This window comes from Coffea eugenioides, chromosome 5 (genome assembly GCF_003713205.1).
Source record: "Coffea eugenioides isolate CCC68of chromosome 5, Ceug_1.0, whole genome shotgun sequence".
NCBI classification, from domain to species: domain Eukaryota; kingdom Viridiplantae; phylum Streptophyta; class Magnoliopsida; order Gentianales; family Rubiaceae; genus Coffea; species Coffea eugenioides.
This window is the reverse complement of record NC_040039.1, coordinates 24068017-24140105: the sequence shown is the minus strand read 5'-3', so window position 1 is coordinate 24140105 and position 72089 is coordinate 24068017. Positions and strand designations below refer to the sequence as shown.

At 37.5% G+C, this 72089-nt stretch overlaps 1 protein-coding gene across 1 annotated transcript; it reads left to right on the top strand.

Moving 5' to 3' along the window:
• The first annotated feature begins 37005 nt into the window (after positions 1-37005).
• Positions 37006-48505, top strand: LOC113770291 (nuclear pore complex protein NUP133). Its single transcript, XM_027314710.1, has 9 exons — positions 37006-37260; positions 38400-38527; positions 38610-40460; positions 43012-43733; positions 44782-44934; positions 45269-45602; positions 46570-46637; positions 47672-48182; positions 48298-48505. Exons 1-9 carry the CDS (start codon positions 37064-37066, stop codon positions 48345-48347), a joined length of 4014 nt encoding a protein of 1337 aa, XP_027170511.1. The 5' UTR covers positions 37006-37063; the 3' UTR covers positions 48348-48505.
• Positions 48506-72089: the final 23584 nt, after the last annotated feature.

Sequence of the window (72089 nt, the reverse complement as noted above, 5' to 3'; positions counted from 1 at the left end):
CACTTGGTGGAGGCCAAGGGGAGGCTGACGGCCCAAAAGGAGAAAAAACAGGGAGGGGGCTTCGGATGAAGGGGGGCAGAAAAAACGGAAGAAAATAATGGAGGGAGAGCAAAAGAAAAAACAGAGGAGATTACGGCAAAACAACAAGAACAGAGAAAGGCAAAAAAGGGGGGGGGACGGACCAAAAAAGGGGAAGACGAAGGAATAGAGGGAAAAAACAGAGGGGAGGTTGGCAAAGGCCGCTGGCCAAATGAAAACAGGGGAAGGTTTCGGCGGGGCTAAGGGCTGAAGAAAAAAAAGGGAAAAAACAGAGAGGAGGTTTCATCTGGATTGAAAGAGAAACAGAGCAAGGGGCTTCGGTTGGGCTTATGACTAAAAAGCAGAAATCAGAGGGGAAAGGAGGGAGGCGGCTGGAGTTTTAAGGAAAGTCTGATAGAGGAGAGAGGACGGTTGAGAGAAAGAAACGGGAAAAGAGCTGGTGGTGGGGCTACGGAAGGGGAAAGAAACAGGGCAAAAACAGAGGGAGCTAGAGAAGAGTGAGGAAAATCTGGAAAATTGGAAAGAAGTATCGGAGGGGCCTTGCTACACGAAGAAGCTGCTGGAGTCGCCGCTGCCAGGAAAGCGCCACCACCTCACCGCCAATCCATTGTTACCGCCTGCGAACCTCACCAAGAGAGCACCGAAAATGGAGCAAAAGAAAGCAGCAAAGGAAAACTAATGCTACCGCTACTTCACTGGACTCCGCCACTACCACCAGAATCCGCCGTCACTGCCGTTTGAGCCAGAGCACTGTAAGTTAACCTTTTCCCCTTCTTTGAATTTCAGTTCATCCCCAAGCTTTGAGCATGTCTACCGTGGCTGTGTTCTTGCAATTGTCTCACTGATTGTTCAAGATTTTTAGCATACGTTTTATGTATTGATTGGATTGTAATTTCTTCTTGTTCTGATAATTTTGGGGCCAATCGAGACTTCATTTGAGTAGAGAATTGCTGAAGTTTCTCATGCTTATTTGTTGTTTGCTAAAATGCCTAAACCAAAGTCTTGAACCAAAGTGAAGAGATTTTCTGCGTTTTTATGTATACATACGGAGAAGATAGCCAGCGAGTTCGCTGGTGAAGAACCGAGGGCCAAGAGAGTGTTTGACAGAGATTTCTGGTTTAATTTTTGTTTCATTTTCCCTTTGGTTTTTGATTTTCTGTTTTACTTATGGATTTTGTTGCGAAAGGAGATGAAATTCTGGTGAAATTCGTTGAAGAAGAAAGATTCAGAGAACCATTTGTTTGTACAAATCTGGAAATTTGCCAATTGACCCCTACCCTTTGGTGAAATCACATTAAAGCTTGTGTAGCTTCCAGATTTCATTCAATTAAGTCATGATTTGAAACATAAATTGACCACCCCTGGACTTTACTTTTCTTTAATTTCGACCCCAAAACCTTCATGATCCCTCCAATTAGGTCCTTATTTTCTTCATGATTGAACCTCCCAAGTCTCCTTATTTTGATATGACCCGAAAAATTGGAAAAGTGAGCTTGTTTCTCCCTTTTAGATTTTAATCATCTTTTAATATGCATGAGTAGTCTTTTAACTAGATTAATTCTGGGATTTAATGCATAATCAAAGCTTAAGTGATTTTTAGTTGGTTTGTTGTGAGTCATAACATTTGTTTTGGGTTTGTAAAAATGAAGTTCAATTCATTTTTGTTTGGGTTTGTGATTTGGGTTTAGGAGGTTAAAGCCCACTCTTTTGATTGTGGTTTTTTATGGATAAATAGAAGCCAGCCCACATGTAACCTCTGGGCTTTGTAGCAGACTGAAAGTTTTGGCCCAAACAAATAAATTAATGGCCCAATGGCCTGTTTTAAGCAATCTGATAACTGGATTTGCAAACCAGTCCCTGGATTTCTTTTTAACTATACTGTGGCCCTAGACATTTTCAATTTCATTCAATTGGGTCCTTACTTTAATTGCAAATAGGTCCCTGAACTTTATTTTTCTTTAATTTTGACCTCAAAATTTTGACAATCTTTACAATCAGGTCCTCTCTTCTCTTGACTTCTTAAATGTGGGTTGTTTGACATGATTTAATTGATTCAAATTCATGCTTATTTTTTTATCCTTCGTGATTATTTGTCAAATAAATTGGTACCTTGACCTTTTTATTGTTTTGAAGCTAATATCTCATTTACTCGATTTCCATTTCAAGGGAGGTACACTCTATCCCTCATTTGCACTTCATTTGACCCTACGTGCTCCTACGTGTTATGTGAATATGCATGTCTATTTCGCTTTCCTTGCCTTTCCTTAATTCCTTGCACTTATTTCATTTACTTTTGCTTTTTATTTAAGTTATTCATTATGGGGTATGTGTACACCTCTTGGCTTGTAATAGATAGGGCTTGGCGAGCAATTTCATTTAAGTCTCATTATGGGGTATGTGTACACCTCTTGGCTTGTAATAGATAGGGCTTGGAGGAGCATTCGATGAAGACCTATCGAAGACGTGTGCCTAGCTAGCAAATGTAATAGTTAGGGCTTTAATTGCCTTATGTGTCTTGCCTGCTTAGTTGTTACATGTTAATTTGCTTTGTTAGGGCCTTGCATCTAGTCAAGCATGCTAAATGTTATGTGCTACGTGTTTACGAGTGTTTGGCATGTCTACTCGCTTTCCATAACCATGAATGAATGTGATGGATGAATGTACGTTTCCGCTAGTCCAACGCTAGTCGGAATTCATAGAAAGGGCTAGTCCAACGCTAGACCCAATAGGATTTTCCCTTTGTTTTTCATTAATGCATTATTTGCCTGTTCACTACATATCATGCATTTTTCCTTAGTTTTATCATTTGGCATGCTCCTCGATTCCCCTTTCCTCTCACTTTAGGTCTTGCATCTCATGCTAGTTAGGATACATTTGCCTGAAGAGTCCCCTTAAATATGGGATATAGACGAGTGTGGCTTTTTCTAAGCCTTAGCACGCTTGTATTCCCTCTATAAAAGGGCAAATTGAGTCACGATTTAGGTCTCCCCGTACCCAATATGCATGAATTCCCTAGGCTCATGCATTTTTAAATCCACTCTACCATTTTCTACCCTCATCACACTTTCATTTTTTCCTCCCATTTTGCACACGTGCACCTTTATGTTTCTTCACTTGCACACGAACACTTTTATCATCACTTGCACACATGCACTTCATATTATCATTTCACATACCGTACCTTGCCCACTCACGTGCACATTTTCATTTACATATTTATTGTTTTTTATTACTTTTTTCAAACTCATGTCCTCACATTGCATACATGCACTCCATTCATTTGCATCCCACTCGCATTATTCGTGACTTCTTCAAAAGATCGTTATTGGGCTTCACAATTAATGTGATTGGCACCCCTCAACCTTTGAAGAAAAATTTCCCCCAATATCCCTAGGTCTAGGGTTTGCATTCATGTAGTGCATCCAAATGTAATAAATTCTTTGGTTAAAACAAGAAAATCTTTGATTAAATCATGCAACTAGCCTTGACTAGGTCGAAGGGGTGCCTTGGATTTTATCCTTGCCTTCCCCTTTGTCAAATGTGACTCCCGAACCTTTTTCTTTGGTTTACGTGGACTAGGAGTCGTTTAAAAGGGGTTTCTTACTACTTTTTCCTATTTTTCTTTAAAATTCATTTTTAGGTGACTTGGTACACCTTAACTCATTACCAAGTGGCGACTCCGATTTTTATTTCAAAAAACCCTTTTTAAACTATAATTTTGGGTCAAATCGTCGCATTCTCAAAACCCCATTGAGGCCCACTTTTCTTTTAAATCAAAATTCATTTTCCAACCACAAATTGAATCAAAAAATACATTTTTTCAAACCATTTATTTATTTATCAAAAAATGGGGCGCGACAGTTGGCGACTCCACTGGGGACGTTTGAGAGTCCGAGCAAATTTGATTTAATCAACCTTTTTCTTCTTTTAATTTTCTTATATATTACATTTGGATGCTTAGGGTTGCATTTTTCCTTTTGTTAGGATTTTTGCATTTTGCGCGTATCAAACTACTCCATCGCTCACGAATGTATGATTGATTAATTGGATGAATGTTTGTTTATCTCGCGCTTGCATTGCATTTGGGTGGGGGACATTACCCTAGAGCCTCGCGTTGGTTCTTGATCCCTCCCCTCCAAACGAGCACTAGCATACGTGCATTCGCTTTATTATTTATCCCTCTTTTATTTTTCTTTTAGTGGCTTGTCACGCCACTCCACCCTACTAGGATTAGGTGACCCATTTGGACATGTGATCATGACACGATGTGTGTGTAGCATGATTCGATGGGTCACTCAATCTTCCGCTTTAAGCTATGGGTTGATAACTTTTAGCTTTTAGTCGAAGGTTGAGGATTTTGATAGATTCACTCAAACACGTAGCCGCGACACGATGTGTGCGTAGCGGTGTTTGGGGAATCGCTCGAGCCACCGACAAAGAACCTTGGGATTGATGACCCTTGGTTTCTAAGTCTGAAGGCTCGGGGACCTGAGTTTATTGAGTCTAGATGCATTAGCGAACCCCAGCCTCATGCATCCATATTAGAATTGCCTAGGGTAGAGTCGACCTTACCCTATTAGGGACACCATTCACGAGGGGAGGGATCCCACCCCCTTTCCTTGTATATCTTTGTTGCTCTTATCTAAATTGTCCAACGTGTTATGTGATTATGTGTTGAACTAACTTTCCTTGTCTCTTGTCTTTTGCATTCACAAACGTTTGGAAATAAGAGGTCTGGCACGATCCTCTTTTAGGACCTACCCTTATAGATAGGTTATTGCACGTTTAGAAATTTCGGTATATTTCATTCATAAATTAATAATGCCATGTCATTTTAGGCTTACCCTGGCAGATAAAGGGTTCCTTAGGCCACGTTTCATTTCGAATTGCATTTTCCCTGCTTTGATAAAAATGGCATCATGCATAACCCTAGAAAGAGAATGCCATTTAGGGGATCCCGTGTTAGGAATAAACCACCTTGTGTCTCGGATACTTAATCCAAAGAGACTTGCACGTTTACATTTTGTACCATCCAAAGGGGTAGTGCACAAGGTAAGGTAGGATCCGATCGTCTTCATAAGAGTGATCTTTGGAATATGAGCATCTAATAATCACTTTTTGGCCATTTTATCAAAAATTGGTAAAAATCCCTTGCGTAAAGGACATTAATTTGAAGAAATTTACAAATGATTCCTCCTATTGAGACGATAAATAAATTGAGGCCAAAATTTGATTTTTAGAAGGTCATAGACTAATTCACCTCAATAATTTTGAAATAACCAATGGCCGGACAATTCAACCAATCCATTTTGCCAATTCATTCAATAAATCGTCAATTCATTTGACCAATTTACCCTTTTTAGGGTCATTCCGCCGATTTTTGAATAAATCACTAATTCAATTTCATTCATTTGGCCAATTTACCCATTTTTAGGGCAACCGAGACGATTTTGAATAAATCAAGTTTCGTTCAATCTATTTGATCAATTTACCCTTTTTAGGGTGATCGGATTAATTTTGGATAAAATTAAATTCCACTCAATTCATTTGACTAGTTTCCCTTTTTTAGGGTAATCTGGTCGATTTTAAATAAATGGCCAATTTCATTCAACCCGTTTGACCAATCAGGGTTTCAGTGTCAAATTTCAAATTGAGAAACCTAGTCGATTTTGAGAAAACCATTCATTGCATCCAGACATTTGATCAGTTGGGGTTTTGACCTGTGCTTCACTGAAAAAATTTGGTCAATGAATTCCAATCTCTTCGATAGGAAGTTCGTCAAGGTCAAACCTGTGCGTTTTTGCAAGTGATCAATCCCTTCGGACGAGGTCCTCATTTTGACAAACGTCTCTTCTCATTCCAATGGGCCAAATTTTTCAAATTATTTTTCACTCCATAAGCTGATTGGATCCATCAGGTATTGTATAGTGCCTACCCTAGAGGATTGCATTTTCATGATAGGCCTACCCTTGGCATAAAAAGGGTTCCCCCATAGGACATGCATACCGATTTTATAATCTTGCTTGCTAATTCAGGGTATTTTTCTTTTGTTTTCCCCCTTCCCTGCATTCATAAAAACACTTCAATAAAAGGGAAAATATTTTTCTATATCTGATGACACTTCTGATCTAATAAGGTGTCAAAATTGCAAGTATTGTGTGATTCTTGGGCAGATCCTACAATGAAAACATAAATGATCTATCTGGAAGCTCTACGCTAAAGCATCTGAGAGATTTTTGTAATTATTTCCAAAGGAAAATTTTGTATATTTAGTTAATACATTTTGTTCCAAAAGAAAAGGAGACAAAAAGTGTATATGTGGAGCTCTTTACAAGTTTCTCTCTTCTCATTTGTATCGTAATTGAACAGGAATTTTTGTTGCAAACTTTCTCAGCAATAAATTTTTTGGACAATTATTGTTTTGTGTATATTCATGTACATTTCATTCTTTATTGAGCTCATTAAGAGATTTCATGGTGAATTTTAAGAAATAAGCTCAAATTGAGATTTTTCAACCTTTGGCCTGAAAACTCACAAATGTATACACTAGATTGGTGATCCGAGCTACACAATAAGAGTGCTCAAAAATTGAAAGAGGTCATTCAGAAGGCCCATGAGATACCTTTTCTCCTTCACTTAACCCCAAAATAAAATCAGTCACATTGATCGATAAATTGCAAGTTGGGGCAACTTTTGCTTGAAAATGTCCGCTGTGTCTAATCCGATTCAATCACATCTAAGTGAAAGCAAAAATGTGCGTTATCCTTGTTTGTTTTGAAAATTTGGAATGATATTTCAAGCATTCGTTTCTCTACCTATACAGATTTTATTATTTGCTCTCCCATTTGAGCCTTTGGAAGGATAATTTCGTTTCAAATAAAGGCCTTAATGATCTCTACCCTACATTGGAAAGCTTTCAAAAGGGAATGGGTTCTCAATGAGCATTGCATTACTTTGATTGTCATGAAGCGTAAGAATGATACTTTGGCCATCATTTCTATAACCTAAACACTGATCATCCCTTGCATCCTCATTTGAGCTAAAAATTGATGGTTCTTTTCGAGTGCACATATGATCGCACCCCACATTGGGGAAGGAGATTGAGGAATTTTGAAAAAGGGAAAAGAAAAGGGGAAAAGCAAAAAAAATGCTAGAATAAAAAAGGGAAAAAGCAAAAATGCTAGAATAAGGAGGGAACTGCAAATTGGGGAAATTTGATTTCACTTGGGTTCCAACTTTGAAAAAAGGAAAAAAGAAGAGTTTTGTCCGCGTGGATCGCCTATGTTTCACAAGCATGGATGAACAAGGGTCTTCCTCAAGCAGTTAATTCAGATACATGCAAAAATTTCGCATTAACGAAAGTTTCCTTTCAGAGTTATTGTAAGGAACGGAATACAAGTCAGGCCATCTTCTTTTCCAATCAAACGTTCTATCCCTAGTTATCCTTTTTGAGCCTTCAGAATAAAATATTTCGTTTGGCAACCCCTGAGAATCGCAAACCCCACACTGGGGCAAGTTTGAGTTGAAAAAGGAAAAGTTTCAAGAAGTGGAAAAAGTGAAAGGCCACAAAATCAAAAGCAAAAGAAGAAAAGAGAACCTCAGTTCAAAAATAAACTGGGGCAAATTTTGCGAAAGTTCAAAAGAGTGGCAGAAAGTCGAAAAGTCAAAAAAAGAAAGAAAATGAAAGTGAAAAAGCCCCAATTAAGCATAAACTGGGGCAAATTCTGATTTAACCCTAAAATAGGGTTGGCACAACAATGCGATCTCAGATTCTTCAAACCACTTTTGAAATCCGTTTTCAAGCCTTAACTTTTCTAAGCACCCCACCTGACCCCATTACAAAGCCGAAAGTCCTGACTTCTGTTCTTTGCACTGGCCTTGTCAAGGAAATCTCTGATGTCGAAAATTTTAGCTGTATTTCTGAATTGCTGAATTGATTAGGTGTGAGGTTGACACTGCTCTACATGTGAAACCCCGCGTGGGTATTTTTGGAAAAGGGGGAAAAGAAAAGAGAAACGAGCGAAATGAATGCAAAAGAAAGATGCAAAAAGATTTGATGCTGTTGGGTGATGATAAAAAGTCAAACAAAGTCCAAGAATTTGGAGTCCAGATGAGGGCAATGTTGAAAAATGCGATCTTCGGTGCAATGTCCTTTGAAAATTATTTCTTTAGCTATCGTTTTCAAGCCAAATTACAAGCTAATAAAGTCCATCGTTGACTTATTCCTTCATGACAATCCAAAGTGAGGATTATGCTCATAAAAATCCATCGATCACTCATGATCATAAGGGTATAACCAGATTTCACATGTTTAGCTATCATTTCTACCCAAAATTTTGCAAGCCCATGAAGCTTATACGTTGACTAAGTTTTCTTAAGAAATAAGGGTGACAAACTCTTTGCTTTCATTAAGATGTGACATTGAATGGATTACATACAATTGGGGCACAAAAAAAATGATGCAGATTCTGACCTCCCATTTCCTTAGCCATTTCAAAAATAAAATCACTTGATTGGTCCTGAAAAACGAGCCAACAAGGAATGGTGACCCATTACCCAAAGCATTGATGCAAAAGTGGGGAAGAAATCTTTGTAATTTGGCATTATTTTGCGAAATTCATCATGAAATTTTCTGTATGAGTTAAGCAAGACGTTCAATTTTCTTCACATTATACAGAAAACACAGTTTCTTACTTTGTTCAAATAAATGGAGAGGCATCCAAACCAATTGCTTGCAATCAAATGGGCCAATACTGGGGCAAAATTTTTATTTGAAAGATTTCACAAAATAAGCCCACACTGGGGCAAGTTTTTTATAGTCCATTTGAGGATTTCATCAAAGAGTCAAGCAAGACTTTCAAATCAATCACGCTGCCTTTTTCTTGAAAATTTGAGTGCATGTAAGCCCCATGTGCAGGTATTCACAGTTGAAGTCGACGAAAAGCATCTGGCGATGTGGAAGGCCGATGCCGAAGAAAGAGAAGAAAGAAGGGAAAAGGGCCCTACACTGAGGACAAATTATTTTTGGGAAAAAGATTCTCTCGAAAAATCAGAAAGGTCAAAAATCAAAAACTCAAGTTTAATTTCTTGCTTCTTGACAAATCAAATTCAATTTCTTGTTCACAAAAAGCACGTTGGGCCTGGACTTCGTGCCGCCAACTTCACTAGATCCCGTTGGGCCTGGATTTCGTGCTGCCAACATCATCACGTTGGGCCTGGATTTCGTGCTGCCAACATCATCACGTTGGGCCTGGACTTCGTGCCGCCAAGATCACGTTGGGCCTGGACTTCGTGCCGCCAACCTCGCAAATGTCACGTTGGGCCTGGATCTTGTGCCGCCAACTTCATAAAAGTCATGTTGGGATTGGTTTTAATTCAACCACCGTTAGCATCGAGTCTATCTCACTAACGTGTGCGTTTTCACCCTACCACCGTTAGCATCGAGTCTATCTCACTAACGTGTGCATTTCTATTCCACCGTTAGCATCGAGTCTATCTCACTAACGTGTGCGTTTTAATTCAACCACCGTTAGCATTGAGTCTATCTCACTAACGTGTGCGTTTTCACCCTACCACCGTTAGCATCGAGTCTATCTCACTAACGTGTGCGTTTTCACCCTACCACCGTTAGCATCGAGTCTATCTCACTAACGTGTGCATTTCATTCCACCGTTAGCATCGAGTCTATCTCACTAACGTGTGCGTTTTCACCCTACCACCGTTAGCATCGAGTCTATCTCACTAACGTGTGCGCACCGTTAGCGAGTCTATCTCACTAACGTGTGCGTTTCTATTCCACCGTTAGCATCGAGTCTATCTCACTAACGTGTGCGTTTTCACCCTACCACCGTTAGCATCGAGTCTATCTCACTAACGTGTGCGTTTTTTCCCTACCACCGTTAGCATCGAGTCTATCTCACTAACGTGTGCGTTTCTATTCCACCGTTAGCATCGAGTCTATCTCACTAACGTGTGCGTTTTCACCCTACCACCGTTAGCATCGAGTTTATCTCACTAGCGTGTGTGTTTTATTCAATAACCTCGGCAGGACCGGGTTTTATCCCGCTGACCGTCCACACCCCGTCAGGCTCAGATGTTGTCTCACTGACCAATTCATCATACTGGGGCAAATTTTGAAAGATTTCCTCAAAAGATCAGAAAATCAAAAATCAAAAAATCAAAAAATCAAAAATCAAAAAATCAAAAATCAGAAAATCAAAAATCAAAAAATCAAAAAATCAAAAATCAAAAAATCAAAAATCAAAAAATCTGAAAAATCAAAATGAAAAAAATCGAAAAAAAAAAAAAAATCAAAGTCAAAAATCAAATCATGTTCATCACTACAGGCTCGGGTCTATCCCGTTTTAAGTTTCCTGTTCGGGTCTATCCCGTTTTAAATTTCTGTCCGGGTCTATCCCGTGGGTCAGTCCCGTTTTTTTTAAATTTCTGTTCGGGTCAGTCCCGTTTTAAATTCCTGTTCGGGCCAGTCCCGTTTTAAATTTCCCGTCTGGATCAATCCCATCTTAAAGTCTTCATTTCAAAAAAAAAAAAATTATGGTTCCCACAGCTACAAATCCAGTAAATAAATGCACAAATGAGGTTCGACTACAAGTCGTAGACCTCACCAAATAATTACTCATGCAAGGGCGCAAAACATGATTTTGGGGCGAAAAGGTAACATGAAGACCTAAGGCTCGAACAACCCCAAAAGCCCTTCTTATATATATCCCAAACCAAACCAAACTCGTAGAAATCCAACACTCCCAAAATTTGGACAGTATATCCCCTACATTTCCTTACTTTTCCACCCTACAATCAACACCAATTCATCTCAAATCAACCACATACAAATTGTAAACTATAAAATACACCTTTCGGCACAACAACCACAACGGATGCTACACTTATCGGATTGAAACGAATTTTATGGCATTTCGAAGCCAAGACATAAACCTACATTTCTTATGAAAACCTCCAAAGCCAAATCATGCATTTTCATGGTAAAAAATGGAAATCTCCAAGAAAATAGAAATCTGTCCGCGAAACAGGGCTCATGGGCAGTCAAGGATATTTTGGTCATTTTACATGCTACAGTGCTCAGATCGAGCTGAAATTTTTCAGACAGCTAGTTAACACCATTTGGTACAACTTTCATGTTTTAACCTAAGCCTGATTCGGCCTCTAACATGCATGAATAAAGCTGGTCAGAACATGGCAGATTGGAACCCAAACTGAAATTTCGGCACAAAACTGAAATTTTCCGCAACCAACTACAACTAACATATAAAAGATTCATTTTACACCATATCAAGCCATCATTCATGGCCAACTAATAACTATCATATAAAATCAAAAAAATCACCAATAAAATCTGAAATTTAACTAACTCTACCTCAAACCACAAAATCTTCCATAAAATAGCATATTTAGCCACTACAAACTACTAATTTACCATTATTAGGAACAAAAGTGAGTTTTCAAGCAAAATACCTTGACACCTCAAGAAAGGTAGTAGCTTAGGGGTTTCTCCTCCAAAACAACTTCACCAATACCTTGAAACTCCCTTAGCAAGTCACTTTTGTGGATAAATTCAAGATTTAATCGGTTGGATTTCAAGATATAAGCAAGAAATGGAAGATAAAAGTTGGAGTTTTCTCTCTTTTCTTTCCTTAAGAGGTTCGGCCAAGATGGAGCAAATGAAGATGATTTTTGAGTCCAATTTGATATTTAGTAAAGTTGGGGAATAGTGGTCAAAGTCCACCCTCCATTGGTTTCATGACACTTGGCCCTATTAGGGTTTGATCTAATCTTCTAATCTTTCAATGGTTAAGCTATCTAGCTAACCTCTAATTGTTTCCTAACACCTTATAAAATAATATCTCTTAATACAAAAATTCAATTAATCGCCAAAAATTTTATCGTACTAAGCGTACTAGCGGGTCCCACGCCTCTAATGCACTTCAAATTGAACGTACACTAACTTATATCAGAAAAATAATTTAAAAACTGTACTTACTTATAAACTATATAAAAAATGTAATATTTAAAGGAAAGTAATAAAAATGTAGGCAAAGAAATAAAATAATGCCTGCAAAATATGAAAATTTTCAGGTTCTCACACGCGCACTAGCGCGAGTACAATCGCAAAATTTCCAAAAACTAGACTATGCTAACCTGTACCAGTCTCACGCTCCCGCTCGTATCCCCTGTAAGGAAAATAAATGGCGTAGAATGAGCTAAAAGCCCAGTGACGTTCCAAATCGCACGTTGACCATTATTTAAAAGTGCACGTATCAAAGTAGCAAAGGAGCGAGTATAACAAGTTCATAAAAGTGAGCAATAACACTTCAAGTAGCAAATCTCAAAATGAGCGAGTGTAAAATTCTTTTTTAAAAGAAACAATAATACTACAAATAACAATCAAAGTATAAGGATATAGATGGCTTTCAGGAGCCAAATTCCCGTTGCTTCACCAGAGCTTGATCCAGTATTAGTCGACACTCCGTCAACTTTCAAGTAAAGTAACAAATCCAGTAGTGCTTCGCTTCACACCAATCCGTCCACCATTCAACCCCCTTACCGAGCCCGAACGCCAACTAAACACTGGTGGTAATACTCGAATATACTGATTAGTCGAGAAGATAACACTCCACTCGACAACACTAGATACCCATGGTTCGTTATCTAATCGACCAAACTCTTGTCGACTCGACTCGATTAACTAGCCAGTGGGGTTTGGGTCCCCAAGAAGTCGATGAGATAACATCCCCAATCGACTGAATCAAGATAAAAGTACAGAGACGGGAATGAGAGGTACCTCCCACTCGTAATGAGTGTGGTACATACTGCCGCTCAGCACTTATAAGTCAAGCACAAATATATCAAGTCTGTAGACACCAAATTTTGATTATTTTTAATTTCATTTTTTATCATTTATTATTTATCTATCTATTTATTATTTATTTTTATTTTTAATTTTTAATTGGGTTAGATTCATCATTTTTATTTTTGTAAGATGTTAAAAGTGGCCTTAATTCTCTTAAATTTGGTTTGAAAATTGTTAACTTATCATTCATTGATTTTTGAAGAAAAATGAAAATGGCAAAATAGGTGGAAGTGTGCATGTTGAACAAGTGTACAAAACAATCATTAGACAAGTGTCTAAGGAATTATAGGACAAGTGTACAGGGGGTAAGTGTCAAGGACACTTGGTGGAGGCCAAGGGGAGGCTGACGGCCCAAAAGGAGAAAAAACAGGGAGGGGGCTTCGGATGAAGGGGGGCAGAAAAAACGGAAGAAAATAATGGAGGGAGAGCAAAAGAAAAAACAGAGGAGATTACGGCAAAACAACAAGAACAGAGAAAGGCAAAAAAGGGGGGGGGACGGACCAAAAAAGGGGAAGACGAAGGAATAGAGGGAAAAAACAGAGGGGAGGTTGGCAAAGGCCGCTGGCCAAATGAAAACAGGGGAAGGTTTCGGCGGGGCTAAGGGCTGAAGAAAAAAAAGGGAAAAAACAGAGAGGAGGTTTCATCTGGATTGAAAGAGAAACAGAGCAAGGGGCTTCGGTTGGGCTTATGACTAAAAAGCAGAAATCAGAGGGGAAAGGAGGGAGGCGGCTGGAGTTTTAAGGAAAGTCTGATAGAGGAGAGAGGACGGTTGAGAGAAAGAAACGGGAAAAGAGCTGGTGGTGGGGCTACGGAAGGGGAAAGAAACAGGGCAAAAACAGAGGGAGCTAGAGAAGAGTGAGGAAAATCTGGAAAATTGGAAAGAAGTATCGGAGGGGCCTTGCTACACGAAGAAGCTGCTGGAGTCGCCGCTGCCAGGAAAGCGCCACCACCTCACCGCCAATCCATTGTTACCGCCTGCGAACCTCACCAAGAGAGCACCGAAAATGGAGCAAAAGAAAGCAGCAAAGGAAAACTAATGCTACCGCTACTTCACTGGACTCCGCCACTACCACCAGAATCCGCCGTCACTGCCGTTTGAGCCAGAGCACTGTAAGTTAACCTTTTCCCCTTCTTTGAATTTCAGTTCATCCCCAAGCTTTGAGCATGTCTACCGTGGCTGTGTTCTTGCAATTGTCTCACTGATTGTTCAAGATTTTTAGCATACGTTTTATGTATTGATTGGATTGTAATTTCTTCTTGTTCTGATAATTTTGGGGCCAATCGAGACTTCATTTGAGTAGAGAATTGCTGAAGTTTCTCATGCTTATTTGTTGTTTGCTAAAATGCCTAAACCAAAGTCTTGAACCAAAGTGAAGAGATTTTCTGCGTTTTTATGTATACATACGGAGAAGATAGCCAGCGAGTTCGCTGGTGAAGAACCGAGGGCCAAGAGAGTGTTTGACAGAGATTTCTGGTTTAATTTTTGTTTCATTTTCCCTTTGGTTTTTGATTTTCTGTTTTACTTATGGATTTTGTTGCGAAAGGAGATGAAATTCTGGTGAAATTCGTTGAAGAAGAAAGATTCAGAGAACCATTTGTTTGTACAAATCTGGAAATTTGCCAATTGACCCCTACCCTTTGGTGAAATCACATTAAAGCTTGTGTAGCTTCCAGATTTCATTCAATTAAGTCATGATTTGAAACATAAATTGACCACCCCTGGACTTTACTTTTCTTTAATTTCGACCCCAAAACCTTCATGATCCCTCCAATTAGGTCCTTATTTTCTTCATGATTGAACCTCCCAAGTCTCCTTATTTTGATATGACCCGAAAAATTGGAAAAGTGAGCTTGTTTCTCCCTTTTAGATTTTAATCATCTTTTAATATGCATGAGTAGTCTTTTAACTAGATTAATTCTGGGATTTAATGCATAATCAAAGCTTAAGTGATTTTTAGTTGGTTTGTTGTGAGTCATAACATTTGTTTTGGGTTTGTAAAAATGAAGTTCAATTCATTTTTGTTTGGGTTTGTGATTTGGGTTTAGGAGGTTAAAGCCCACTCTTTTGATTGTGGTTTTTTATGGATAAATAGAAGCCAGCCCACATGTAACCTCTGGGCTTTGTAGCAGACTGAAAGTTTTGGCCCAAACAAATAAATTAATGGCCCAATGGCCTGTTTTAAGCAATCTGATAACTGGATTTGCAAACCAGTCCCTGGATTTCTTTTTAACTATACTGTGGCCCTAGACATTTTCAATTTCATTCAATTGGGTCCTTACTTTAATTGCAAATAGGTCCCTGAACTTTATTTTTCTTTAATTTTGACCTCAAAATTTTGACAATCTTTACAATCAGGTCCTCTCTTCTCTTGACTTCTTAAATGTGGGTTGTTTGACATGATTTAATTGATTCAAATTCATGCTTATTTTTTTATCCTTCGTGATTATTTGTCAAATAAATTGGTACCTTGACCTTTTTATTGTTTTGAAGCTAATATCTCATTTACTCGATTTCCATTTCAAGGGAGGTACACTCTATCCCTCATTTGCACTTCATTTGACCCTACGTGCTCCTACGTGTTATGTGAATATGCATGTCTATTTCGCTTTCCTTGCCTTTCCTTAATTCCTTGCACTTATTTCATTTACTTTTGCTTTTTATTTAAGTTATTCATTATGGGGTATGTGTACACCTCTTGGCTTGTAATAGATAGGGCTTGGCGAGCAATTTCATTTAAGTCTCATTATGGGGTATGTGTATACCTCTTGGCTTGTAATAGATAGGGCTTGGAGGAGCATTCGATGAAGACCTATCGAAGACGTGTGCCTAGCTAGCAAATGTAATAGTTAGGGCTTTAATTGCCTTATGTGTCTTGCCTGCTTAGTTGTTACATGTTAATTTGCTTTGTTAGGGCCTTGCATCTAGTCGAGCATGCTAAATGTTATGTGCTACGTGTTTACGAGTGTTTGGCATGTCTACTCGCTTTCCATAACCATGAATGAATGTGATGGATGAATGTACGTTTCCGCTAGTCCAACGCTAGTCGGAATTCATAGAAAGGGCTAGTCCAATGCTAGACCCAATAGGATTTTCCCTTTGTTTTTCATTAATGCATTATTTGCCTGTTCACTACATATCATGCATTTTTCCTTAGTTTTATCATTTGGCATGCTCCTCGATTCCCCTTTCCTCTCACTTTAGGTCTTGCATCTCATGCTAGTTAGGGTACATTTGCCTGAAGAGTCCCCTTAAATATGGGATATAGACGAGTGTGGCTTTTTCTAAGCCTTAGCACGCTTGTATTCCCTCTATAAAAGGGCAAATTGAGTCACGATTTAGGTCTCCCCGTACCCAATATGCATGAATTCCCTAGGCTCATGCATTTTTAAATCCACTCTACCATTTTCTACCCTCATCACACTTTCATTTTTTCCTCCCATTTTGCACACGTGCACCTTTATGTTTCTTCACTTGCACACGAACACTTTTATCATCACTTGCACACATGCACTTCATATTATCATTTCACATACCGTACCTTGCCCACTCACGTGCACATTTTCATTTACATATTTATTTTTTTTTATTACTTTTTTCAAACTCATGTCCTCACATTGCATACATGCACTCCATTCATTTGCATCCCACTCGCATTATTCGTGACTTCTTCAAAAGATCGTTATTGGACTTCACAATTAATGTGATTGGCACCCCTCAACCTTTGAAGAAAAATTTCCCCCAATATCCCTAGGTCTAGGGTTTGCATTCATGTAGTGCATCCAAATGTAATAAATTCTTTGGTTAAAACAAGAAAATCTTTGATTAAATCATGCAACTAGCCTTGGCTAGGTCGAAGGGGTGCCTTGGATTTTTATCCTTGCCTTCCCCTTCGTCAAATGTGACTCCCGAACCTTTTTCTTTGGTTTACGTGGACTAGGAGTCGTTTAAAAGGGGTTTCTTACTACTTTTTCCTATTTTTCTTTAAAAATTCATTTTTAGGTGACTTGGTACACCTTAACTCATTACCAAGTGGCGACTCCAATTTTTATTTCAAAAAACCCTTTTTAAACTATAATTTTGGGTCAAATCGTCGCATTCTCAAAACCCCATTGAGGCCCACTTTTCTTTTAAATCAAAATTCATTTTCCAACCACAAATTGAATCAAAAAATACATTTTTTTCAAACCATTTATTTATTTATCAAAAAATGGGGCGCGACAAAGTCAATTGCACACTAAACGAGTACATATCACATTAGGGCAAGTGCGATAAAGTACACCCTTATCCGATCCTACCAATCACATATCATTCGATCACATTGATCAAGAATTGCAAACAAGTGTCCAGTTCAATCAGGTATTTGGAAGCACTCACCAAAAATGTAGTGCTTTTACAGATCACGTCCAGGTAGTACTCCTGGTTTGGAGTCCAAATCTGCGATAAAAGATCGTTTAAGAGCTTTGAAAATCAACCAAGGTTCGAAACTTAAATGTTTCTTTTAACGAGAATCAAATAATTGAAACTTATTTGGAGAATATTTGTAAACTCATGCTCGCTCTTAAAACATTGAAACATTGAAGCGATTAAACTTTGAAATCTCCATTTGAGTCGAAGTGACGAGAAAAATGTATTTCTATTAGCTATTACTTTCTTTTTCCAAGGGTACAAGTTTCGGCCGAATTCTAGTTTATATCTCTCTATGAAAGTAGACTCAACTATTCTAGACAAATCGAGTTCGATCCGTTCTCAAACCCCCGCTCAAGTCGTGAATACACACGTCTAACCTTCGAGTAGAAAGTTGGGTAGCACGCCCTTTGTGTTTACCTATTTTCCAGCCATTTATGGCTTTATTATTTTCCTCAAATCAGCCCCAAAGTCACACACAAGCAATGTGACCACCATAGACCTTCAATTAGGCTCCAAAATCATCCAATCACAACACAAGTCTAATGATACAACCGGAAATCAAGTTTGAAGACACAAGGCTAAAAGGCAGATTTGACATCTTATAGCATTTTGGTCACAACTGAAGCTACGTTTATCAGATTGGGGTAAAATTTATATTTTTTTAAGCTAAGACAAAGGGTTACAACTTTCATGAAGACACCTCAACCCAGTTTACAGTTGATCTAGGTCGAATTTGCAAATTACAGAACCAGAAGTTCATGGTTAGTCAGGTTGTCAGTACTGAATTCAAACGGCAATAACTCAAGCTACACAATTCCAATTGAGGCATTTTTAGATGCGTTGGAAAACTGAAACATAGAGTTAAAACTTTCATGTTTTGACCAAATACTGATTTAATACGGATCAAAGTGAAAAATGAAGCCAAACATGTGAAATCTCAAAACTGTCCGTGAAATGAGGCTTTTGGCAGTCAGGGGTATTTTGGTCATTTTATATGTTACAGTGCTCCGATCGAGCTGAAAATTTACAGAAACCTATATAACAACATTTTCTACAACTTTTATGTTTTAACCTAAGCCTAATTCGGCCTCCATCATGGCCAAATGAAACTGGTCAAAATAGGGCAGTTCATCACTAACACAAGAGTACATATAAGTTCATCAACCAAAACCCTAATCCAAACCCTTCATGCTAACCGAATGTTATATGCTACAAAACTAACAAGGTTTAACCATAAATTTACTTCCATAAACTAAGCATAGGCATTACTACATATGACCATCAAGAACAACCATCATTTCCAACAACCAAAGCTGAAATTTACACTATAAAGCTGGAATTTACTATACCCATTACTAAAACCATGAAATCTACCTAACAAGCCATAACTTTCACTTGTAAACTAATAAGTAGCACAACCATGAACCAATACCATCCTTACCTAGAATTGGGGAAGCACAACAACCCCTTGGAAGCTTGAACCACCAAAACTCTCCACTCCAAGATGGCAATCCACCTTCCTAACCAACTTCTATGGATTATTTGGTGAATCTATTGGTTAGTTTGCAAGATTGAGCAAGAAATCAAGATCCCCAAAGTTGAAGCTTTTCTCTTGTTCTCTCCAAGGAGCTCACGGCCTCCCTCTCTTTTTTTTGTCTTAATGTTTGGCTTTGTTTGTTTTCCTTTCATTTACTAACAACTTAGATATTTAAGTTAAGGTCAAAGATAATTTTTCCCCACCAATCACAATTGAGCTTAGGAAAATCCTAGAAGCTCTAAGGTTCCTAATATCTTACTTTGCTAATCCTCACACTATGGCCCCAATAACATTTAATCTTTGCAATTATCTCCATAGTTCACCAACTAGTTGTTAAAAATTATCGCACGTACCACACTAGCGGGTCCCACGTTCAATATACACTACTAATGTCACATGAACTAACTTATAGCGGAAAATGTCTTGGAACTTAATTCCCTTATAATAATAGCTAGAAAATTAATATAATAAAGGAAAGTATAGAAAATGTATGCACGGAATTAAATTACGCCTAGAAAATAAGAAAAATGTCGAGTTCTCACCGTTTTTTCTTAACTCGCACGTACTAGGGTTTTCACTTATAATTCACTAACTTATTATTATTACTTCTAATCACACACTTTTTCTTATCTAAAACTCACTCTTAATCACTAAATTTAGTACACACTCTATACCGATTACTCACACTATCAAAAGACGTAAAAACCCTAGTTTACCTTAACGATGAAAGTAAAGGGAAAACCCTTGGTTCTATGATTAATTGTAACTATTGAGGAAGTGAATGAGTAGTAAAGCTCTTGTAAAATAATGGATTCCAAATAAAAGGGACTTTTTAAGAAAATATGAGGAATTTTACAAGTCCTCACAATCACACTCCCAAAATGTACACAAAAACACACACCAAAACCCTAGTATGCACAAAAACCCTAACTTATACCCTTCCTTTAGAAAAATTATAACTTGAGTTATAAAGATCAAAAATTTATATAACTTGGCTTGTTAAAAACTAGATTTCAAATACTAAGAATCTTTAGAGGACAACTCAAAGAGATTTAGTTCATAAGTTGGTCCAAATTGAGCCATAAGCTACTACAACATTTCTATGTTTACTTGTGCAGGGCAGAATTTTCAGTCAACTTTGCCAATTTCCTAGAATTTATAGACATTGAATCGAACTCTAAATTTTACACTGTACGAATCCCTCTGAGTCTAGTTTCAAATGCAACAAACGTAACTGAATTCCGACTTTCCTATACGAAGTTATAGCCAATTTCCCAAAGCTACGCAAAGCCCCCTGCGAAAATTCTAGATTTTCTAACAACTTGAGATTATGAAACTTTTCTTAACAAAATTCACTCCCTTGACTCAAATTCAACCATTAAAGCAATCAAGAATCAAAGGTAAGTGAGTTCACATAAGGATTATAAAGACAAGTAAAATTTCGGGGTCTCACAAGATCATATGAAGGATATGGTTTTATAACCAAAATTTGTGCTGTTGTGTATGTTTGGTTGTGAACTGGTGAAACTTGTGGCATTTTCATTTTTGGTATTAGTTTTATTTCTAGGTTGAGCTTTAAGTAAAGAGACCCCTTTAACCAATACAACCACTTTCCTAATGTATAAATAGATAATATATTTTGATATTTTAATCAATATGAAGTTACAAAATAGTGGAATTAATATTAATTTACTGTAGGAGAAGGACGATGAGTAATGGATCCAAGGAGCTAGGATCAGTTGTGGCTTCATGAAAAACTTCTTCTTCTATAGTAGTGGATGGTTGTGTACCCTTCATTGGAGTTCTATGCCTCGAGTCTAAGATTTTGTGACTAATTCTTACTTAGTTTCCTTTTCCTTTTTCTTTTCGATTAAGTGTATTTGTTCCTTGTACAAAGTCAGTGTCTTGAACTGACTCAGTCTAATTAGCTTGAATGTTAGGAGTTGGTTTTTCCAAAACAAATGTAGTTTCAGCCTCTGGTTCTATTTCAGTTTCCTGATCATCATCTTCCCCACCGCTGTCAAAAGTAATTCCCACTTGTTCTTTGAAAATTAGATATTTGGAGTGCTCAGAGTAGGTCATACCAAGTAGCATTCCATGCTCCAAACACTTTTGTCTAAGTGACATTTTTTTGAACTTTTGGTTCAGGGAAATATTTTGTTTTTCAACAGACACAAGTTTGGAGAGGATGTTGTGCAGAGTGGTTGCAAGGGAGATTGGAATGTCAATGAAGGTTTGAGAAGAAGCTGATTTGAAAGTTGGTTGTTTCCCAGCAACAAGGACATCATCCTTTGGCTTTTCCAATTCATAATTCTCTTTCAAAAACCATTTTTCTTTGTAAATCTTGAGACCTTTTCTTTCCAATCTTTCTTGACTAGTAAAAGGAGGAAATGTTTTTGCACTAGTAATAGGCATAGTAAAGTGTTTAAAAATTTTTGTCAGGAACTTTGCAAATGGAATGCTCCTTCTAGTGTCAGTTTCCATAACCAATTAGAAATTACAAAAGAGATACCCAAAATCAAGTTTAATGCCTTTGAGAATAGAGTAAAACATATACAATTGCATCCTGTTTGAAGTAGTTCAGTGACTCTGTGTCGGATAAAGCAAATTTGTGACAAGAGTGTAAAAAATCTGATTTCAGGTGTTAAATAGGTAGTTCTAGTATCATTAGCCATTGAAAAATCACTCTTTAATAGAGTGTGAATTTCATCAATTTTAAAGCCATGAGATTCATTTAGCCAAGAATCAAAAGCAAAGAAGTATGAAAACTCCGCTAGTTTTTCAACAACACATTCAAAGATTTTGTTGACTAAGAAAGAATCACTGACCTGGGAAAACTTCGGTAACCGGCAACTCCTTTCACCCGAAGTTGCTGCTGCACAAAAAAAAATGAATAACACAGCAAGTAGATTTCGAAAGCAAAGAGGGTCCTAGATACTTTTATTGAATTGGAAGCTCAAACCAAAAAAGAAAAAAAAAACCAGAGCTTTGCCTACGATAACTTGCAGAATACAGTAAACCTAGCCTACATTCAAAAATTTTGATTAACAACTTCTTGAGCTTCTAGAGTTTCTTGAACCTTGAAGACTTGAGACTTGCGTTTCTTGAACAACCTGAAATACCCTCGAGCATTTGTAAAGGGTCGCCAAGGAGCTCTTGAAGTTTTCTTGGGAGATTCTTGGGTCACCCGAAGAGGAGGAGCCCATGGAGGAACCTGATTATCACCTTGGGTTTGCGACATCATCTGAGTTGTTCTTGCTTCTTGTGAGTTGAGCAGCCAGCAAGAGTCAAATTTAATTCATCCAACATCCCAGCCTTTGTGCACTTCTAGAGCACTTGGGAAGAGGAACCCATTCGGCTGCACGTCTAGAAAAGAAAAGGGGGAACAGCTGCTTCCAAGAACTCTAAACCCAACTGGTTTCCTAAGTCAAAGGGGTTTCCAAAACCAGACCGAGGGGTTTCGAACTGTCCTTGTGCCCAATTTTTGTACCCGTGCATTTCCCTAGAGTTATCCTAGGTAATAGCAGCACCTCTGCAAAATCCAACCAGCACTTTGAGTCGGTTAGGACAGGGGTAAACATTCCAAGAAAATCCAGCAAAGCAAAAGAAACCAACTTCCTTGTCGATTAGAGCCTTTGAGTGTCATTCTTAATTTTGTGTAGCTTTTGTGTCAAGTCTTTTTCCAATTTTTATTCTTGAATATATTCTACCACTCCATTCTTAGTGTCCTAATTTTGTTTACCAAGAAAATTTCTACTCTTACGAACCTCAAATTCTTGCGTCAACTTGATTTTTGAGCTAAATTTGAGCACTTGAGGGATTCTAATTTCTTTCAGGTTTGCAAGGGGCTGTGAGAAAATCTTTGGTGAGCTCACTAGACTGATTTGAGTGACCATACATGAGTGTGAGAGTATACACTTTGGGAATGAAGTAAAAAAAAAAAAGGGTTCTTTTTCCTTTGCCCTTTTCTTTGCTACTAATCCTTGCAGGTACACTCGAGACTCCATGTCTAGTGGAAACGAAGGAGTATCCCGCCCCATGGACTTTGAAAAGATGATAGAGCAAATGGAAAGGCGTTCCCAACGCATGCTAGAACCAATTCAAGATGAATTGCTGCAACTCCGGGTGTCTGGAACACCAAGAACTTCTAAGTCCACGCGAAGGCGAAGGGACGTGGAGGAGTCCGACGGTTCCAATCATGATGATGATGACAAGGAACCTCGTTTTCGACCAAGGCAAAGGAACCAAACTGGACCTACCGATATGTTCAAGGGGATCAAAATGAAAATCCCTGAATTCAAAGGACGGTCCGATCCCGAGACCTTTCTCGAATGGTTGTCCAAGATCGAAATGGTCTTTTTTTGCCAAAACTACACCGAAGTGCAAAAGGTGCAGTTGGCAACCATGGAATTCACTAAGTATGCTGTGGTTTGGTGGGACCAAATCAAGAAGTCTAGAAGGAGAAGTGGGCTCCCCGAGCTCATTCCATCGCCCGAGTTTCTATTCATGATGCGCACCCGCTTTGTACCTGGATATTATATTAGGGATTTGTACCACCGATTACAAACCTTAGTCCAGGGCAACCGGAGTGTGGATGAGTATCATAAGGAGATGGAGATCCTGATGCTTAGAGCGGATGTACAAGAGATTCTGAAGCCACCATGGCGAGATTCTTAAACGGATTAAGACCCGATATTGCTGAACGAGTGGAACTTCAACACTATATAGAGTTGCATGAGCTTGTTGACAAGGCCATTAAGGTCGAGCAAAGGCTCAAGAGGAGGGGTACTACTCGATCGAATTTTGGCAATACCACCTACTCTACCAACCACCCATTCGAACCACGAAAAGATTCTCGGCTTTCGCCAAATGCTCCTACACCAAAGCCGAGATTCGAGGGAGGTAAGGTGGGCAATTCTAGTGTTGGTAAACCACCTTTTTCTACTCCAAAATTTGAGGAGCCTAGGGTACAAACTAGAGCTCGTGATACTCGATGCTTCAAATGCCAAGGTAGAGGCCATATTGCTAGTCAATGTCCCAATCAAAGGACTATGATTATGATAAAAAATGGCGAGATCCTGAGTGAGGACGAAGCCGAGTACGAAGGCATGCCACCCCTTGAAGGAGGTAGTGATGGTGAGTCACCAAATAAAGAGAGTTTAGTGCACCCGAGGGTCACTTTGGGACCGCCTTGGTTGCAAGGAGGGCATTAACTACACGTGTTAAGGAGGAAGAGTTTCAACAGGAGAAAATCTTCTACACCAGGTGCTTCGTCAACCAAACATTTTGTAGTGTGATTATTGATAGTGGGAGCTGCACAAATGTAGCTAGTTCACTCATGGTGGACAACTTGAAGCTGCCTACAAGAGATCACCCGCAACCCTACAAACTCCAATGGCTCAACAACTCTGGGGAGGTTCGAATAACCAAACAGGTTCTTATATCCTTCCAAATTCATAAATATTCTGATGATGTGTTATGTGATATAGTTCCTATACAGGCTAGTCACATTATACTAGGTAGGCCGTGGCAATTTGACAGGCAGGTAACTTTTGATGGTGTGGCTAACAAGTATAGTTTCTTGTGCAATAGTAAGAAAGTCACCCTAACTCCCATTTTCCCAAAGTAAGTGCATGAAGACCAATTGAAATTGCAACAGAAGTATGAGAAGTATTGTACAAAAAAGAAAGAAAATGTAAGCGTCGAGGCAAAAGGAGAGAGAAAAAAGGCTATCGATAGCTCAGCAAGTGAGGTAAAATCCGAGAGAAAACGAATGCTCCTGATAAAAGCCAAAAAAGTGAGAAAGTTAATGAGAGATGAACAGTCACTTCTTATGCTTGTTAGCAAAGAAGTAGCTCTGAATGTGCATGAACTTGATACTGACATACCTCTTGAGGTTAAGTCTCTTTTACAAGAGTATGCTGATGTCTTCCCCGAGGACATGCCAAGTGGATTGCCACCACTTAGAGGCATTGAGTATCAAATTGATTTCATCCCTGGAGCATCATTGCCAAATCGTCCAACTTACAAGAGCAACCCGGAGGAGACTAAGGAGTTGCAAAGGCAAGTGGATGAGTTGCTTGGTAAAGGATGGACACATGAGAGTTTAAACCCGTGTGCTATTCCAATCATTCTGGTGCCCAAGAAAGATGGTACGTGGAGAATGTGCACCGATTATAGAGTTGTAAATGCCATTACAGTAAAGTATCGCCACCCTATATCTCGCTTAGATGATATGTTTGATGAGTTACATGGGGCTGTGTTCTTTACCAAAATTGATCTCAAAAGTGGGTACCATCAAATTAGGATTAAAAAGGGGGATTAATAGAAAACTGTCTTCAAAACCAAGTATGGATTGTATGAGTCGTTAGTGATGCCTTTTGGGCTAACTAATGCACCTAATACCTTCATGAGGTTAATGAATCATGTTCTGCATCTATTCTTAGGAAAATTTGTGGTAGTTTACTTTAACGATATCCTAATTTATAGCAAGTTTTATGATGAACACCTAGAGCATATTAGAGCCGTTATGGATGTACTTCGAAGAGAGAAACTCTATATCAATCTCAAGAAGTGCAATTTTTGCACTAACGAGCTTGTGTTCCTAGGGTTTGTTATAAGTGCGCAGGGAACGAAGGTGGATGATCAAAAGGTCAAAGCTATTCAAGAGTGGCCAACACCAAGGTCTGTAGGCGATGTTCGAAACTTTCATGGCTTCGCGGGTTTCTATAGGAGATTCGTGAGGGACTTTAGCACCATTGTTGCACCCTTGATCGAGTTGTTCAAGAAGAATGAAAACTTCGATTGGGGAGATTCTCAAGAATAGACTTTTCACGCTTTAAAGCACAAACTCACACATGCACCTATACTTACTTTACCTAATTTTTTTAAGACATTTGAAATTGATTATGATTTTTCAGGTATTGGATTTGGAGCTATGTTGAACCAAGGGGAGAGGCCTATTGCCTACTTTAGTGAGAAACTCAATGGGGCTGCACTGAACTACTCCACTTATGATAAAGAGTTGTATGCCCTCATTCGAGCACTACAAGTGTGGCAGCACTACTTAAGACCTAAGGAATTCGTGATACACACTGATCATGAATCTCTTAAGTACCTTAAGGCCCAGCACAACTTGAGCAAGAAGCATGCAAGGTGGATTGCATTCGTGGAGTCATTCCCGTACGTGATTAAATACAAGGCTGGTAAGTCTAATGTGGTTGCGGATGCACTCTCACGAAGGTACTCTCTAATCACTTCGTTAGATGCTAAGTTGTTAGGATTTGAGCTAATTAAAGAGCTCTATGCACAAGATAGTGATTTCGGTGAGCTAACATTTCTTACAAACACACCGGGCAAGGTAAGTTATTCATTTCTAATGGTTACTTGTTTTGTGCCAATCAACTTTGCATCCCACATGGCTCAATCCATGAGCTTTTGGTCAGGGAATCCCATTCGGGTGGCCTTATGGGGCACTTTGGGGTTGATAAGACTCTTACCATGCTGCAGGAACACTTCTATTGGCCGCACATGAGGAGAGATATTGCACGGGTGGTAGAGTGATGCTTAGCTTGTAAGAAAACTAAATCCAAGGTACATCTGTACGGCCTTTACACCCCGTTATCTATTTCTAGTGCACCATGGGTCGATATTTCTATGGATTTTATACTTGATTTGCCTAGATCCAAGTATGGCCACGACTCCATCTATGTGGTAGTCGATAGATTCTCTAAGATGGCACACTTCATTGCTTGTCATAAAACGGATGATGCATCTCACATTGCCAACTTGTTCTTTAAAGAGATTGTGCAATTGCATGGCATACCTAGGACCATTGTATCTGATAGAGATGTCAAATTCTTGACCTACTTTTGGAAGACACTATGGTCTAAGTTAGGCACCAAATTACTTTTTTCTACTGCTAGTCACCCTCATATTGATGGTCAAACTAAGGTAGTGAATCGTACATTAGGTACCTTGTTGCGTGCCATCATCAAAAAGCACTTGAAATCCTGGGAAGAGTGTTTAGTCATGTTGAGTTTGCTTATAATAGAGCTGTCCATTCCACTACTGGTTTCTCTCAATTTGAATGTGTTTATGATTTTAATCCGCTAACACCTCTAGATCTAGTGCCATTACCTAGTAATGAGCGCGCACACTTGGATGGTAAGAAACATGTAGATTTTGTTAAGCAATTTCATGAGAAAGTCAGGGCCAACATTGAGAGAAGAACTGCACAATTTGTCAAGCAAGCTAACAAAGGTCGCCAAAAGCTGACTTTTGAACCTGGCAATTGGGTGTGGTTGCACATGCGCAAGGAATGTTTTCCTGTTCAAAGAAGAAACAAATTACAACCACGGGGTGATGGACCTTTTCAAGTATTGGAGCGCATCAATGACAACGCCTACAAACTTGATCTTCCGGGTGAGTATGGAGTTAGTGCTGCATTTAATGTTTCTGACTTAGCTCCTTTTGATGCAGATGACGCTTTTGATTTGAGGGCAAATCCTTCTCAAGAGGAGGGGAATGATAACATCATGGTACGTGGGCACGCCAACAATGGCTCGAGTAATCGAGGGGCTGAGGATCGCGTGCAAGCTCCAAGCGGATCCATTACTAGGGCTCGCGCAAAGAGACCTCGTGAGCAACTCAATGTACTTATTCAGGCCATACACAAGTCCTTTGAAGGATTCATACACTCAAGTGAAAGTGGTCGCGGTCCGGTATTAAGCATTGAAACTACACCTGAGGATTAGGGTTTTGCCAAACCCTAGTTTCCATTTTAGCATCATAGTCATTTATTTCCACATTAGTTTGATTAGCTTGAATAATTGGCTAAATGCATGTTGCACATAGAATCGCCAAAGGTAGGATTGTTATTTTTGTTCATCATTATATGTTAAGGTGGGCTGCCTAGGAAGGAAGGCCCGCATGAGGCCCTAACTGTCGATGGTTGAGCCTGCAGTTTCCGTTTCCGTTTTCGTCACTTATTAGGGCCATACCAGCCGCACCTTTAGTTCCTTTTCTTACTAGATTAGGTTTTACTTGTAACCTATATAAGGCACCACATTACATCAATAAATAGGTAGACACTTTTATCATAAAAGAAGTGAGATAATTTTCTCTATAGCTTTCGAGCATCCCTTGAACAACTTAGAGTTATACTCTAGTGTTCTTGTTGGCTTATCAATTCAAGAATCACACTTGAGTTGTGGCGCCTTCTACACTTGCCTGAGGTTCGCTAATTCATTTGATTATGGGTAGAGATAATATCAACAAGTTCGTAACCACGGGGATTAGAGGGGTCGTAGGGTTTCCGCTGCTACCTTCCTTGGACGTCAATCACAAATCCACCAAGCGATCTTGGGGCGTGAATCTTCTCCCCAACGAGATTCGTATCAAAATCAATTAAGCAACAAGTCATGCGAGTGGTACATTCACCAGTTCTAGCAAAGATAATTTCAAAAGTTTCCTCTCAAAGTATGTCTTTGATCATCGACACGTCCTAAGAATAACCATGATAAAACAATTATGGTTCCCACATCCACAAACCCAGTAAACGGAATGCACAAATGAGCCTCGACTACGAGTCGCATGCCTATCCATGTTAATTACTAGTGCAAGGATACAAAAATGTGACTTTGGAGTGAAAAGGTAGCGGTTGGTCCTAAAGATATGAACAACCCCAAAATCCTTCATTTCTACCAAAATTAATCCAAACTCAAAGAAACCAAACGGCCTAAACAATTGGACAACACCTCCCCTTGATTTCTCTACTTTTCCACCCTAACATCAACGCCCAATCACATCTCATTTCAGCCACAATTGCACATACAAATCATAAGCTATTAAACATTCTTAATTAGGGCCACAATACTCTTCATATATAGCCAATTGGTAGCTCCGAAAACCAACCACAATCAAGCCAAAATTGGAAACCAATCTGAAATTTATGCACCCAAGTTGGAAATTTCTTTAGGCAAGTTAAACTAGTCTACAAAACCTCAATAATTCATATAGCAAAGCTATCAAAACATGGACAACCCTTAAGCATCACATATGAGCAGAATTTTCACCATAAAAATGAAAATTACCATAATACTACTTCAAACCATGAAATTTTCTCATAAAGTTACCAAAACTATAACCCTAAGCCACTAATTCACACATATATGAACGAAAAGGAAGTTTCTAGCCAATGTACCTTGTAACCTCAAGAAAGATAGAAATTTAGGGTTTTTTCCTCCAAAATCGCTCCACCAACACCTCTACTCTTCCTTGGTTAGCACTTTGTATGGAGTAGTTTGCAAATTGGTTGGTTAAAACTCAAGATTCAAGCACAAAGTTGAGGTTGCAGTTGAAGGTCTCTTTTGTTTTTTCCCTCTCCAAGTTCGGCCAAAGCAAGTGCAAAGTGAAGAAATTTTTGGTCAAATTTTGTATTTAGTAAAAGTATGAAGGTCTTGGTCAAAGTCCAACATCCATTGACTTCGCGACAAATGGTGCACTAGGATTTAATCTCATCCTTTTGTCTTCCAATGGTTAATCTATCTAACTAACCTCTAATTATCTCCTAACACATTGTAAAATAATATCCCTTTATACTAAACTTCAACTAATCGTCAAAATTTTATCGTACTAATCGTACTAGAGGGTCCCACATCCGTAATACGCTTCAAACTTAACATGAACTAACTTAAACCAAGAAAATGATTTAAAACTATACTCACTTATAAAAATATCTGAAAAATTAATATAATAAAGTAAAGTAAAAAAAATGCATATGGAAAAAAAATAAAATAATAAAAAATAAGGAAATTTTGCGGGTCCTCACATTCTCTCCCCTTTAAAGAAATTTCATTCTCGAAATTTTCTTACCTTGATTAACAAATAGTTCAGCAGGTATCATCCGATATGGAGTTTTCGAGAGAAGTGATATCTCCGGTAACAAATTAATCTTAAATTCTATCTCCCTATCCAAATCGTAATTCTTATACACCATACTAGTGATCAAATGGTGTTTACCCGTAGGAGTATTAATTTCTGGATCATATGGTAATCTAACGGTTCCACTTCAAGTCCATACATAAAATTGGGGTTGACAAAAGGAATGGGTAGCACCAGGGTCTATCAAAATCTTAGTGAAACAGTGGAATACGGGAATTGTACTTTCTACGACCTCAGACGAGTCAGGGACCTAATGTTCCTCTAGAGAATACACCCGAGCCGGCACTTTCGGTCCAGTCCCTTCCCCCTTCGACTGTCCAGGGTTGGTCTTGGTTGACTGTCGGTTCACACTCCCTTCTCGAGGTAGGACTGGGCAATTAGCGATTTGATGATCTGCACTCCCACAACGTAGGTATTTCCTCTCTTTCTTCCAGCAAATATCCTCCGTGTTATTCGGCTTCCCACAATACCCACAAGGAGCATGGGAAGCAAGGCCGAGCCTCCCTGTGAGACACCTCTTGACATCTCCGGAAGTCTTACTCCTCCAGTTCCCCTTCCAAACTTAGGAGGTGTACTCTTATCCCCTTACACTAAGCTACTTTCAAGAATAGCTCTTTTATTCGCTTGGAAGTTTCTAACTTGTAATCTCGCACTCTCAACTCGTTGGGCTTTCTCCACAGCATCACTAAAGGTGTTGATTTGGGCTACCGCTAGATCCTTTTGAATCTCTACATTCAGCCCCTGAACAAATCGTCGTATCCTCCTTTGCTCAGTCACAATTAGTTTAGGAGCAAACTTAGATAATTTAGTGAATTGGCTCTCATATTCCACTACAGTTTGAGCTCCCTGACGAAAGTTAATAAACTCATCCTCCTTTTTCTCCTGAATTAGAGGTGAAAAATACTTTGCATTGAACTCCCTCATGAAGTTTATCCATGTCCTCGGTGTTTGTTCTCTTTCCCATTTCAATCTTATCACATTCCACCAAGAATGGGTTGTTCCCTCCAATTGAAAGACAGCAAAGGTCACTTGTCTCTCCTCAGTATAATGTAACGCAGCAAAAATATTGATCATCTTCTTCAACTACCTTTCAATCACGTCAGGGTCTAGTCCTCCAAGGAATTTTGGTGGGGAGAACTTCTGAAATTGTTCGAGAGCTCTATCCTCACCCTCTACATGGTTACCAGGGTTTCCAGGTTGATTCACAAGGTTTTGGCCCTGACGTTCCACTACATGAGGCAAGAGATCAGTCATACGCTGGATAGTGGTGGCTACCTGGCATTAGGATCCATTCCAGGTTCAAGATTCGGTTCAGGCACTGGTTCACGATTACTCTCTTCGGTCAAGGGTTGCCTAGATCCGCGCCCACGTCCGCATCCACTACGTCTACCCTCCATTCGTTTTTACTCAATCTAAGATCGAAGTGCGAATGCAATATTAAAGTGGTATATATATAGAGGCATAGACAATTCACAAGAAATGTAAACAAGTCAAAAGTCGAATATGTTACACGACTTTAGCATATATACCACAAAGTAACAGTCAGATACGAACAAAAGTAATTCCATTAAAAGTAACGGGATCATAACAAAAGCACAATATACAAAACTATGTCCAAAAGTACAAGAACCTCTAACTAAGAGTTTTCTCTAACTATCTCCCCATATGGGCAAAACATGGCTCATAGTAGCTCTAACCTAGTTCCCAACCGAGCTAGCGGACTCTCCCTCATGGGTAGAACTAGGTGCGTCTTCCCCTCTAGGGCTCCGCCCATAACCTACAAGAATAACAACAGTTTACAACTTATGCAGGTTTAATCATACCTAATGACACTCTAACATATCATACGAAGTTTCTTATAATCAAATTCTATGTCGCCCAAATCATTTCCCTAGCTTTCTTTTCCATAAGTTCGTATATATATACATAAGGGAATAGGATTCAATTAGGCATGTAAACAACGGTAGTCAATCAGGAGTCCAAAATACATTTATTTGATACATCATAAAATACAAGAATCCTCCGCTCTAACCTTTGCCATTATAATTTATCTCAAATTCACTTATGATTTCTATTCCCATACTAATACACTAGACTATATTTCTTCCGAATTCACAAGTATTCCCTCAGGAAGAGTATTTAGTACTCGAGTACAAGAATCCAAAACTAGGAAGATTTACGACTTAGGTTGTACGCTCCCAAGTGCAAATCAACAAAGTTTAAGATTCCTACCTGACGTACATATCTATCTACCTCAAATACCATGATAAAGGTTTGAAACCTATAACATTTCATGATTCATAGCTTATACTCAAAAGAGCACTTAGTCCTTTACACTCATTCACGAAATCAGGACCATAACACCACTTGGCCCAATCTCACTCCGCGTAAAGACCACGCGAAACTGCTCTAATACCACCTGTGATAACCCAACCTTCCCTTAAGGCGTACCCTAAGAATTAGTAGACCACCTGCCCAGCGCTTGCCAGGACTACTAAATCGAAACACACGTAAAACCTACAAAATGTGTAAAAGAAATTCGAGAAAATGAACTGCTAGAAATTAAATTGGCTAAACTAAACGATGCAATAGAACTTCGATTAAACTCTCCAACGAAGAACGAAAAAAACAAATGCCACGTCAGAATCCGGCCGGATTGTCAGCCGGATTCAAGGCAGTGAGTAAAAACCAAATTTTCTTCTTCCCCTGTCAATCAGGCCATGATATGACCAGATATATGGCCAGATTCCCTGCAGTAGTTCCCGCCAGATTTCTTTTCTTTCCTTGTTCAAGTTTCGCACTCACCCAATCATTCCAACGAATACAAGAAAAGTTCACCAAATCATAGAAACATAACATCTCAAACAAATACACTTAATATACAGGGTTAAACACTTATATATATACATTGGAAGGTTCAACAGTTAAACTAGCAATACAAGTCAGAATACCCACAATTTATCAAAGTACAATTAGGGTTTGCCAGTGCAGAGGAGCTTAATCAAAAGCATGTCCATAACTAACTCTACTCTTTTCTCCAAAATCACGGTTTCAAAGTTTGTTCCCTGTAAGGAAAACAAAGTTAACGGGGGTGAGCTAACGCTCAATGAGGTATCATAAGTACAAGCAGTCAAGAATTATGAAACTTCACTTTAGTCAATCATATAGAAACACCAGATATGAAGATGAACAAACGCCTCAGTTAAACATAGTAATTCAACTAGAAAGGATACAGGTGGCTCTCAAGAGCCGAATTCCCGTTGCTTCACCAAAGCTTGATCAAATAGTAGTTGACACTTCGTCAACTTTCAAGTAAAGTAACCAGTCTAGTAGAGCACCACTTTACACCAAATTTCGTCCACCAAACATACCCCTTATCAGGCCCGAACGCCTCAACAGGAACAGAGGTGGTAATACTCGAGCATACCAGAAATCCAGAATCTCCAATACTCAAAGATTTCCCAAATACAGTTCCCATGGCTTGTCAATTTTCCTCGACCAAGCCCCTTGCTAGCTCGATTCAATTAATTATCAATGAGGTTGAGTTCAGATTTAACAGGAAGGTCGTTGGATACAAGCCTCCAAACGACATCATATCAGGCACAAGTAACAGATTCCAGTTGATACAGTAAACCAGTGACACAGGGCAGAGAACGAGTGTGATAAAGTACACTCTCGTCTCATACAGAATAAACAGATGGTACAGTCATTCAAGTCACAAATTGCAGGTACAAGTAAATCAATTAAGCAACAAGTCATGCGAGTGATACACTCACCAGTTCAAGCAAATATAACTTCAAAAATTTTCTCTCAAAGTATGCCTTTGATCACCGACACGTCCTAAGAATAGCCAAAATAAAATAATTATGATTCCCACATCCACAAGCCCAGTAAACGAAATGCACAAATGAGACTCGACTACGAGTCGTATGTCTATCCATGTTAATTACTAGTGCAAGGATACAAAAATGTGGCTTTGGAGTGAAAAAGTAGCGGTTGGTCCTAAAGACATGAACAACCCCAAAACTCTTCATTTCTACCAAAATTAATCCAAACTCAAAGGAACCAAATGGCCTAACCAATTCGACAGCACCTCCCCTTAATTTCTCTACTTTTCCACCCTAACATCAACGCCCAATCACATCTCAATTCAGCCACAATTGCACATACAAATCATAAGCTATTAAACACCCTTAATTAGGGCCACAATAGCCTTCATATATAGCCAATTGGTAGCTCCAAAAACCAACCACAATCAAGCCAAAATTGGAAACCCTAATCTGAAATTTATGCATCCAAGCTGGAAATTTTTTAGGTAAGTTAAACTAACCTGAAAACCTCAATAATTCATATAGCAAAGTTATCAAAACGTAGACAACCCTCAAGCATCACATATGAGCAGAATTTTCACCATAAAAATGAAAATTACCATAATACTACTTCAAACCATGAAATTTTCTCATAAAGTTACCAAATCTACAACCTTAAACCACTAATTCACATATATATGAAGGAAAAGGAAGTTTCTTGCCAAAGTACCTTGTAACCTCAAGAAATATGGAAACTTAGGATTTCTTCCTCCAAAATCACTCCACCAACACCTCTACTCTTCCTTGGTTAGCACCATGTATGGAGTAGTTTGCAAATTGGTTGGTTAAAACTCAAGATTCAAGCACAAAGTTGAGGTTGAAGTTGAAGGTCGCTCCTGTTTTTTCCCTCTCCAAGGTTTGGTCAAAGCAAGTGCAAAGTGAAGAAATTTTTGGTCAAATTTTGTATTTAGTAAAGGTATGAAGGTCTTGGTCAAAGTCCAATATCCATTGACTTCGCGACAAATGGCGCACAGGATTTAATCTCATTCTCTTGTCATCCAATGGTTAATTTATCTAACTAACTTCTAATTATCTCTTAGCACATTGTAAAATAATATCCCTTTATACAAAACTTCAACTAATCGTCAAAATTTTATCGCATTAACCGCACTAGTGGGTCCCACGTCCATAATACGCTTCAAACTTAACATGAACTAATTTAAACTAGGAAAATAATTTAAAACTATACTCACTTATAAAAATCTCTGAAAAATTAATATAATAAAGTAAAGTAAAGAAAATGTATGCGAAAAAAAAAAAATATAAAATAAGAAAATTTTGCGGGTCCTCAAATTTTTGATCAATCCCAAGTGGCCTAATACTGGCATGATCGAATGGAGGAAAAAAAGCGAAGAAAAATGAGTGGAAAAGGGGCGAGAATAGAGCTGCGAAATCTTGTACTGGTCTTGTACGAAGAAGAAGAGACCCATTTTTTTTAAATTGCATTTCCCCCCTTTTTTTTCTTCTTCTCTTTTTTTTATGTAATAAATAAACATAAAACTAATTAAAATAAAAATGAATACAACTAACTAAAATAAAATAAGCATAAATTAAAAAATAGAAACAAAAATGATTAAATTTGGTGTCTACATTATTCATAATAATGATTAACTAACCAACTAAACAAGAAAAATCAAACAAAATCAAAAGAAATTAAAAATTTGAAAATCACTTAGCTGGCGCTCCATCGCTTCCATGACTTCATGTATTCCAATGGAGTCTTGAACATCATAGATTGGGTTAAAAAGATTCTCAAGCATCTTGGTACGAGCTAGTGATGGTCCTGCTGCCAACTGATACGAACTCGACCCAACAAAAATCTGTCTTGAAGAACCAAGTTGATCAGGCAGCGGAAGGATCTATTTTGACCAGGTTATGGAACAATAACTACCTTGTTAGATCTAAAGAAAATCCATCTTTAGAAACCTAGTGGATTGGTTATTAGTTTGAAAGAACAAGATGATATGATCATCTTGCCTTGAATACCACAAGTATCCAAGTTAAATATTTGATACAGTTCAAAAAGAAACTCAAGTTCCAGCAAGGAACTCTTTAAAAGGAGACAACTCACTTGTATTAATTCATCTCTCAAAAAGTTGTCTTACAATGAAGTAGAAGAGGCCTATTTATAGTTAAAACCTAAATCACTAAGACTAATCCAATTTGAACAAGGATTTAGTCACTTATTTCCTTAACTACTTTTAAATGGCTCAAATAGCTCACATAACTGGCTATATTTATTCATAATAATGACTAACTAACCAACTAAACAAGAAAAATCAAACAAAATCAAAAGAAATTAAAACCCGAAGATCACATAGCTGGGGTTTCATCGCTTCCATGACTTCATGTATTCCAATGGAATTTTGAACATCATGGAGTGGGTTGAAAAGGATCTCAAACATCTTGGTACGAGCTAGTGATGGTCCTGCTGCTTATATCAGAGAGAGAGAGAGAGAGAGAGAGAGAGTTAGAGCTCAATTCTTTTTTTTAAATATACAAATAAGAAAAAAATATTAAATATTTTTATTTTTTAAAATTATTTTATTTTTCTATTTACTGTCCAATTTCAATTCTAATCCCGATAACCTTAAAGTAATACGATAATGTTAGATTCTTCTTTATTTTCTTTTTTTGTTTGTAATATCTAATTTTCTGACTTCTTCTCTCCTATCCTTTTTTCTTTTCCTAGTATTAATAAGTGTGAAAAAAAGAAATATGAGAAAATCCTTTTATTTTTTTTTGTTTTTAAATCTCTTAAAGTGAAAACAAAAGGTAGAGTAACCATTCCAACTTTTTATTTATAATTAGGATCAATTTTTCCTACACTAACAATGTATACACCATCAGAATCGAATGAATGACAACTATGTAAAATTGAATTTGAAATATAACTTTCGCACATGTATCATGAATCCAATGATGATAATGTATACACTATCAATGCGTATAAGATTTACTCTTTTAATTATATATAGAAAAACAGTAAATACATTTAAAATTTTTGACCATACTGGTTAGATTAACGATGAGATAAAATATTTAAAAAATAATGTTAGGGATTAAAGTAATTGTATCACTATAATTTAAAGGGATAAAATTATAATAACGATATGGTAACGCTATAGAATAAAAGGGCACTTTTATCCAAAAATTCTTAATATATTGAGTTGAATTAACTATGGGGTAAAATAACTAAAAGATAATGTTATGGGATAAACTGACAGTGCTGATATAATTTAAGGAGGTAAAGTAATAATAATCCTTCCTTCATAAAAAAAGCTTTCAAAACCATTCAAACTAGGCGGGTTAACTACATATTCACACGGCCGCCCAAATGAAAGGGTAAAACCCTAACAATTAAACCGTTCTCCCCGAAAATGTTTTCTCCGGGAAGAAGGAAATCCAGCTATGGCAGCGCAGCAGCAGCTCGTAAGGATCAAAATGCAACAGAAAAGAGTAATGATTCTTCTTTGGCATCGCCAAAAACTCCACTTCAAGATAGCAATGTAATTCCCAATCGCCCGGCCACTGGCACTCCTGCTCCTTGGGCGTCTCGCCTCTCTGTCCTTGCCCGGTAGGATTATTGAATTTCTTTGTTTTTCGTTCTGAGTTCAGTTTTTGCTGTAAATTGATATTGACTACTAGATGTTATAGGTTTTAGTTTTTTAGTTAATTTTTCTGGGCATCCACTGATATGTGGAAAATTGGTGCTCAATTAGATGTCCTGGAAATTTCTGAAAAGGGTACGCTTTGAGGTTAGAGGGCACAATTTTGGACTCAATAGGCATTTGTGATTATTTGTGTATTGAATTTAGAATTTTAGTTTTTTGTGTACGTGATATCCGTACAGTTTATACATGAATATGTTTAATTGCCCCTCTTTTATAAATAATCTAGAATTGTGGTAATTTGGGTTCCAAGTGCACCATTTGAATAAATTTTCGTAGATTTCTATGGACTACCTCAGTACAACTGGGGCTTGTTTTCTTGGCTGCTTTTTTGTGGAGGAAAGTTTCAAGGTTTTTACTGGTTCTTGTCTTATTTTTAAATTGTGATCTGGATTAGATGGTTCTTGACAAATGTAAGCATGTTTATTTTATGTCTTTTTTTCTGGTTTATCTTTTTTTGCTTTTGTTTTTGAATTTAATTATTGCTATAAATTGATATTGACTAATGCTATTGAAAGATTTTAGTTTCTTTTCTGGGTATTTACTTGTATATGGGAAATTGGTGCTCAATTAGTTTCCATGCCAAATTTCTCAATAGGGTGTGCTTGGAGGTAAGAGGGCACAATTTTGAGCTGAAGGGCATTTGTGCTAAATGTTGCATAGAGTATCTTTTTTTATTTTGTTTTTTCTTGCAGTATTGGTGTATTTTGTACAGGAATCAGTTTGAATGCTAAATTATGGTTCCAAGTTTGCTATTTGCGCTATTTTTTGTTGATTTGGTATGGAGGCTACCTTGGTGTAAATTTGTATCTTTTTTCTTTTAGCTGCTCTGTGGTTGAACAAATTGTTTGCAAGGTGCTTCCCTCTTCTTGTCTTATTTATGTAATTGGTTGGAATCTGAATTGTCATACATACTGTTCTAGACAAATATAAGTGTGTCAATTATGTGATCTTGGATGGTTTCATTGTGGGAGCTTGAAATGCAGCTTCATAACATATGCATGGAAAGGATTTTATCAGTTATTTTTGCTATTGATTTTTACAGGATTCCACCAGTTAAGAGAAATGAAAAAGGAGATGATGTGGACCTAGTTCAACCTGTGTATGTTGGAGAGTTTCCTTTAGCTGTACGTGATGAACAACAAGCAGCCTTAGTGCAAAAACAGTATCCTGGTTTGTGCAGTTTGTTCAGTTTGTAGGTATTGGATGATTTTCTTGCATTCCTTTTTTGAGGCAGACATATTTCTTCTGGCAGGTGAGATGTCCATATCTGGAGGAATGGACAAGGAAACATCTCTGGCTTGGGTTATATGCAGAGACAGGCTCTTTGTCTGGAATTACTTTTCTCCCACTGCTTCAAGGAATTGTGTTGTTCTTGACCTTCCTTCTAGTACTTTTGAAACCAGGGATTCCAGCAGAAATGCATTCAATTCTAACACTTGGTTAGTTTGTATCCTCAATTGGGACTGCTTAAATAGGAATAGTGACAAATTGATCTCACAGTGTAATTCGGCTGGCATTATTGTATGCAATAGAAGAAGTCGAACTCTTGTATACTGGCCAGAGATCTACTCTGAAAGTAGAAGTGCTCCAGTTCTTAGTTCTGCTTCAGTTGAGGAGTTGGAGGTGTTACTTTTGCCTGGTGATGGGAAAGCCAATTATAATAAGCAACGGCAACGTACTAAGCAGGGGAGTTCTATTACAGGATTGAGTTCCTTAAACTCTTTGATTGCAACTCCTGTTCTAGGTGCCAACCATGTTTGTGTCTCCCTTGCATGTAGTTCCAATGGTGATCTTTGGCAGTTTTTCTGCAGCCCATTTGCTATTGAACGGAAAAAAATTTTTCAGGACATGCTAGGTACAGCCTCTTCAGGTGGTGATAGTAGCCATTTAGTTGGAAGTAAGGGGTACCCTAGGTCATTGACTTGGCAGTTGTTTAATTCATTCAGTGAAACTAAAAGACAGTTTCTTTTATTGACAGATCGTGAGATACAGTGTTTTTGTGTTAAACTTACACCTGATTATAATGTATCCAAGCTCTGGTCACATGAAATTGTAGGCACTGATGGTGATTTGGGTATCCAGAAGGATCTAGCTGGGCAAAAGAGGATCTGGCCCCTGGATCTGCAAATTGACAATGATGGAAAGGTTATCACTATTCTTATTGCTATTTTTTGCAAAGATCGAATCACTAGTTCAAGCTACACCGAATATTCACTTCTGACCATGCAATATAGGTCTGGGTTGAGCATTTCGACGGAAAATGTTAAACCAACATCTGAGAGGGTTTTGGAAAAGAAGGCCCCGATCCAGGTAATAATACCTAAAGCAAGAGTAGAAGATGAGGAATTCTTATTTTCGATGAGGCTGAAGATTGGTGGCAAGCCAGCTGGTTCGGTCATTATACTTTCTGGTGATGGAACTGCAACTGTGTCGCATTACTGGAGAAATTCTACTCGTCTCTACCAATTTGACCTGCCTTATGATGCTGGCAAGGTTTTCGATGCTGCTGTTTTCCCTTCTTCAGATGATGGTGAAGATGGAGCTTGGGCTGTACTGACTGAGAAAGCTGGAATCTGGGCAATTCCTGAGAGGGCTATTTTGATTGGTGGAGTTGAACCACCTGAGCGAAGTTTGTCTCGCAAAGGGAGCTCAAATGAAAGATCATCACAGGAAGAAAGAAAAAACATCTCATTTTCTGGCAATATCCCTCCTCGAAGGGCTAGTTCAGAAGCATGGGATGCTGTGGATAGACATAGGGCACCCTTAACTGGAATTGCACATCGAAATGCTCAAGATGAAGAATCTGAAGCATTACTGAATCAGCTTTTCAATGATTTTCTCTTGTCTGGGCAGGTTGAAGGATCAGTTGATAAACTAAAATATTCCGGGGCATTTGAAAGAGACGGTGAAACAAATGTTTTTACTAGGATGAGCAAATCAATTGTGGATACCCTAGCCAAACATTGGACGACAACCAGGGGAGTTGAGATTGTGGCTTTGTCAATTGTGTCAACCCAGCTCATCGAGAAGCAACAGAAGCATCAGAAACATCTTCAGTTCCTAGCTCTATCCAAGTGTCATGAGGAACTGTGTACTAAACAGAGTATGATCACTTTTCTCATCATACTTCCTATAGCTTTATGTTTCTTTTTCTGTTTATAGGCCCGTTCTTGAGCACCTTGAATGTGAAATTTCATCCTTAACAAATTGATGCACTAATTAAGATTGAAGGAAAAGGAATTCACTCATCTTAGAAGGTTTTGTTGATCCATTAAAAGTGCAGACACTTTTTTAGATGTATGCGGAGTTTGGATAACTGTCTATATAGAGCCCTTTGAAAGAAAGATCTCCAATGGGCCATGTGCTATTTTGTTGTCATGAATGCTTTAAATAATTGAACCCTTCAGTATCCGGATCTTTAATTAAGTCTGTTTTGTTCTTTGGGTATTAGCCAAAAAAATAGCTTAAGTAAAGGATTTTAAACTCTTAATGTCAGTGCACCATGATCCGTTGCATCATCCTAAAAGAAACGAAGTTAGTTTTCTGCACATTCCTAGTTCTGGGAGTAAATTTTGTTCTAGTTAGGCTTTGCAAATTGTTTTTGAAGGTAGATTCTGGGGATTGTAGATGACTATAGTTTATACTTAAACCAAGATGTAACTGGAAAGAAAATTCAACAATATTTCTGATAAGGAAAATGTTCACCCTCCAGTTTGACGCAGTTCATTGGAACAACTCTACACAGGAGATCTCAAATTGTGTTCTGAACAAGAGTCTGGTCGAGTTGAATTAATTAGGTTAAACTGTAATGGTCAAGTGGAAATGATCTGAGCATTCCAAAATAATGGTTGTTTACAATCTGGTTTAGGTTGGTTAAAGCTTGTAAACTGAATAACTAAAAGTACAAATTTTGTTTTCAGCTAAGACCAGCAAAGACTAGTGCCTAGTCTATTCTTATACTTTTTCTGTGATATAACTAGTACCCCCTCCCTATCCACTTCCTCTTCTTCCCATCCCAGCTATCTACCAACCTGGATCTTAAGTGCAGCTTTTTATAGGACACATTTTCTGAAAGTTGCTCTCTTTCCTTTTTACCTGCTCTTGCTTGCACCATTAGCAGCCCACTATCCACCTTTCCTTCCTCTTCTCTCTTCCTTTCCACTCTTGCTCTCCCCTCTCTTGTGCACCCAAACCTGTGGCTCCCTCTTTTGCTGGATTTTAAAGAAGTTATCTCCATGGACTACTAGTTTTTGTTTCAGATCTTCTTTTATAGTTTCTATGTTTGTGTCTTCCTCATGTTTGGGTTTTGGATTTTAGTATATTACTTCATGTTGATTGAACCTCTATAGATATGGATTATCTTGTTAAGTTGTGGATTGATGAAGTGAGTTTATCGATGCAATCAGTCATTCTTTGGTTGAGCTTTGAAATTTCTTCTTAGGATTGACAATGTTGAAGATTTAATGATGGAACTTGAAATTTTTTTTTTTGGATGTCCCAAAAAGTTGAATTTTCGGTTGTGATTATTGATGTATTAATTTTGACCAAACTTAGCCCAAATTGTAATTGAGTTCAGTTACATTTTGAAAGCCTAAGATAAGTTTCAATAGAACCTAGAATTTCAAAGCTTGAAATTTGATCAAAATGTTTATTGGAGTATACAACAGTCATTGTAAATGACGAGCTGGGTTATGATTGAAAACCGAATACAAACCAACATTTTAAAGGGAATTTACTGAAAACTGCCGATAAACAGGCCTTGTTCTTTACTCCAACTTTGCAGCTATGGGCTTCCCTCCCCCCACCCACCCCTCCAAAAAAAAAAAAAGTTTCATTTTCCACTTAGCCAATCAAGCGCAGATAATTGTAAGAGAAGATAATCATAACTCAGTTGCATGTATTTTGTGTGCTTGAGTTTATGGAGATGTATGTCTTTCATCCAGGAAATTTGTTCCAATTATTCAACTCCTGTTATGGTATGATTCAGTTCTCTGCATATCAATTCCTCATAGCTTAAGTTGAGAAAGGGAGATGCCGAATATTAGGGGTTAAGAAAATTTTCATTTATATTTTCTAGATTGGAATATTTTGAGATTCAAGATCGTGCTGATACTTTAAGTTACCCTCTCTGTCAAAGTTAAGATTTCATTTATATTTTCTAGATTGGAATATTTTGAGATTCAAGATCGTGCTGACACTTTAAGTTACCCTCTCTGTCAAAGTTAAGATGATGAATTTCAAATGATACCTCGGCTGTGGTGAAACCTAGAACTGGTGTTGGAAGCTTTCATAACTGAGGGTCGGTTAAAATCCATGTTCACATTAGCCATCCAAGGAAAGTGCAAATACCCCATTTCATAAAGGTTTCAGGTCTGGTATTGACAACTTTTATAAATATGTTGGAACAGCTGCCTGAGATGAACTAATGTTTGAATATGGCCAAAAGTACATGGCACGGTTCTTGTGGACTATAGCCACCTGCTGTTAGTTCTTCATGTAGTCATTCATCATATCAAAGGCTATTTATCTGTTACTAACTTGGTTGTTGTATTGTTGCTGATCTAAGCACAAAATTAGCAAATCCGCAAATAGCTTTTGCATCATTTCATAAGCAATCTAATCTATTTTATGGAAACTTCTTTTCCTGCAAGCAGGACAGTCACTGCAAATTATTTTGGAACATGGTGAAAAGCTTGCCGGAATGCTCCAACTCAGGGAGCTGCAGAATATGATTTGCCAGAGTCATACAAATGGAGTCAGCTCTTCTTACTCTCGTTCAGAAACTCAAACCTCTGGTGCTCTTTGGGATCTTATCCAGTTAGTTGGTGAGCGAGCCCGTAGGAGAACTGTTCTATTGATGGATAGAGAGAATGCTGAAGTATTCTACAGTAAGGTTTCAGATATTGAGGACTTGTTTTACTGCTTAGAGAAACAATTAGACAGCATGATTGGGGAAGATATGCCTTTCACTGTTCAGTTTCAAAGAGCTTGTGAAATCTCAAATGCATGTGTAAGCATACTTCAGACTGCGATGCACTACAGAAGTGAGCATCACCTCTGGTATCCTTCTCCTGATGGCTTGACACCATGGTACTGCCAAACTGTTGTAAGAAGTGGCATTTGGAGCATTGCATCTTTCATGCTTCAGCTGATCAATGAAACATTTCGCCTTGATGATGCTAAGAAGTTGGACTTTTATTCTCATCTAGAAGTACTTTCTGAAGTTTTACTTGACGCCTATTCTGGAGCTATAACGGCGAAATCTGAACGCAATGAAGAACAGAAAGGCCTGCTAGATGAATACTGGAAAAGGAGAGATGCACTTCTTGACTCCCTCCATAAGCAAGTAAAAGGGTTCTTCCAGGCCAAACTCCAGGTTACTTTTCCTGTTTAATCTTCTTCTGGAAGATTCTGACATTGACTGGATGCTTTTATGTGCTTGTTTCTTATTTGTATAAAATTTTAAATATGTCAAATCTATTTCTAGGCTTAGGGCTAAAACCAGAAGCTATTGTGATGGAGCAGTTGAATTGTGCATCTGGAGATTATTTTCTGGTTTGATGAATATTTCTAACTTGTCATTCGGTGAAGTTCTTGATCGACCATTTTAGTATTTATGCTTAGTGGTGGTCTTGTTGGAATCGGGTAAACTCTAACATATTGCGACTTATCTTGGTAGCTGTGCACCCTTAATATTAACTTGAGTTTAGGCCTTTCATCCTTTATTAGGAGAGACTTTTTAGCAAAGCTGGAACTTTTCTGATGCTGCTAGCAGATGAAGGGTGAAGCAGGTTGGGTCTGGTTAGGACAACATTAAGCAAGGAAGAGATTTGATTGTTTCTTTACATTGATAGGAGCATGATTTGGACTTTTTTATGAAAATCTATTGGAATTGACATTTCTTTCTTTCCTGCCATTAATGAGAAGCACAAGGGAGCAAAAGGTAGGTTTTGGAATGATATGGAGTTTTGACTATGGACTTGTAACTACAAGGTAGCAAAGGGTGATTTGCCAAAATATGGTACTCGGTCATAGTCGAGTTTCTGTTTATTCCATTGTTAGTGTCCTCCTGATTTGTTAAGCCTCAGGTAGCAGTCATCTGGATTCTGTGGGTTGATTATATTGAATATAAGGAATGGCAATATATGAGTTGGCAAAGCATGTCTTGGTTTTGAAACTGCTTGTCTTGCTTGCTCGGTCTTGAAGTAGTAAGTGATCTTGAGTCTCATTGAGTATAAGAATCTTCATTTCGAATGTCAAGCCAAGGGTATTTGTTGTGAAGTCCAACATGGTCACGTAATTGTCCCATTAATAATGCTAGAGTCCCTGATTTTTTAGTTGGAATGTGTTTTCAGATTTTTTTAAAATGATAGAGAATGTTGCATCTGAGGAAACTTGGTACCGTACATTTTCGTTTTTTGCAGGATCCAGATGGAGGAACAGAAGTACAAAATGACGAAGTTATTAGAAAGCTTTCTTCTAAGTTGTTGCATATTGCTAAAAGACATGAAGGGTATCAGACACTTTGGAGTATTTGCTGTGACCTTAATGATTCCGAGCTCCTTAAGAATCTTATGGTATGAAATTATGTACTTGTTCTCCCTTAAACTGATGTAACCCTGTATCAGTTGGTCGAGATCCCTGAAATTAGAGGTCCTAGGTTCAAATCCCCCCCCCAAAAAAAAAAACCAAAAACAAAAAAATCCTACCCCTCACCTGCTAATAATAATAATTAAAAAAAAAATCATCCTATATTGGTTGCCATTCTGTTTAGTTGATTTGGTGGCTAGTAGTTTTATCTTCAATGTTATTGTATTTACCATCTTTCAGAGTGCACAATCTATCCATGTTCTATTTTTGAAACTTTAGTTTTTAATTCATTCTTATAGCATCCAATGTTCTATTATGCAGCATGAGAGCATGGGACCTAGAGGGGGTTTCAGCAACTTTGTCTTCAAGCAGCTGTATGACAGCAAACAATATTCCAGACTGATGAGACTTGGGGAGGAGTTTCAAGAAGAGCTTGCTATTTTCTTAAAGCAGCATCAAGATCTTCGTTGGCTTCATGAAGTGTTTCTTAATCAATTTGCTGCTGCTTCTGAAACTCTTCATGTTGTAGGTCTGTCTCAAGAAGATTCATCAGGTCTGGCTAACGAGGAAACTCATTTTTGTGGCACAACCAACAGAACAACCTTGGCAGAAAGGAAGCATTTTCTCAATCTGTCAAAGATAGCTGCAATGGCAGGTATTTGAAAGAGTCGCATGTTCGCATGTTACTAAGGTGCAGGAAGGGTAATAAATGTTTTAGGCATAAGATAAAGCTAAACGCTTGAAATTTTTGAATATCCTGCTTGGCCGTAAAATCTGACCACTTCTTGTAACCAATTACACTTCAGCATTTGGTTCATTTGTGTTTGCTTGTGCACATGCTGAAGCCTCAGCTTCAGCGACATCCAAACACTTATTCATCGTAAGCCTACTGCTGGAATTGCTCAATTGTCTACATGTCTGCTCAATGTGACCAAGCGAAAGAGCGCTGGTTTTCCATGCTGGATCTCTTATCATGGGGAGTTGCCTAATACCCATAATGCCCAAGCCCAGGGCATCTAAATAGTTAGTGATAGTTCCACTGAATAGCAGCCATGGTATTACTGGACTTACAAGCTACTATCTAGTTTCAACCTCTGAGATGTTGAGAGCCAGCCAAATAAGCAACTACCATCCAAGGGAGAAGTCTAGTTGTTTGGCATTGGCAGATATGAGCAAGGGCTTGTTTTCCCTTTTGCCTTGCCTGATCCTTTGTACTTTGGGGAACTATACTTGTCCACTTGGCTGTATCCCCAAAATTTCTGCTCTGGAATATTCTTAACTTTGCTAATAGTCTCCACCAAACATATGAGTTGCAGAGCTATTCCCCTTTATACATTTAGTTTGTGCTTTACTACCTCTCTGTATGTGTGGCTTGACTCGATGCCTATTTTCGCATGATGCCTCCAGAATAAACTTGTAAATGTGCACTTTACAACTTAGGATGAAGTTTTTATCTGTTTGCTTTTTTAGTTTATTGTATCTCTCAAAGTGTATAGAAATAATAAGAGGAAATGGAGTATACAGTGACCAGAGAAAGCCTTAAAAAATGTACCTGCAGATCTGATTTTGTTTCTATTCAGTTAAGTGCTTGAGTCACTAATGCATCTATTCACGTCTGGCAGGAAGGAATGTTGATTGTCCCGCAAAGGTGAAGCGCATTGAAGCTGATCTGAATATTCTGAAATTGCAGGTGTAATATGAGATCTTTTATGTAGTCTTTTATGGTTTGAGGGTCGTCTGAAGTTTCTTGCCTTTGATCAAAGGAAACCTCAAGAACTCAATAAGGAATGGTGATTTCACCAGGTGTAATATTAGGAATGGTGATTTCACCCTAGAACTCAATAAGAAAGATCATAGGTGATACTTGTTTCTTGCCTATGAATAAGTTTTTATATTCATCTTCTAGTTAAATATCTGCTTAATTTGGTCGAAGTTCTGTTTATTTTCACTATGGCAGCATGCTTCTCTCTTAATTGCATTCTGAACTGCATACTGACTTATATTTGGTGTGAAGTAGCCAACTGGAAGTATGTACTGACTGTTAGTTTGTTTTCATTTCATGCGTAGAACAACAAATGAGAACCAAAGATATTGACTTGTTGGTGACTATTCTTTTCGACTCAATTGAGTTCTGGGTAGATTACTCTTATGAGGTTTATTATAACAACAGTCATCTTCCCTATTAGAGGAATAGGCAAATGCTATTTTTACTATCATTGGCTCATTTACAATCCTCGTCTTACAATTCAAAGCTTGAGTTAATGCTTCAGAAAATTGTGAAAAAGGGTAGATTTAGAGGAACAATAATGACATATGCATGATAAGTAGAATTTAGAGGTACAAGCAAACACCTTTTTATGTATCTTGTTCACTCATGTACAGACGTTAAGAATTAAACTCCGAGCAGATGGAATTAGAGTTCAAATACAGGAGAAACTTTGCAGTTCTGCTTCCTGGAGTGTTGGGAGTCTAGCAAAAGCCCTTGAAGTTACCTTAACCTTGTAGTGACCATTTTTCAGCTATTGGGGACTGTAGATTTATGCTTGTTAATCTGAAGGCTGAGCCTGAGAAAGCTTTCCGTGACAATTTTTTTTTTTTTTTGGGAATCAATCTAATAATTAGTTTAGTTCATTGAACAAGGCTTTTTTTTTTTTTTTGCAGTTGCTGTATGGAAGCTTTACATTTGCTTCCAAATCTCTAATGTTCATGGATTAAAATTTGCAGGAAGAAATATTGGGGCTCCTTCCTGACGGTGATGAAAAGCACAATATTGGAAACAGGCTTCTCCCTCCTGTGGACCTAATTGAATTGTGCCTGAAAAACCAGAACAGGCTCCTTGCTTTGCGAGCATTTGATGTTTTTGCGTGGACAAGCTTCTTCTTCCTTAAGTGCAACTCTAGCCTTTTGGAGGAGTGCTGGAGGAATGCAGCAAATCAGGATGACTGGGAAAGGATCTATCAGTTGTCTGTCACTGAAGGGTGGAGTGATGAGGAAACCCTACATTCTCTTCAAGAAACAGTTCTTTTTCAGGCGTCTACTATATGCTATGGGCCTGAAGCAAAAACTTTTGATGGTGGATTCGATGAAGTACTGCCCCTGAGGCAAGAGAATCTGGAAGTTGAGTATGTGAAGGATGTATCTTCATCAGTGGAAGCAATTCTGATGCAGCACAAAGATTTTCCTGATGCTGGCAAGTTGATGCTTACTGCTATTATGCTGGGAAGTGCTCATGCTGGTACTGTAATTAATGAGAGTTGTTTCCCAATGGAGTGAAGTTAAAATTGTGCATATACTTTATGGACTTTGTATAGTTTGCATCTTCTGTAATTGTTGTTACTTTTGGCGTTTAGGGGCAGAGGAGCTAAACCTACATTTACATTCTGAGTTGTCCTTGCTGTGATGGCGTGCCTATGTAGCTTGTGTTGGTCAGTTGGAAAGTAGGTGTATACGATGCTGATCAATAGCTGATGATACTGCATTTCCTTACAAATACTCTTTAACGGAGAAGGAAAACTTCTTTTTTGATCTTGGATTTATGAAATGTACTGATTTTTAGCACTGGGGCATATTAACTGGCAAAACGAGCAAAGAATTGGAATTTTGATTAAGTACTGGAAATTTTTCGGAGGGATGGATGACTAACAAGTATCATTAGGATTAGATTCTCAGCAATTGAATGACTTATTACATTGGAGAAAATTGTCAATTAACAATATAAATAGTAGATGACTCCTTGTATAACTGTAAGCATTAATTTAATTCCTTGATAAGGTTCAATGCCAATATTGGGAAATCTATCAAGACCGCACAATTGGAAAGCCAAAAATTGGAAATCTTTAGACAGATACGAGAGAAGAATAATTATGATTATGGTGATTGTAGAAAATATAAACCAAGTGTTTAGTTATTTAATTAATTAGTGTCTATGTGCTATTTATATATTGGTTTATAATGTGATGCATTGTTTAGTTCAATAGGGGCAATTGCATGGGATTAGTTCCCTTACTAGTAATAGTAGTGTGGAAGCACTGGTATTAGTGAAGCCATACAGAGTATCAGAAGTTATTAGACTCCATCGTCCAGTATTCGTTTCTTTGTATATTTTGGAATAGCCACAGCCCCGTTTGAATAGTAGAGAAAAATTCCTTTGCTTCTTAATCAATTTCTTGTGAATTTTTTTGTAGGTTTATATGTGTTTTATCTATTTGGGTCAAAGTTACGGTAGATTAAAGTATGGCAAATCTTAACTCCAATATTGTTTATTTTGTTCAAAAACTCAAAACAAAGGCGAAGTCCAATTTTTGACAGAACAGATGATAACTCATCTAAAGATATGTGGGTTACATCGATATATTGAAACAACATTTGTTCAGAATGCTTGTGAAGGCAAAAAGATGAAAGATAGTTTGGCGTTGTTGCAAATTCATAAGAAAATTGGTATATTAGTTTTTGAAAAAATTGCTATGACTGATATGGCAAAAAAAGCTTGGGATATATTGAAAAAAACATACAAAAGGATTGACAGAGTCCAACAAAATAATTTGATAGTGTTGAAGAGGAAATTTGAACTTGTGACAATGGAAAAGTCAGAATCTATTGAATCTTATTTTTCTCATATATTAGATATTAAAAACAAGATGACACTTAATCAGTATGACCTTCTTGTCAAAACATTTGTTGAGAAAGTTCTCAATATCCTACCCATGAAGTTTGATCATGTGGTAGCTGTGCTCTAGGAGAAGAAAATTTTGGAAAATTTGAGTGTTGAAGATTTGCAGGGGTCAATAATTCTGCATGAACAAAGAATTAATGGAAAGTTGGATGATGCCCTGGAGAAGGATACAGGAGAGAACCCATTACAAACACAGTTGAATTTGAGAAACAATAATGATACTAAAGAACAAGATGAATCCAATTAGAGAAAACCTGAACCCGAGCAACAACAATGGATGTGGTTACAATAGCAGATGTGCCCGTTGTTATAACAATAGAGGTAGAGGAGTTACATCAAATCTTGGACATGGTAATGGTAACAATTTTAATTTTAGAGATGGTCCTAGTAGAAACAGAGGTGGTAATTTTGGCAGAGAAAATAATTTTGATCAAAATCATTTTCAAAATAATTTTGGATAGAGAATTCAAGGCTATAATTGTGAAAAATTTGACCACAGACAGTTTGAATATAGATTCAAAGAAAATGTAAACATGAATTTTTAAACAAATGTTACTGACAATCCGGTTTAGAGTAATAATAAAAAATATGAAATTTTATTGTTAACTTGTAATGCTATTGATGTGGTTGATAAAAACAAATGATACTTAGATACGGGCTATAGTAATTGTGACGACCCCACTTCTCCTTAGGGCGAATCTTAGGGTTTCAGCGGGCCGCCTTCCTAGCTCTCGCCAGGGTTTAATACGAGTCAAATTTAAAATTAAAGATAATCAACCAATGATAAAAGTCAATATAAAGAAAAGTCGCTTCCTTATATAATCATTTGAGTCTTACATCACAAAGTTTCCAAAAGGCATATCAAATTTTCCCCAGAAATACAACCATCCAAAGTTGACTGAACCATTTACATCCAAATTCTAATCAAAAGGTAATCAAGTCAGCTTCTCCAAAAATTTTTCCATTCCAAGCTCCTATTAAGGTAAACAAACTATAGAGGTGAGCTAGCGCTCAGTGAGGCCAAGAAAAGCATGCAAACAAATAGGTTCAAATGGCAATAAAACTTAGACAAGAAGGATAACCGTAAAACTCATGTAATTCACAAAGGAAAGTCAAACACAATCAATAAGGATACGGAAGCTCTCAGGAGCTAACTTCACACAGCTTTGCCAAGGCCTTGATCCAAAATTTCACACGTTGATTCTCCGTCAACCAAGCAAGTATCAAATCCGTAGACTCCACTTTTCACCAAATTTTCGTCCACCATTACACCCCCTACCGGGCCCGAACGTCAAATAGAAAAGGCAATACTACTCGAGTATGCCAAGCAAGATTTCAAAAGATCAAGTTTTATAATTTTCTCATGGTTCACCAAACTTCTCGACCAAGCTCATGCCCGCTCAAGTCGCAAGGGTAGCCAATGAGTTTTGGGCGTCCCCACAAGTACAAGTACACCCTCGTCTCGACAAGTCCAATTCACATTTTCAACAAGAAGCAGGTCAAGTATCAAACAACAAGTCATGCACTTGACACTCACAAATTCAAAAGCAAGTGAGTAACTAAGGCCTTTAGTTGTCCATACCGAGATTCCTTTCGAAACCCTCTTGAGTACCTGAAGAAATATTAACCAACCATCACTCACGGATACCCTAGGCTACTTAGCATTCAAGGAAGAAAATGTCTTTGCTTAAAACTTAAACAATGCCTCAAAAAGAGTTTTAATTCATCAAAAATCGAGATTCAAAAACGAGGATTTAAAGTCACAAGGGAAACTGGTATCATCCATGAAATCAAGTTTAAAACGGACTATCAATCTTAAAAGGAAATTGGAAGTTCGTAAAAGTTCATTTCTTAAGAAATTAGAAATTTTCAGCTTTACGCGACAATATTTGAAAAATTAGATCTTGAGTTTGGTAAGTCCAAACATTAGAAACTTTACACCGTTGGAAACTAGATTCATAGTACTAAAACTTTCCAGAGACACTTTTCCTAGATTCCAACTAGAAATCCTTCGAATCTCAGCTCAAATCTACTGTTTTATTAAAACAGGACAGAAATAGTCTTGATTTTTCGGTAAAGTTTGAAAATGTGGCAAAATTCATAGGAATTGAATTAGCCTCTAAATTTTACAACACAGCAAGAACTTCAAGTCAAGTTTCAACCGCAATAAGTGGAACTCAATTTAGATTCTCCAACACCAAGATACACCGGTTTTAAGAAAACTGGTTTTCGCAACATGTTTCACGGATTTTCAGTCACAAAGCTTCAACACAGTTTTGAAATCAAGCCATAACTAATTCTATACAAGTCCAAATTGGGAATGGTTTATGGCGTTGAAAACTAGGTTCAAAATGCTATAAATCATCAGAAGAAATCATTTTCAAATTCGTTTCACGAGAGGGACAAAATTGAGCCACAAGAGGCAACTGTATGATTGCCAACTCTAGTACAAGTATCAAGACCAACATATGGACAAGTCTAGCAAGTAAGCATCACTTGGATGATGAGAATATAAAGACCAAGGCCCATTCAAGCACATGGGGAATTGGAAGATTCAAGTGAAGACTAGTTGATTGCACGAATGCTTGAGTTTAGTAGGATTATTTGATTTTCCTCGTTGATTTTGGTTATTTCTCGTTTTAAAAAGTCTAGGTAATTAAGATAGTTTAATTGCGGCCCATTTGTTAGTAAGTAAGGCCCAAAATCTTTCTTAAGTATGTAGGGTAGTTTGGTCAACTTTTGGATTAGGGTTAATGCTTGTAAGGGCTATAAATAGCCCCACTTCCTCTTTGTTTGGGATCAGTTTTTGGCTATTAAATACAATTAGTGAGTTTTCACTTTCTCTTTGGCAAGAGAGTTTCCTTTGAATACTTGAGAATCTTCTCAAGTTATTCACCCGAACTTATCAATCGAGTATCTCCTTGATTGTGGCGTTCTACTACCTCCAATTTGGTTCGTTAATTCGAGTAGTTATGGGTTGAGATAATATCAAAATTGTTCGTGACTTCTAGGGATTAGTTGGGTCAAATTTCCGCTGCCTAAGCCATGGTGTTTTGGTTGTCTAGATCGGGGTTTCACATCAGTTGGTACCAGAGCTAGTCGACAACCACCAGGTTATATCTTTTTTTTTTTTTTCGTTTATTTCGAGTCATATATGTTTATCCCAATCTGTTCGTTTGTTTAGAACAAAAAAAAAAATTATTACTGTTCATCGTTACTGTTCACCGACACTGTTCATAGTTGCTGTTCATCCGAATACAATTCTGTCCAGCCTTGTTGTTTGTGTTATCCAACTTGTTTACTTGGTTTTCAAATCTGAATTTTGGCAAAACTTGTTGGAATTTTGTGAATCTTGAAGAGAACTTACAATAATCTTGAGCTTCTTGAATTCTTGACCACAATCTTGAAATTTCTGAAGTTCCTGACAACTTCCTTGAACGTTCTTGAAAGATCTTGGAGTTCTTGGTTGTTATTATTTATGGACTTCCTTGTTCTGTGTCGTGGTTGATAGTTGTAGTCAAAAAAAAATGAAGAAAGAAAAGAGGAATTGGTTGGCAAGAGAAAAAAAAAGGAAAGGAAAGAAAGGGGCAACCGAATTGTTTTGAATAGAGAACCAAATCTGATTTGTGCAATCTTTCTTGGAGTAGAATTTGGAAGTTACCAAAAGTTGTTTCAAGAAGATTACCAAAGGTTGTTTCAAGAAGGTTACCAAAAGTTGTTTCAAGAAGGTTACCAAAAGTTGTTTCAAGAAGGTTACCAAAAGTTGTTCAAGAGGAAGAGGATTTTCAAAAGGTTTCCAAAAACTAACTTGTTTCCAAAATCAATTAGGAAACTAAGTAAAGCACTTGGATAACTCTTTGTACTCACTTGGACACTCTCTCTCCTACCTTTTTAGGAAACTTTCCTAAACTCTCTCATCCATTTTTTGGAAACTTTCCTATATTCTCTCATCCATTTTTAGGAAATTTTCCTAAACTCTCTCATCCATTTTTTTTGAAATTTTCCTAAACTCTCTCATCCATTTTTTAGGAAACTCTCCTAAAATTCTCTCATCCATTTTTAGGACCTTTCCTATATTCTCTCATCCACTTTAGGAAACTCTCCTATATTCTCTTCCTAGATTCTAGGAACACTTTCCTTCATTTTCTCCAACATTCTTGTGATTACACTTGTGGAAAGGTTGGTAACGGTTGTTGGACTTGAGCAGCATTTCTCAACTACCTAACCCAACAGGTAAAGGTATTTGGTAAGTCCATTAGAGTGACATCCATATACACGAGTGCGAGTGGATACACGTAAGGGAGCGTGAAAGGCAATATCTTCGGTTTCGTTGCTAACTTTTTGCAGGTTCCCTCATACGTCATGGCGAGTATAAGACGCATAAAAGCTAGCCCACAACATTGTCTTCCTGATCCTAAGGGAGTCAAAGAAGTGGCATTACGTGGTGTAGATGAGCAATTGGACCTCGTCAAATCTCAGTTGCTTGGTTGGTTTTATACTCGTTGCGGTGTCAAAGATAAAATTTGTAGCTTGGCCATTGATGGTAGTTGTGAAGTCAATCTTGCAAGTGCTATCATGGTTGAGAAATTAAATCTTCAAACCATTGATCATCTTCAACCGTACAAGTTGACGAGCACTCATGGGGATGTTTGGGTTACTAAGCACACACTTGTACCTATTCAAATCGGCAAATATGTGGATGAGGTGTTGTGTGATGTAGTCCCAATTCAAGTGACACATGTGTTGTTGGGCAAAGCATGGATGTCGAGGCGAGAAGTTAAAATTGATGGACATACTAATAAGTATTCCTTCTTATTTAATAGTCATCGTCTTGCACTTGTATCACTTACTTATGACCAATTTTGTATTGATCTAGCATGCATGAAAAGTGAGTTTGAGCGTTATAGAATGGAGAAAAAGCTAGATGAGGGAATTGTGCCTGCAGAGGTAAAACCCGAGGAAGTTGAAAGTAATGAGATAAAAGGGTCAGCGGTTGAACTAGAAAAAGAGATGGAAAAATCTAATGAGATGGGTGGTAAAAAGGAAGAAAGAAGAGAAAGTGGGCTGATCTTGAGCAACCCGGTGAAGGCCTATTATTTTCTTAACAAACTTACCTTTGCTTTGTTTAGTGTTTCTTCTTTTATACAGATCAAGCAAAGGCAAGTTGAGCTGATCTTGGTGTGTTCCATTCCAAAATCAATTGTAGACGTTGCAAGCCTCCATGGAGTTGGTACTCCAAGAGTTAAACTCCCTTGGTATCCATTCATGGAACAATGTCAACTCAAATCAGTCCACACCAAAGGGGAGTTGATTCGAGCTCATCTTGAAGGGAACACTCCATATTTTAGGGATGGTTGTGTACCAAGGGTTCGTTTAAAGAACAAGTACCTCAATGACCATTATGATTTTCGTCTTGCTCTTAGTCCACATGCAGCTCCAACATCACCAAATCCGCCTTGGTGCCTTGCAAGTGTGTTCGAGCCGGAGTTCGATTTCACGGGATACACTTCATACCACTTTGAGGACCCTTACCTCATGACCACAAACAATAAAGTTGAGCATACATTGAAGATGGTTTGTGAGATTCAAGGTTCGACGAGGGTTATTTTCCAACTTAGCACATGGGCTTTACATTGGATGCCATCTGTAGCCATCATAACAAGATTGAGTCGAAGGCATGTAACTCGTCTTGTCACCATTCGTGCTTCAATTTGTGGGCAAATTGCTTTTAAGAGGAGGGGAATGATGAGAATATAAAGACCAAGGCCCATTCAAGCACATGGGGAATTGGAAGATTCAAGTGAAGACTAGTTGATTGCACGAATGCTTGAGTTTAGTAGGATTATTTGATTTTCCTCGTTGATTTTGGTTATTTCTCGTTTTAAAAAGTCTAGGTAATTAAGATAGTTTAATTGCGGCCCATTTGTTAGTAAGTAAGGCCCAAAATCTTTCTTAAGTATGTAGGGTAGTTTGGTCAACTTTTGAATTAGGGTTAATGCTTGTAAGGGCTATAAATAGCCCCACTTCCTCTTTGTTTGGGATCAGTTTTTGGCTATTAAATACAATTAGTGAGTTTTCACTTTCTCTTTGGCAAGAGAGTTTCCTTTGAATACTTGAGAATCTTCTCAAGTTATTCACCCGAACTTATCAATCGAGTATCTCCTTGATTGTGGCGTTCTACTACCTCCAATTTGGTTCGTTAATTCGAGTAGTTACGGGTTGAGATAATATCAAAAATTGTTCGTGACTTTTAGGGATTAGTTGGGTCAAATTTTCGCTACCTAAGCCATGGTGTTTTGGTTGTCTAGATCGGGGTTTCACATCATTGGAAATTCGAAAATGGTGGCTAAAAGCCAAGTACAAGTCTTGACCGCTTTAATTAAGGTAACTAGTTAAAAGTGTAAAATTTTGAGGAAATGAGAGATACATTAGCGAGAGAAGTTCAATAGGGATACATTTGAAGTCAAGGAAGTGGAAAAATCAAGGTAACAGGTTGGAAGTAGGCCGTCCGAAGTTTTAAAGTCAAGAATCCCATTTCTATGCTTCAAGAATCTATAGAGATGAATAGTAACAGTGAACTTTGAAAATTCGAAACTCGAGTTCCACAAGTCAAAAAATTATGAAAGTATACCGTTGGAAAATAGATTTTTAGCACTACCATATCCCAGAAGACACTTTTCAGGGATTCAAATCACAAGTAGGCCAAATATTCGATCCAAGTCAAAAATTTATTTTCCTGAAAAAACAGGACATTCAAGAAGGACAGCCTGCTTTGAGGAGTCACGGACAGCAGTACACATGGGGGAAAAATATGAAATTTTTACAGAACAAAGACCCATGAGTCAATTTTCAAATGCCGCTGATGGCAACTCAATCGGATTTTTCTACAACAAGATATAAGCATTTTACTGAGACTGTTCAGTGAAATCCGAAAATCTGGAAACCCATTTTTCACTTGGAAAAACCCCTTTTTCTCTTTTAAAACCACAAGACTTTTATTCAAACCACCCATACACTTAACTATAACATTCATACCAACAATTTTAACATAATTTAATCATCAAATTTCAACAAAAACCAAAGGTGAAGCTCGGCTCTTCCTCTCTCCCATTACGGACAAATTCAAGCTTTGAAGCTTTCAACTCTTTCACCAATCAAACCACAACAAATTCATTAACTAATCATAATATACATTTACCTACCAACAAGAAACTTAACTACATCAATAATCTTACTAGAAATTTTGAAAATCAAGGCAAGAAAGGAAGGGGGTGGTTCGGCCAAGACAAGAGCCAAAGCTTTTCAATTTTTCCAACCAACTTTCTCAAGGGTTCATCATATAGCCAAATAACACAACAATCACAACAACAACAACCACAATCCTCAAGTCCTCTACCTGAATTCCACCTCAAGTCAACTATCTAGGGAGAGCTTCAAGAACCCTCCATAAAGAGCTCCTAATCTACAAGGTTAAGAGGTGATAAGGGAGTTTCATGACTTACCTTGAGAGATGGCCAACAATACCCCTTCAAATGAGCCAAAGACTTCAACTTTCTTCTCTTCTTAGCTTCCCAAGGTTCTTCTTAGCACTTTCAATGGTTTCTTTTGGTTGATCTTAGCAAGAATTGAGCAAGAATTGAAGAAGGAAGAAGAAGAAAATGAAGGGGAAAGAGGGAGGGGGAGTTCGGGTAAGAGAGAAGGCAAGAGAGAAGAGAGAGAATGTTATGTGATAAAATGAAATGAAGGGAAGAAAAAGAGAGGGAGAGAGGCCGGTTGTGTGGAGGAAAAAAATGAGAGAGAAAAAGTTGTGAGCTGACATAAAGGTGTGAAGTGACACGAGTCACTATCAATAGTGAATTTTGTCTGGCTTTTGCCTAACATTTCTTTAACTGGTATCACTCTACTATTTCCACCAAGTAAACTTTTCCTATACTACTAACACTTACGATCACCAATCCCAGCTCATTTCACCAATTCACCACGTAAACGCGCTATCTCACCATTTTTGCAAAAATAAAAGCATACGCGTCACGCGAAGCACTTTTAAAGAAATTTTCGTGCTTAAGTTGATAAAAGTAAATGGTATGCTATTGTAGATGATTTAAAGTGATAAAAATGGATAATTTAAATAAATGATTAAATATTCAAATAAATAGATAGTTAAATAAAATGTTTAAAAATTGTAGGTCCTTACACCCTCTCCCTCTTAAGAGAATTTCGTACTCGAAATTCATATCTTGGCTTTCAAATAACTCTAGGTACTTCTTTCGGGTTTCCTTTTCATTTATCACAACAATAAAGGCTCTTCAGATCCTGGTACATCTTATTACCTCCAGGGTGCACCGTATACTTAGAATGGTGAGTTTCTTTTGACCCAAAATTCACTCTTGTTGAATTTAGCAAAAGTTAATGCTCTCTCAAGGTTTGCAAAACTATCCTCAAGTGTCGATCTTGATACTCTCTAGACTTAGAATACACCAATATATCATCTATGAACACCGCCACAATCTAATCCAAATAGAGCTTAAAACTCAGTGCATTAAGTTTAAGAAAACTACTGATGCATTAGTCAACCCAAAAGACATGACTATAAACTCAAAATAGGCACGTCTTGAAGTAAAAGCAATCATAGGTATAACTCCTTCTAAGATTCTTAACTAATAATAGTCTTGCCTCAGATCCAACTTAGAAAACACCCTGATTCCTTATAATTGGTCAAACAATTCATCTATGTGAGGTAAAAAGGGTATTTATTCTTAATGGTCACCTGATTCAAGTCTCGAAAGTCCACGCATAGCTTTAAACTTCCCTCTTTTCTTAACAAAGAGTACAGACGCCTTCCACGGGATTCACTCTCTCTAATGAATCCTCTTTCAAATAAAGCGTACGTTGCTCTCCTAATGGATCTTTCACCATTGGTACGTTTTCCAACTTCATGTTATCCCCGGGTGTATTTATAAGAAAAGCTAAATATTCTCATGCTTCAGTATGCATAGATTTTCTAGCTCGGATTCCTGATACAAGAGCAGACGATGCCAGCTTACTTCTCACATCTAGCTAGTCAATCCATCCCTAATATCACATCATACCCCTTATTTGCTAGATCCACAAGATCTGCCAAAATTCACACTTTCTATAATTTGCACTAACAATTAAACACTGATCCCCCGTAGGAGTCCTAACCTCCAAGTCATAGGGCAAGTGATCATACTCTATTTATACCATTCATGAAACAAGGGTTCACACAATAATAGTTGGCTCCAGGGTCAATTAAAACTGTAGTTAAATGATTCAATCTTGTAGTTCAAAACTCGAATAGAAGGATATATTTTTAATAGAAGACTAAGCTTACCAAAATTTTCGAACTCAATTTGTCCAAAACCATTTACTGGCATTCGATTTTCAAAATTAACAATTTTAGTAATGACCTGGTTTCTTTTGTCCCAAACGACCAACCAAATTTTTGTCCAAGTCAAGTCAATCATAATATGCGAGATATAATCGAGGGGTGGCAGAATGCGATTCAAAATTTAAAAATTAGAGTTAAAGATACAAACTTTTCTTCATGACCCGAAACTAAATTTTCTAAGTATGAAACTTCAAATAATGTTTTTGCCACAATCATCAATACATATTTCAAATTTCTCAAATACGTTTAAGAAGATTAATCATCCAACTCAATCTTTCCTTCCATGATCCCTCATCTTTTTCAGGAGTGCGGGGTTGCCTAAACCCATGCCCACGACCCTTTCCTCGTTCTCGCCAAGTCATACTTAATATAAGTCTATAGGCGTAAGAAAAGGAATAATTAGGCATAAAATAACTTAATACATATACAAGTTGCAAAAATATTTAGAAGCAAAAACATTTAGAATTAAAACATGATTCTTTACATATACCAAAAGTTATAGTACGAGTCGGGAGATCACAAAAAAAGTCAAATATGTCAAATACAGGACATAGGCAACTAAGTGCCACAAAATATAGGAGTACATGCAGGCAAAATACAAAAGGCATCACGGTGTGTACCACCTCTCCTATCCTAGGCAGGATCAAAAGAAGGAAAACCATAAGTCTAGTTAGGGATAGAACTAGAAGAATCCACGATATCAAGCCACGTCATTCGAATAATTGTTAATTCCAAATTCCATCCAAAAGCCTAAGCTACTTTCTAAATTCTTAGGCTAAAACTTCCAATGAATACAAGTTTTCCTCACTAAATTCAAGGTGCAAGATCCCATACAAGTAAAGGTAATAAGTCAAACCAAAAGGAATGTAAAAGATGTCTCATTTTCAAGCTCAAAGTGGAGTCCAAAATTGTTCAAATGGTTCAACTTTTCTGCCGGAATTTCGGCAAGCAAAATAGTGGAGAAAGCAAGATTTCCAACCCTTAAACTCATCAGATGACCATTTAAAATTCATAATCTTGACTCACCTCAAATATAACCTGAAAATTAAAGTCTTATAGTGTTTTGTAAGCAAAAATAGTACTACAACATCAAGAAACTTTTGAAATCAAGGCTGCTTTAAGTCCTCAACTCAAGAAGGACAGCCAACTTTGAGAAGTCACGGACAGCAGTACACGTGGGGAAAAATATGAAATTTTTACAGAACAAAGACCCATGAGTCTATTTTCAAATGCCGTTGACGGCAACTCAATCAGATTTTTCTACACCAAGATATAAGCATTTTACTGAGACTGGTCAGTGAAATCCGAAAATCTGGAAACTCATTTTTCACTTGGAAAAACTCCTTTTTCTCTTTTAAAACCACAAGACTTTTATTCAAACTACCCATACACTTAACTATAACATTCATACCAGCAATTTTAACATAATTTAAGCATCAAATTTCAACAAAAACCAAAGGTGAAGCTCGACTCTTCCTCTCTCCCATTACGGACAAATTCAAGCTTTGAAGCTTTCAACGCTTTCACCAATCAAACCACAACAAATTCATTAACTAATCATAATATACATTTACCTACCAACAAGAAACTTAACGACATCAATAATCTTACTAGAAATTTTGAAAATCAAGGCAAGAAAGGAAGGGGGTGGTTCGGCCAAGACAAGAGCCAAAGCTTTTCAATTTTTCCAACCAACTTTCTCAAGGGTTCATCATATAGCCAAATAACACAACAATCACAACAACAACAACCACAATTGTGACGCCCCGAAAAGTATGAGTGTGAGAACCCGAAATTTTCTAATTTTCTAGGGTTTATTTTTTTAATCGCCCGCATTTTCTACATTTTCTTTATTAGAAAAATTTCCCAGATAAAGTTTATGAGCAAAAATAGTTTTAAAATGATTTTTCTAGTATCGGTTAGTTTTTGAGAAATTAAGAGCGTATTTTGAACGTGGGACCCGCAAGTGCGGTAAACGCAATATATTTTTGACAACTTGTTGGATTTTTGTATTAAGTGATATTATTTTACAAGGTGTTAAGATATTTGTATTGGAGAGACAAAAAGATAAGTTTTGAACCAAAAGGTGACAAGTGTCACCTTGTGATTTAATCTTGGACTTTGACCATTTGACTTTACCTTTACCTTTACCAAATAAATACAAAAAATTGATCAAAATAAGCTTCATTTTGCAAGCTTCTTGGCCGAATGTTCTTGCTCAAGAAAGAAAGAAAAGCTCTCAATTTCTAGTCTCCAATCTTGCCCAATCTTTCAATTAAACCGATTAATCTTCCAATTACTCCATAAAACCTCTTAATTTGGTGGAGTTGAGCTTGGTTGTGAAGTTGTTTGGAAAGCTAAGGTGACTAGTTGCTCTATCTCTTGTATTGCTAAGGTGAGTTGTGAAGGACCCCTCTCCTTCCTCTAATGATGTTCAATTCATGATTGGTGGTGGTATAAGATGCAATATTATGGATTATTTCTTGATTTGTGGTTGAAATGATGGAATTTTATTATTTTTGGGGATTTTTCTGTTTTAATATAAGCATGATTGTGTGGCTATGTATGATGATTGGAAATGATGTTTAATGACTCTAGGAGGTGGAAAAAGTGATTAATTACAATCAATTTTTGTTTTGGAAGAAATTTCAGAAAATTAGGGTTCTTGAGGGAGCATTCTGCCCGAATTTTTAGCTCCTAGTTATAGGCCGAATTGGCCTTGGATTAAAACATGAAAGTTGTAGGGAATGACATTTTAGAGGTTCCTACAAAATTTCAGGTCAATCGGAGTAGTGTAGAATGAGAAAAGTCGAAAATACTATTGCTGTTCTGGTTTTACCCGAATGTAAGAATTGCGCCTGTAATTGGTTGTTTTGGCTGGAATTGCTTCAAAATTGGTTGTTGAGGTCTTCTGATGAAATGTATCCCTGTTTCTTAGCTTTCATCTGGTTTTGGAATTTCTGGATTTGGACTTGGATAGCCTGCTTTATGATGTTTCCGCTAGAATACGTTCTGTGAATCTGTTTTTGTGATTCCGGTATGGTATCTTGCATTTTTGACCTGGTTACACTCGAAACTGGGTTGAGTAACCTTCTGTAATATTGTAGCCCTATCTCTTAGCTTCGAAACGGTGTGTCTTGCACCTTCATCCGACAATCGTAACGCCTTTGGTACCATTACCGCAAAATGACGTCAAAACTGTTTTTCTGGTTTTGAGCTTAACTTTCATTTCCGGACTTTTCCCTAGCTTGACTTGTACTAGCTACTTGGAGCTTGTTGAATGGCTATTGGATGAACTTGTTGTTGTGTGTGTACCTTTGGGTTGGAATGAGGAAATAATGAAGCCAGGATGGCTGGAAATGTTAGCAAATTCAGGGGAAGTGCTGTCCGAACTTTGAAGGGATTTGTTTGAATTGAGTTTGTGATCTAAGACTTGGATTTGAGCAAGGCAATGTTATATGCTGGATGGTTTCTGAGCCATGGAGGTGAGTGACCTTAAACTATTTCCAAAGTACTTGTGAAATGTTTCTTGCATTATTTATTTGATTGCATATCATGCGTGCTTGCATGTGGATTCATGATATGATTTTGGCTTCAATGAGTTCTGGGAAAGTCTTGTGCTGGACACCAACGTCTCCACCCTATTTATGGTTCATGTTCATGTTATCTGGAGCTCAAAAAGGGGCTCCCTCTTAATGTTAATGTTAATGTTAAATGATCTATTTGAGCGTTGGGTGTTCAAGTGCTATGATTTCCCTGGCTCACGAGAGCACTAAACGAACATTTGATCTCTGAATCATGACATCATCGAAATGATCGAAATGCAACATTGTGAAATATATTTGTTTAATGATTTACTGGTTACTCGCTGAGCTTCTAGCTCACCCCAAAAATATTTTATTCCCCTCTACAGGGCTCAAAGCGAAGGAAGGACTTGTTGTGCTTATTCACGTGACTGGATGGCCTATATTTTGTACAATTTGGATTTACTAATCATTTTATGTATAGTTGAGAATTGTTTCCGCTGCATTTGTGACATGTAATTATTGGAGACTTGGATGTATATTTGTGGATCATGTGATGTATATTTGAGATTTATATTGTAATATATTTGAGGATTGTAGTGAACGACTGAGTCCCGGCGAGAGCCGGGCAGGCGGCCCGCCGAACCCTGGGGTACGCCCTAGGGGGAGGTGGGGCTGTCACAGTAATCCTCAAGTCTTCTACCTAAAATCCACCTCAAGTCAACTATCTAGGGAGAGCTTCAAGAACCCTCCATAAAGAGCTCCTAATCTACAAGGTTAAGAGGTGATTAAGGGAGTTTCATGACTTACCTTGAGAGATGGCCAACAATACCCCTTCAAATGAGCCAAAGACTTCAACTTTCTTCTCCGCCTAGCTTCCCAAGGTTCTTCTTAGCACTTTCAATGGTTTCTTTTGGTTGATCTTAGCAAGACTTGAGCAAGAATTGAAGAAGGAAGAAGAAGAAAATGAAGGGGAAAGAGGGAGGGGGAGTTCGGGTAGAGAGAGGGCAAGAGAGAAGAGAGAGAATGTTATGTGATAAAATGAAATGAAGGGAAGAAAAAGTGAGGGAGAGAGGCCGGTTGTGTGGAGGAAAAAAAAGGAGAGAGAAAAAATTGTGAGATGACATAAAGGTGTGAAGTGACATGAGTCACTATCAATAGTGAATTTTGTCTGGCTTTTGCCTAACATTTCTTTAACTGGTATCACTCTACTATTTCCACCAGGTAAATTTTTCCTACACTACTGACACTTACGAACACCAATCCCAGTTCATTTCACCAATTCACCACTTAAACGAGCTATCTCACCATTTTTGCAAAAATAAAAGCATACGCGTCACACGAAGCACTTTTAAAGAAATTTTCATGTTTAAGTTGATAAAAGTAAATGGTATGCTATTGTAGATGATTTAAAGTGATAAAAATGGATAATTTAAATAAATGATTAAATATTCAAATAAATAGATAATTAAATAAAATATTTAAAAATTGCAGGTCCTTACAATAATCACGTCTGGCAAGAAAGAATTATTTGTTGAACTTGATGAATGGTATTTGCAGTTTTACAATTGGTATCACAAGGCAGACTTAGAGATTAGTTCTGGACATTTCCGTTGTCATAGAGTTAGGGTACAAAGTTATTAGAAAGCATTCAGTTGATTGAGTTAGGTCACAAAGTTGGTCTTGAAGTTTATAGTTGGTGAAGAATTCAGCCATAAGATTGGTCCGAAAATTGTTGGATTATTGAGGGTGTTATGATAGAGATAAGAAAAAAATTCTTGTCAAATTTGTTGATTGCTACATGTTGTTGAAAGATTTGATTGGTTAATTAGCCAAGAAGGCCAGGAAAACTTGTTAGAAAGGTGAAAAAAATTTATTCAACTATATGAATTGTTAAATAATGATAGAATTTTATAGAAATTTGATTGATGGTGAAAATTTCGCTATATTGACTCCTACAAACACAAATAGACATGTACAGTTTGATTGGTTTTTAAAAGTAGCAAAATACCTCAAATAATGTAATTTAGATGATTTTCTTTGTTGAATTGTTGCAAGTGAGTTACCTAAACATGTTTTCAAGAAGAGGCACGGTTATTCTTTCAAGTAATGTGTAAAACAATAACAAAAAGTATTTAATAAACTTTTGTTCATCGTACTAAAATATCTCAAAGATTTTGCAAGGATATTTATAATATTTTGTAGATAATTGAGAAGAATTATGCTTTCAAACTGAAATTTGATTGTTGATATTGGGTTTTAGATTTTGAGAATGATAGATTTGTTGATGATATGAGTGTTTTTGAAAATTTTGAATCATTGAGAGTTTTGATTTGCATACCTTATTTAGAGAAACTGACAGTGACGAATTTGTTGAAGAAAAAGAATGTGGTAATTTGGTAAAGGAAGAAGAAAAGTTTGATTTGGTATGTGAAGAAAAAGAAATTGTTATTGAAAAACTTTGATTTGGTATGGAAAAATATTGGATTTGATAGATAAGGATTTCATCGGAATTGAAAAATATTTTGCTCCTGAAGAATTGATTGATAGTTTGAAATTTTTTGGTAGTTGTGGTAGTGGAGATTCTAAATTGTTTGGCAGTGATAATTTTGGCAAAAAAGACAATTATGATTTTGTATTCTTGGGCATTTATGTTGGTAATAAATATGGTGACTCTACTGATGTGTGGGTTTGTATGAATAAGTACTTTGATCAAGAAGAAATTGTTGAGAAATTGTTTGCAAAGTATAAGGTTCGTCCACAACCACGAGATGAAGATTAATTTCAAGATGTTGCACATCATCTCTACTGCTACAGAGTTTTCAATGGAGATTATTGCTCGATTTGGAGTTAGACCTACCTCAATGTAGAGATTGGTTTAAATGAGACAATGTTGACAAAAAAAATCAAGCTTAAAATTTTCTATTTATTCATTTACTAATTTTATAGGTATCAGATTTTTTAGTAGTTGTGTGATTTAGGAATTTGTGTTTTATTTGGTACTTTTTTATGCAAGTGGTTTCTTTCCCAACAAATCTAATAGATTATGAATAGGATATTATTTTGAGTGTTTTCTTAAGAGAGTCAAGGAGAGTTTGTATGGTTTCATTGTGGTGTGATTTTCTTCTATTATTTTGAAATATAATAATATTGTGAGTTATATATTTCTATTCTGTTCCATAAAAATTTGAGTGATTGTTCATCCTTCAGTCTATTACCCTGCACATATTGATTATTATTAGAATCTTAAATTTGGGTTCTACACTGATGGCAGTCATAAGAGAAGAATTATGACTATTGCGAGTTGTTCTAACTTAGATCAATTTATTTGGTGCACCTTGGTGAAATTTGTTTGAGGTTAGTCAAAACATAGTTATTAATCTCAGCCCAGAGCTCGACCTAGAGAAGTGACTAGGCCATTGGTTCAATCGCAGGTTGAACAGTTCAATCACGGATTACACAATAGCTATATTGTAGACACCAAATTTTTATTATTTTTAATTTCATTTTTATCATTTATTATTTATTTATTAATTGAGTTAGATTCTTCATTTTCATTTTGTAAGATGTTAAAAGAGGCTTTAATTATCTTAAATTTGATTTGAAAATTGTTAACTTATTTTTAATTGATTTTTGAAGAAAAATGAAAATGACAAAAAAGTAAGGGAAAGTGTATGGATAGGTGGAAGTGTGCATGTTGAATAAGTGTACAAAATAATCATTAGACAAGTGTCTAAGGAATTATAGGACAAGTGTACAGGGGGTAGGTGTCAAGGACACTTGGGGGGCTTAGAAAAGAAAAGGAAGAAACAGAGCAAAGGGGTTGAGAGAATAGGGGCGGCGGACGGATTGAAGACTGAAAAAAGGGCTACGGGAAACTAAGAAAAAAAGAGATCGGGGGGGGGGGGCTCAAAAGCCAGAGAGCTCGGTGAAGAAACAGAAAAAAAAAACAGGGGAACTTCGTCTGGGAGCCAAGGGAAGGGAAAGAAAAGAAACGGGCGGCGGATGGAGGGTTGAAGGCTAAGGAGGAGAAAGCAGGGAAAAGAAAAGAAAAGGGCCGAGAGGAAAAAACAGAGAGGTGAAGGCTTCGGCCAAAGAAAAGAAAGAGAGCTTCTCGGCAAAGGGAGGAACGAAGAGAGCCAAGGAAAACAGAGAGGACTGCAACTGAAATCAAAAACAGGGAAAAAGGGAAAAACAGAGCAACAAGAAAAGGAAAAGGGGCGGCAGACGGCCTCTCCCCTTCCAACAGCTCTTGAACAGTCCGGCGCCGCCATCCCCACCACCTCGTCGGAATCCGCCATTGCCACCGGCGGATCTTCATAAACAGAGGGCACGGTAAGCTATCCTCTTCCTTCAAATTTCGGTTTCTCTCCAAACGCAGATACTGAAATCTTTCAAAGCATGTTTTTTCTAGTTTGTGAGTTTGTCCATCGCAAAGCTTTTGTTGATTATGCACGATTTTGGAGCGTACATGGTTTATGTGTGGATTGGACTGAAGTTCTCTTGTGTTTATGACAAATTTTTGGGCTGATCATTACACCATTTGAGCAGAGAAATTGCTGAATTTGTAATGCCCAGTAGCTGTTCGTTTAAGTGCCTAATTGAAAGTTCTATTTGAAAGACGATTCATCTGCATTTTAACGTGTGAAGGAAAATGAACATTCAGTTTGCTCAGTTGCTTGTCCGAACATAATAACCAATTTTTTCATGGGAAAAGATAGTGTTGGTCCGTTTGTACCTTTTCTGTTTTATTTTCTATTTCCTTATGCTTGAATCCGAATTGATGTGATAAGAGGAAGTGTTGTGAGTTTCAATGTTTTGTTGGGAATGATGTGATTTGAAACCAATTTCTGGTGCTGCTAACCGAAAAGGGAGCTGAAATGGCAGCGAACGTTGAGCCAATTTGGAGAAGAAGATTACTTGATTAAATTCATGATTCCAGTCCCTCAATTTCCCTTTCCATTATGATTTAACCCCAGAATTTTAGGACTTCATAATTTTGCCTCCAACACCTTCATAAGTCCTTCAATTAGGTCCCTGCTTTTGTTGCATTTGAACCCCTCAAGCTTCCCCAAATTCACCGTGGCCCAAAATCTGGAAAAATCGAACTAATTTCACCCTTTTAAGCTTAATCCTCTGTTTGCATATTTTCTGTGACTTTTTGGATAGATTAATTCTGGAATTTAGTTCATAATTGTGGCTTAATATTTTTTGTTGATTTGTTTATGTTGTTGGGTTTAGTATTATGGTTTAGGCTTTTGGGTAATTATATTTGGTTGGATTTGTAAATGTGGATTTGGTTTATATTCTTTTGGGGTTTTGGTTTGGGTTATAGAGTCAAGGCCCATCAGTTTGGTTGGCAAATTTTGGATTAAAAAACAATCAGGCTAGCCCATCTGTTTTGCTTGGGTTTCGGTTGGGCTGGGGAAGGTTTTTGACCCAAACAAATAATGAAAAGGGCCCAATGACCTGTTAAGTCAAGAAGCCTGATGACGAAATTTCATTCCAGTCCCCTAATTTTCGGATGTTTTCACTATGGCCCAAAAACTTTTAAATTGCTTTCACTTGGGTCCCAGGATTAATTGCAAATAGGTCCCTAAACTTTATTTTTCTTTAATATTGACCCCAAAACTTTGTTAAAATTTGCAATCAAGTCCTTTATTCTTTTGACTTCTTAAATGTGGGTTGTCTACATGATTTAATTGATTCAATTTCATGTTTATTTTTATCTTTTGTGATTACTTATTAATTAAAGTGGTGCCTTGACCCTTTCTTTGTTTTTTGGAGAGTAAATAAGTAGTTTCACTCCATTAGGGCTCCAACTCGAGGGAGGTACACCCTATCCCTTAGTTTCTTACTTTATTTGACTCTATGTGTTTATGTGATTTATGTGCTCAATTGCATGCCTTTTGAATGTTTTCATTTATTTATTTATTTATCCACTTTACTTGTTTTAGTTATTTTCAATTTCGATCATTTGAAAGGCACTTGAATGCCAAAGTTGTAATAGTTAGGTTATTTTATTTATTTTTATTCCGTTTCCCCTCTTAGATTGTAGTAGGCTTCTCCCGAATGTAATAGATAGGGATTTATTCGTTTTATTTTTGCTGTGTGTGATTTGCATGCCTCTGTGTTATGTGTTACTACTTTCTTAGGACGTGCATTTAGATATCATGCCTATGTGCTATGTATCTTATGTGATTTATGTGTTTATTTGCTTTATCATGCTTTATCTGATTTTCTTAGACTGTAATAAATGCATGTTATCACACTAGTCCAATGCTAGTTGTGATTCCTTTTCCGTCACCACACTAGTCCAACGCTAGTTGTGGCTCTTTGTTCCGATTTCCCACTAGTCCAATGCTAGTGAGGATTCATAGACATGGGCTAGTCCAATGCTAGACCATTAGGGACCTCCCTCGTTAGATCATGTTTGTATGACTACATTACACTTCATGCATATTTTTCCATTTTTTAGGATTTTTGTCACATAATATTTCCCCTAAAATATCCCTTACCCCTATGTATATAACATTTAGATTTGCATCTCATTTAGGAAATTAGGGGGTAGATTAGTGCATTTTGCCTGATTAGACTAGAGATGCCCCTTGGATATGGGATATGGACGAGTTTGGCTTTTCTAGCCTTAGCACGCTCGTATTCCCTCTATTAAAAGGGAAAATTGAGTCACGAACATTAATCCCCCATACCCGACATGATGCACTCCTTTAGGACATGTATATTTGTATGATTATTTTATTCCTTTCCTTTTCTTAGAGTCTCATATTTTGCATTATTCGTGACTTCTCCAAAGAATCACTATTGGGCGTCACAATTAATGTGATTGGCACCATTCGAGCTTTGAAGAGAAATTTCGATCCCCCCGATGTCCCCCTAGGTCTAGGGTTTGCATTCATATAGCACATCCAAATGTGATAAATTTTTTGGTTAAAAAATAAGAAAATTTTTGACTAAATCGCGCAACTAGCCTTGGCTAGGTCGAAGGGGTGCCTTAGATTTTTTATCCTTGCCTTCCCCTTCGTCAAATGTGACTCCCGAACCTTTTTCGTTGGTTTACGTAGACTAGGAGTCGTTTAAAAAGGGTTTCTTTCTACCTTTTTCTTAAAAAAAAAAAAATTCATTCTAGGTGACTTGGTACACCTTAACTCTATACCAAGTGGCGACTCCGATTTTTATTTTAAAAACCCTTTTTAACTATATTTTGGGTCAAATCGTCGCATTTTCATGTCCCATTTAGACCCGTACTTTTCTTCGTTTTTTTTTGTAAATCAAAAATCATTTTTCAAATAAAAATTCACCTTTTTAAACCATTTATTTATTTTTATAAAAAATGGGGCGCGACAGCTGGTGACTCCACTGGGGACTTAGAGGGTCCGAGCAAATTTGATTTAGACAATCTTTTTCTTCTTTTAACCTTCTCATATATCGCATTTGGATGTTTAGGGTTGCATTCTTCTTTCCCTTTTGACTTCTTTCTCTTTTTAGGGATTTTGCATCTACCACGCGCCTAATCGCTCCTCGTACACTATGTATGTGATGAATGGATGGTTCATTTATTTGTTTACTTTTACTTGTTTCGCGATTGCATTTTGGGATGGGGGGTAGTTACCCTAGAAACTTCGACCGCATCTAATGGTACAATCCCTCCCCTCACTAAGAAAAGCACTTCATACGTGCATGCATAGTTTGATTTATCCCATTTTTCTTTATCGTGGGCGCCATCCCACATCTCCCTATAGGATTAGGATCGATTGCATTAGGTATGAGGATGGTGTGCACTGCGCCTATAGCGATACCTAAGGGATCACTCGAGCCACCGACCGAAGGCCCTGGGATTGATGACCCTTCGCCTTTAGGTCTGAAGGCTTGGGAGCCTGAAGCTTGATCGAGTCTAGATGCATTAGTAAACCCAACCTCATGCATCCATGTTAGAAGTGCCTAGGATAAGTCGACCTACCCGATTAGGAGCACTAGGCACGAGGGGAGGGATCCCACCCCTCTTTCCTTATTTATCTTTTTGCTTTTAATTGCCCAACTTGTTATGTGATTATGTGTTGAACTAACGTTTCTTTGTCTTTTGTCTTTTGCATTCACAAACGTTAGGAATAAGAGGTCTGGCATGATCTTCTTTTAGGACCTGCCCTTGTAGATAGGCTATTGCACGTTTAGCAATTATGGTTTATTTCATTCAATGGTATATCATTTTAGGCCTACCCTGGCAAATAAAGGGTCCCTTAGGTCATGTTTCATTTCAAATTGCATGTTTTACTGGTTTAATAAACTGGCATCATGCATAAACCCTAGAAAGGGAATACCACATAGGGAATCCCGTGTTAGGAATAAAACCGCCCTGTGTCTCGGATATTTAATCCAAGGAGACTTGCACGTTTATACTTTTGTACCATCCAAAGGAGTAGTGCACAAGGTAAGGTAGGATCCGATCCTTTCCATGACCCTGGGGCGATCTTTGGTACATTAAAATATGAGTATCTAACGATCATTCTTTGGCCATTTTCATAGTTGGAAAAAAATCCCTTGCTTAAAGGACATTAACTTGAAGAAATTCGCAAATAATTCCTCATTGTTGAGATGGTAAACTTATTGAGGCCAAATTTTGATTGTAGGAGGCTCATAGGCTAATGCATCGCAAAGCATTTTTGAAACTACCAAAGGGGAGATAATTCCATCGATTTTTGAATAAACCATCATTTCCATTCAATTCATTTGATCAAATTATCCATCAAATTCGTCCAATCTATTTGGTCAATTCATTCATTTTTAGAACAATTCGGTCAATTTTGAATAAACCATCAATTTCAATTCATTTGACCAATTTACCCTTTTTAGGGTGATCCGGTCGATTTTGAATAAATCATCAATTTCATTCAATTCATGTGACTAATTCACCCTTTTTAGGGTGATCCATTCAATTTTGAATAAATAATCAAATTTCATGCAATGCATTTGACCTTTTTACCCTTTTAAGGTAATCTAGTCAATTTTGAATAAATTATCAATTTCATCATATCCTCTTGATCCGCTTATTCCTTTTTAGGGTTTAAGTCTAAAATTCACTGAATAAATTAGTCGAGGCATTGTAATTCTTTCAAGAGTAAGCTCTCTTTCACATATCATGTGTTGATCAAAGTAAGCAATCCATTTGGACTTTGTCCTCATTTTTTAGGACGAATGTTTCTTCTCACTCCAAATTGGCCAAATTTTTCAAATCATTTTTCACTCAATCAGTTGATCGGATTCATCAGGTATTGTATGGTGCCTACCCTAGAGGATTGCATTTTCATGCTAGGCCTACCCTTGGCATAAAAGGGTTCCCCCATAGGACATGCATACCGATCTTTTATTCTTGCTTACTGACTCGGGGTATTTTTCTTTTATTTTTCCCCCTTCCCCTGCATTCATAAAAATGTTTCAATAAGGTGGAAATATTTTTTCTATATCTGATAACAATTTTGATCCGATAAAGTTTGAAAGGTAATACTTGATTCTTGGGCAGAC

Coding starts and splice junctions, on each gene's coding strand:
- LOC113770291 (XM_027314710.1), top strand. CDS start 37,064: ATGTTTTCTCCGGGAAGAAGGAAATCCAGCTATGGCAGCGCAGCAGCA. Junction 38,528..38,609: donor AGTGCAAAAACAGTATCCTG/GTTTGTGCAGTT, acceptor TTCTTCTGGCAG/GTGAGATGTCCATATCTGGA. Junction 40,461..43,011: donor GGAACTGTGTACTAAACAGA/GTATGATCACTT, acceptor TCCTGCAAGCAG/GACAGTCACTGCAAATTATT.